Genomic DNA, 72,089 nt, shown 5'->3' on the forward strand with positions numbered 1-72,089 from the left:
GCGTGGCGGAGGGTACATTATACCACTACAAGTAATTTCCTTTCCTTTTCCGCTTGTAAATATAGCGACAGAAAGATGATTGTCTATATGCCTTCGTACGAGCCTTAATTCCTCTTGTCTTATTTACACATGCCAAAAAAAGTTTTGCATCACCTCTGTTCCGAGAGTTCCGGAATCTGTACAAAAAACTGGAATAGAGATCAACATAAACATCATTTCCGCGCTTCTTATTGCTCACGAAAACCATACTTTGCATGTTGTACCACCATACAGCAAGACCTTCAGAGGTGGTGGTCCAGATTTCTGTACACACCGGTGCCTCTAATATCCAGTAGCACGTCCTCTTGCATTGATGCATGCCTGTATTCGTCGTGGCATACTATTCACAAGTTCATCAAGGCACTTTTGGTCCTTATTGTCCCATTCCTCAACGGTGATGCGGCGTAGATCCCTAAAAGTGGTTGGTGGGTCACGTCGTCCATAAATAGCAAGTTCGATAGTGTTCATGTTTGGTGAACATGCTGGCCACTATAGTCGAGCAATGTTGTTATCCTGAAGGAAGTCATTCACAAGACGTGGACGATGGGGGCGCGAACTGTTGTCCATGAAGGCGAATGGCTCGCCAAAATACTGCCGATATGGTTGCACCATCGGTCGGAGGATGACATTCACGTATCGTACAGCCGTTACGGCGCCTTCCATGACCACAAGCGGCGTACGTCGGCCCCACATAATGCCACCCCAAAACAGCAGGGAACCTCCACCTTGCTGCACTCGCTGGACAGTGTGTCGTTCGGCCTGATCGGGTTGCCTCCAAACACGTCTCCGAAGATTGTCTGGTTCAAGGAATATGCGACACACGCCGGTAAAGCGAACGTGATGCCAATCCTGAGCGGTCCATTCGGCAGGTTGTTGGACCCATCTGTACCGCGCTGCATGGTGTCGTGGTTGCAAAGATGGACCTCGCCATGGACGTCGGGAATGAAGTTGCGCATCACGCAGCCTATTGCGCACAGTTTTAGTCGTAACAGGATGTCCTGTGGCTGCACAAAAAGCATTATTCAACATGGTGTCGTTGCTGTCAAGGTTCCTCGGGGGCCACAATCCGTAAGTAGCCGTCATCCACTGCAGTAGTAGCCCTTGGGTGGCCTGAGCGAGGCATGTGATTGACAATTCTTGTCTCTCTGTATCTCCTCCATGCCAGAACAACATCGCTTTGGTTCACTCCGAGACGCCTGGATACTTCCCTTGTTGAGAGCCCTCCCTGGCACAAAGTATCAATGCAGACGCGATCGGACCGCGGTATTCGCCGTCTAGGCATGGCTGAACTACAAACGACACGAGCCGTGTACCTCCTTCCCCGTGGAATGACTGGAACTGATCGGCTGTCGGACCCCCTCCGTCTAATAGGCGCTGCTCATGCATGGTTGTTTACATCTTTGGGCGGGTTTAGTGACATCACTGAACAGTCAAAGGGACTGTGTCTAGGATACAATATTCACAGACAACGTCTATCTTCGGGAGTTCTGGGAACCGGGGTGATTCAAAACTTTTTTTGATGTGTGTATATGGTCCTTAAACGAAATGTACGTTGGCGGCAGTATAATCGTTTTGCAGTCAGCTTCAAATCCCGGTTCTCTCAATGTTCTCAGTAGTGGTCCGCGAAAAGAACTTCGTCTTCCTCCCAGGAATTCCCACTTGAGATTACGAAAAATCTACATAATATTCGCGTGCTGATCGAACCTACCGATGATAAATCTAGCAGCCCCCCTTTGAATTTATTCGATGTCTTCCTTTAATCCAACCTCTTGGAGATCCCAAACAGTCTTAACAGTACTCAAGAATAGGTTGCACTAGTGTTCCACAAGTGGTCTCCTTTACAGGTGAACCACACAGTGCTGAAACTCTCGCAATAAACCTTCCCTATCATCCTCCTTACTTGCTCGCTGCATCTCTTATCGGTTCGCAATGTTACGCCTAGATATTTATTCGACGCGACTGCATCAACCAGTACGCTACTAATGCTTTATTCGGACATTACGGGATTGTTTTTCCTACTCCTCTGCATTAAAATACAATTTTCGACATTCAGGGCAAGCTGACATTCATCACACCAACTAGAAATTTTGTGTGAGCCACCTTGTATCCTTCCACAGTCACTCAACGACAATACCTTCCCGTATATCACAGCGTCACTAGCAAACAGCCGCAGACTGCCGCTCACCGTGTCTGTCACATCATTTATGTGTATAGCTTACCGCCAGCTACTTCGCTCGCGTAGACTGTACGGTCTGCACAGTTTTTTTCCTTTAATCGAATTTTTATGGTTTCACAAACTGCACTTTCTAAACTTTTCATGTCAATTAAGGCCGTAGAAGCATGGTCTTTTCCGAATGTACTTTTGATCAAAAAGCGATTCTGATAGCGGGAGTCCAAGGTTTTTGTTACTCATGCATTTTGCGTTCTTGTGATGATTTTTCCATAGAAACTTTCATCCCCTGACATATATTTCTTTATGTCTAACCGATAAGTGAAATAACAATTTTCATAGATTTACCTTTTTTAATACAACGAAATATTTTCCTGAAATTTTTCGTACCCTATTTCACTCCTTAAGCGGTTGAATTGCCAAAACGAGAGAAGCTAAATACCAATTTTCATAGATATAACTTTAAAAATGCTTTAGTAGTTCTTTAATACTGATTTATTTTCAAAAAGCTGTTCACCCACTACTTTACCCCTTTAATGGTCGAGTTTCCAAAAAATGCTAAAATACGTATTTTTATTTCTGACTAAGAAACCAAATACTAATTTTTATAGTCCTAGCCTCAAAATTTCCTTGGTAGGGACGTATTTTCATAATACCTTTCATCCCCTATCCTTAGGCGAGGAATTTCGGCAATCCCTTGTCGAACGACGCCTACATTATAAGATTCACATCCTCTCCAAATTTCAGGTTCCTGTTCCTAGCGATTTGGGCTAGACAGTGATGAGTCAATAATTCACTTTGGCCCTATTTCATCCCCTTAGGGGTTGAATTTCCAATTGTTATGGTTTTTTCTTTTTTTGTTTCTAATCGAGAAGGTAAATTCAATTTTCACAGATTTAGTTTTAAAAATGCTTTCTTAATTAAATATTTCATAAAACATTTCATCCCCTACTTCAGCCCGTTAGGGGTTGAATTTCCAAAAGCACTGAAACACGCATCTTTTGAATTGTAGCCGAGATGGCTTTAAAAATACCTTGGAAGTTCTTTAAAAATAATTCCTTTTAAAATAGTGTCACCCAGTATTTCACCCTCACGGGGGCTAAATTCCCAAAAACGCTGGAACATTTATTTCTTTATTTCTGACCGAGAATCCAAATACCAATTTTTGTAGGTCTAGCTTCAAAATTGTTCTAATAGCAACATATTTTCAAAAAAACCTTTGAGCCCCTATTTCACCTCCTTAGGGGGTGGAATTTCAAAAAAAAATCCGTTCTTGCACGATACCTGCAGTATAAGATCCACTCCATCTCCAAATTTCTATCCTAAACGACTTGGGCTGGGCGATGATGAGTCAGTGAGTGAGTCAGTCAGTCAGTCAGAAAAGACATTGCGTTTTATGTATGGAGGTAAGAGCAGTTCTGTCACACGTCCCTGGGGTACTGCTGAGTATAACCTTCCCGCTGATGAACACTCGCTGTCGAGAACAACGTACTGGGTGAGTCAGTCTGCATTTTCTGACAATTCCTGCGGGGAACAGAACCGATTGTCATTGACAAGGCGTGACATTCTTCTACAGAGACTGTCGGTTAAGATCTTTTAACGTACACTGCTCTTATGCCGTGTTACTTACAAGACTGAGAGTGGTACATCATTCCATGAACTCACGTTGGACAGTCCGCGATGGTGCACCAACAAATCCGGCAACTTTGTTCACGGCGTTGTCACGGGCGCGTCCTTTTTGTCGCTCTTTCACGTTTCCACGTCAACCAATGTTACTGCGCTGATTCAGTACATCCGACTGATAGAGACACTCCAAAGTGGCAACTATGTTTTTCTAAGAGTGCGGCTCATATTTTTTCCTGTGAGCTTAAATCAGTGCGCTGTAGATTCCACATGTCAGCAGAAAGGACAATAAAAGGATTCAAACTTCGCCGATAGATGTAGGCAGCTGTGCTGTTGTGCTTCGAAACACAGTTGCAGGATATAGGCGTTGAAGGCCTCCTGATCGATGATTGAAATTCGAAGTGTTATAAAGTTTTTGCATTTTAACAAAAAGTCGCCAACTCCGTTTCATCGTCAACCAGTGGAATTTTACGGAGTGAGTGTAATGTCACGAAACAGATGTAGTCTTGATGCCAGGAATTTAATAGATGCGGAACAAATGTGCGAGACGAGCTAAGGTCAGGACGGCTCAGATCATGTGTGCCGCTTCAAAGGACTGATTGGAACCGATTGTCGCATTCGTGAGGTAGACTAGATACGAACTCAATATCTACACTGACAATGTAGTGGTCATCGTACCGAGTGACGTTTTCTCGCTGGGTACCGCGAAAACTCTCGGACGTGAATCAAGTCAAGTGAATGGAGTTGTCTCTCCAGCACTTAATACGGTATCAAACGTAGGGTCTTCCATTTCTGCAGTGTATCAGCACCGAGGACAACACGTTGTTGCATCATGTGACACATGAGATGAAGAAAGCATCAATGTGATAGAGAGACAGACTCCCGTATGGACGACATTGTAATAAGCATCCCTGGCGTAGAGAAACAGCTGAAAGAGTTGAAAATAAATAAGTCACCGGGTCCACATGGAATCTCAGTTCGAGTACACAAAGATTATTGTACGGCATTGACCTCTTACCTAGCTTGCATTAATCCGAATTTCTCGCCCAGCCCAATATCCTAAGCGACTGGAAAAAGGCGCAGGTGACTCCAATATATAAGAAGGGCAAAAGAACAGACCTGTAGAATTACAGACCAATATCTCTAACTTCTGTTTGCTGCAGAATCCTTGAACATATTCTCAGTTCGAGTATAATGAACTTTCTTGAGACTGAGAAGCTTATGCTCACGGATCAGCACGGTTTTAGAAAACATCGCTCTTGCGAAACTCAGCTTGCCTTTCTCTCACATGATATTGGTACTGTGAACTATGGATGAAGAGCAACAGGCAGATTCCATATTTCTAGATTTCCGGAAAGCATTCGAAACGGTGCCCTATTGCAGGCTCTTAACGAAGATACGAGCATATGGAATAAGTTTACAGATATGTGAGTGGCTCGAAGACTTCTTAAATAACAGAACCCAGTATGTTATCCTCGATGGCGAGTGTTCAACGCAGACAAGGGTATCGTCAGGAGTACTCCAGGGAGTGTGATAGAACCGCTGTTTTTCTCTATATACATAAATGATTTGGCGGATAGGGTGGGTAGCAACCTGCAGTTGTAAGACAAGACACGAGAAATTAGGGCTCATGCGGAGGCATATAGACAATCGTTTTTCCCTCACTCTGTTTGTGGGTGGAACAGGAAAGGAAATGGCTAGTTGTGGGACAGGGTACGCTCCACCAAGCACCGTACAGTGGTTTGCGGAGTATCTATGTAGATGTGGACACCCTTGTCGCAGTCGGTAGCTGTACCTGTTTTCTTCACGAGAAGTCTGTGCACCATCCCTATTTGATATTTACGTCCTCGAGCACGTGAAGAAAAGGTACCCTCATCGTTGGACTACAAGGTTAGGTTCTGTCTCGTGCCGGCACGATCGCCGGATCTCACTTCTCTGTAATTTCTTCCTATCGTTTTACCTGAAACAATCGGAGCGTGAAAACGCAGTAGACAACGAAGAACCACTAGTTCTTAGCTGCGCGTCTCGCTATACAACTGGTAATAAAGAATCTGAGAGACGGTGCCAAAATTTTATGCGCCGTTCAAGGCAACCACACCTGCTCCTCAGCACCGATTTCGTCTAAATTTTATTACCAATTTTTTACGCTACTTACACTGTAAATAAATCGAAACATGAACAAAGTATCTCACTTCCTGAAAAATTATTGACAACAGCTCTTTTGGACCGAGTATTCAAAAATTAGTGGATGAGTACGCGACAGAATATAGTTATGTCGTCATTACTTCGTCAAAATCTGGAAAACTTACAACAGCCTTGTGCAAACTTTTTTTTTTAACTAGTGCGATGAAGCTCCAAGTGCAAGAGAACAAATTTCTTCTGTTAACTGACTTTTGGGAATGACAAACAAATTCACAAAATAATACGACGAGATTTTTTAAGACGAAAAATGACTGACATAGTGCGGTCATCAAGTGATTCCCCTCAAACGTACTCGACTATTGCAGCGCTGCGATGTCTGTTTTTATCGTCAGGTAAAGAATTTGATCAAAAAGATTCAAAATTACCGTTATAGAGAGAGAAAACGAAATCATATCCAGAGAGGAATGCATAAAAATATATTCCATTGGCAAAATGAAGCATTTACTCTTGGTTTTCTCCTAAATTGTGCCATGAAAGAGAGACCCTTTTATGAATGTACACAAAGCATTTTTTTATATGCAAAGTTTAAAACAATCGCGTAATTGTATAAATGCATCGCTTATAACGTGTGCGAGATGCCGAGAAAATTATTCTGCCCTGGTTTTTGCTATGAATATCATCCCAGCATATGCAAAACATCAACTGTAAAATCATAAAAGTATCTAATTTTTTATTCGAAGTTCTCATGTACATCTTAGAATACCTTTCTGGAAATTTAACTGCAATCCCAAATTTTCCTTTGCCTTTCCTTTACATGTGGTTCATGAAAACACTAGCTTAACGCCCACTGCTCCACTCGCGACACATTTTTACAAAACACTTTTCATCTCCCATTTCACCCTCTTAGGGGTGGAAATTTGAAAAACCCCTTCTTAAGCGACGGCTGCATTATAAGATCAGCACCCTCCCCAAATTTGAAGTTCCTATCCTTAGCGGTGTGGCCTTGGCGATGATGTGTCAGACGCGCATAGGGGTCCAAAAGCAGTGCTACACATACTTTTTTAGTTGTAACAGAGAACCCAAACACAAATTTCCATAGATTTAGCTTTGAAAATGCTTTCATAATGAAAAAATTCCATAAAACTTTCCATCCTCTATCTCACTCCATTAGGGAGTTAAAGTTTCCAGAACCACTGAAACACATATATTGTTTATTTCTAACTGAATCATAACACTAGTTGTCATAGATGTAGCTTTAAAAATGCCTTAGTAGTTCTTTAATAATGATTTTATCTTCAAAAAACTTTACCCTGCTGTTTTATCTCCTTAGTGGTTTACCTCTGACTGAGAAACCAAATTCTAATTTTGTAGGTATAACTTCAAAATGCATTAACAGCACATATGATCACTTAGGTGTGGAATGTTGAATAACCATTTTTTTAAATGCCTAGTGTAAAGACCCACACTAGTGGTTTGGGTGGGCTATGATGAGTCATTCAGTGAGTCAGTCAGTCGGGACATTGCCTTTATATACAATATATTGGGCATTATTTCGGTTTATTTGCAGTGTAAGAAACGCAAAAATTGGAAATAAAAATAAATTTTTGCATTGGGACTCTATCCAACGAGCGTCTGATTATTCGCAGTGTCAGAGATAGTTTCACTGTCAACACGTGACGAATGGTGCCGCCCTCTATTCGCTCTATAGAGTCGGGATCTTCACGGCCTACCGGCTAGTCGTTGGCTCACCTCGCAAGATGTTGCCCACAGTCGGCAACGAAACTTCAGGAGGAAGAATTTCTACTGTTCGACCATGGCCTCTTAGCCCGGAAGTTTTAATTAATGAAGACGCTGGCCGTGAAACCCCACAAGTTACGATTCGTCCGATTACTGTTCTGCACTCTCTGCGCGGCGCCAACTGCAGCGTGGAAATCACGCTAACATAAATGTCTGGCGCCTCGCCCGACCCGCATCGAAAATGCTAGCTTCTCTAAACACTTAACCATCTGTAGCTCCCACTTCTGTGAATTTTATCTCTGCCCAGGCACTGCACAAACCACAAATTTGGACGAAATCGGTGATGTCGACTAGATGCGGCCCCTTATGAGCTAGGGAGAGAGGGGGGGGGGGGGGGGGGGGAGAGGGAGGGCCGGGGTGGAGAGGGCAACTCATATTCCTTTCGCGGTCAATAATATAATCGTTTTGAGGTTTCATGACAATTGGTTCGTGGTGCACTTTCTGCTACTCAGTATCCATTTCATGTTCTGGCTGTCTGCAAACTGGCACTGATCAGATACGTATGTCTGTCTGGTGGAAGTTAGGTCTGTCACGTTCATTATTGTCTAGGGGGACGAGGAGGGCAATTGGCAAGTGGATACATCGATGGCGTCATTGTATGCGTGCTTTGAGATTGGCGGTAGTCATTTTGCACAGTTGCTATGAGCTTTAAAGTTGTGTCTCACACACACAACCAGCGCACCTCACGCACGCATGACCACCAGCTCCAGCATCTCGAGCTGGAATCTGGATCATCATCTCCGTCACGTTTGATAGCACACTAGATACTTCACAAACCAATCAAATTTCTCAAGTAATTCGTTATATACATATTGAATGTTCAGAATTCACAGTAGAGGAATCCAGTACTGACTTCCTTCTATTACAAAGGACATCAGCTGAGGAAATTACAAAACAGATTTGTGACAGGTCTGCAAGGATATGGTCTAAAACTGAACTACTGTTTGGACAAGGATATGACAATGCTGCAACCATGACTGGACACGTTACTGGTGTTCAGAGATGTATTTTGGATGTAAATCCCAAAGCAGCGTTTGTGTCATGTAGCAGTAACTCACTCAGTCTCGTTTGACCACATGCAGCAATAGCTGGAACAAAATCGGCACTTTGCAAATTGTGTACACATTTTTCTCAAGATCCACACATAGGTGGAGTGTTCTTAAACAACGTGTTCTAATTAAGGTGAAGAGATACTGTGATAAGATGGAGCACAAGATGTGAATCCGTGCAAGTTCTTGCCGAGCACATTGAAAGCATTATAGAAGATTTGGAAGTCTTGGGAAATGGAACAGAAGAAACACAGAAACCAAAGGAGATGCAGACAGTTCATTGGTTTGGTTTATGACCTACCCTTTGTTTCAGTTCCTTTAGTTTTGGAGTCCTGTACTTACTGCAGTGAATGATGCTCAGCTGTCCCTACAGCAAAGAGGCTTTTGACATGGTCACTGTGCTCGAAAGCAGAATGCACAGACTCTACACTCAGGCCATAGTGCAGAAACTCGACGTGACATGGACTCAATAAATTGCTAGAAGTTCCCTGCAGAAATATTGTGCCACGCTACATCTACAGCTGTCCATAATTGCGAAAGTATTGACAGTGCAGGACGTTGTGCATGAACTGACCTCTCAATTATGTCCCATAAATGTTCAACAGGATGTATCTTGGGCGATCTGGATGGCTAAATCATCCGCCTGAACTGTCCAGAATGTTGTTCAAGTCAGTTGTGAACTATTGTAGCCCGTTCACATGACATTGTTGTTTGGGAACATGAAGTCCAAGAATGACTGAAAATTGTCTCCAAGTAGCCGAACATAATCACTTCAGTTGAACCAAAGAACCCTGTTCATTCTGTGTAAACAGATCCCACTTCCATTATGGACCATCACCAGCTTACCTAGTGCCTTGTTGACAAGGTGGCTCCATGGCTTCATGGAGTTTACACCACACTTGAATCCTACCATCACTTCTTATTAGCTGAAGTCACAACTCATCTAACCAGGCCATAGTTTTCCAGTCATCTAGGGTTCAACTGGACAGGTGCTGCAAGTGATGTCATGCTGTTAGCAAAGGCACTTGTGCCAGTCATCAGCTGATATAGCCCATTAATGCCAAATTTCACAGCACTGTCCTAACAGGTATGTTCGTCATACACCCCACTTTGATTTCTGCAGTTATTTCACACAGTACTCCTTGTCTCTCCTACTGGTCGTTAAGTGAAGACTGTCAGCCACTGCGTTGCCCGTGGTGAGAGATAATGCCTAAAATCTGGTATTCTTGGAATACTCTTGACGCTGTGTGTCTCAGAATATTGAAATCTTTAACAATTTCCAAAATGGAATGTCCCACATGTCTAACTCAAACTACCATTCTGCATTGAAAGTCTGTCAGTTCCTGTCCTATAGTCATAATAATGTTGCAGACATTTTCACACGAATCACCTGAGTACAAATGACAGCTCCCTCAATCCATTGCCATTTTATACCTTGTGAATGTGATACTACTGCCGTCTGCACAACTGCATATACCTAACCCATGATTTATATACTTTGGTGTAATTTGTCATGAAAGGCATCATTTTCTAGGCACAAAAGCAACTGAGAGAGCCATACTAAGAAAGCCATACCATATATTTGGTATTTGAACAGAAACAGGAATCATAAGATGAAAGAAGTTGACTCTGGCTTAAATTTAATTCAGGAAACTCATCAGGAACAGCTTGAGGAAACAGACAAGCTAACATCGAAATTCAAAATAAAGTATGGTACTAATGGATATATTTCCTGAGCTATTCTACTTCCATCAAATTCAAGTAACACTGGATGCAGAAAAAGGTAAATTCATTGTTTGAAACATACAGTGTTTACTTGATAAATATTGCAAATTGAATGCTTCAGCTATGATTGCTGAATTACGTACATCATATTAGATGCCAAATTTCCTTATTTAAAAAAGTTTGACGCAACTTCTCTGCCATTGCAGTGTGGGTTCCTGATCTTCAAAATTCAGCAAACTAGATCTTAAAAGTATTCTTACAACAGAATGAAAAAAAAACTAAGGGCCACCCTAATATACATTTAACAGCTTTCCTTCAGATGCCAATAGTATGCCTGGGGAGAACTGAAAGCCTTGGTCACAGAAACTATTTGTTCCTCTGACCCATTAGCATTTTTATGCAACAGGACAATGTCAGACTTGTTCCTTGAACCATCTATCACTAATACCAAAGATATGTCGGCCGTACACAAAACTAGATATGACACAGAATTCAATTTTGAAGTTAAATGACTTATTATATTCTTGTGCCTCTGCAATATTGCAATATTAGATTTAAACTGCATTAGATATACATTTACAGTGATAATTGACATCACCAAGAAATTACTGTAACTCCTTCAGTTTTCTTCCTATTTCAGTTCATGCCTACCTTGGAGAGTGTATCACCAAACATTCAACACTAATATGAAAATCTTTGCCTGCCCTAACCCTCTCTGCCACACTGCCCATTTATATCAGTTTTTATGACGTGAAGAAGCAGCATACAATTCCAAGAGTTAGGGGTATAACTTTTATTTATTTATTTGAGTCTACTGACTTCAATGGGAGCCACACCTGCTGTAGGTGAGCACTGGCTCATCAGTGTCACTATTAATGAGTTAAATGAACCTCAATTTTAAACTTAAATAGCAGTTTATACATACTTATCTCAATTTAAGAGACAACATATACACATTTTCTTTTATACTGTTGAATCTGTTGTTGTGAGTTCATCAAGATAATTGTTGTATGATATGCAGTGGATCTTCGATTTTACATTCTCCAATTTTACGTTTTTCGTGATTATTTTACGTTTCTTCCTGGTAAGGTTTACCATGATTCTATGTTCTTAATAGACATCTCGCTTCACTTCAACCCATTTTCTTCCTATTGACATTTGATATGACTGAACAATTAATAAGTGGTACAAAAGAAAGACCATTTGCCACACAGGTGGTGGTGGAGTTAATGGAATATTTTTGGCCATTGCAGAAAGGGAGAAGTGAGGGTGGAAATGTCGACATAACACACAATCGGCGATGCTAACACAAATTGCAACATTTACGAGGGTAATCCCAAAAGTAAGATCTCCTATTTTTTTATAAGTTTGTGTGGCAGTTGGTCATACTGTTATGAAGAGTGCTTCATGCTCTGTGTATAAACATGCGCACTCCGCACTGAGGCACTAGTCTTGGTTTGGCAGCCGTTGAGAACGGAGCTCCTGTTGGATGTTACCACCAAGTGCGAATTGCATGCAGTTATTCGGTTTTTGAATGCAAAGGACACTGCGCCGATTGAAATCCATGGCCAATTGACAGAAGAGTATGGGGAGTCGTGCATGGATGACAAAAATGCTCGTAAGTGGTGTAGAGAGTTTGCAGCTGGTCATACCGAAATTCATGACTAACAAAGGAGCATCAGACCGTCAATTACTGAGGAGACAGTGTTGAAGGTTGAGCAAGGCATGCTTCAAGATCAGCGGATCACCCTGGATGATCTCTGCACGTTGGTTCCTGAGATTTCCCGAAGCACCGCTCACAGAATTTTAATGGAAACATTGAACTACCGGAAGATGTGTGCAAGATGGGTGCCACGCATGCTGACCGAGGACCACATGCGGCAATGAGTTTACGCTTCCCGCGCATTTCTTCACCACCTTGCAGCCGAACAGGACAACTTTCTGGACTCAATTGTCATGGGTGACGAAACCTGGGCATACCACTTTACACCTAGGATCAAGCAACAATCACACCAGTGGTGGCACCCTTCTTCGCCAAAGCCGCAGAAATTCAAACAAACACAGTCTGCCAGTAAAGTCATGACAACCATCTTTTGAGATCAGAAAGGGGTATTGTTGGTCGACTTTATGCCCACTGGGAGCACAATTAACGCTGACAGGTAGTGTGAGACTCTGAAAAAAATTAAACAGGCAATTCAGAACTGGAGAATAGGAATGATGAGCACGGGCGTACACATTCTCCATGAAAACGCTCGCCCACACATCGCTCAGCAAACTGTTGCTCTCCTGCAACAGTTTCAGTGGAACATAATCACCCACCCATCCTATAGTCCTGACTCGGTGCCCAGTGACTATCACCTGTTCTCTAAGTCAAAAGAACATTTGGCCAGAAAGCGATTCAGCTCCAACGATGAGGTGAAATAAGAGGTTCATAACTTTCTGAACAGCATGGCGGCGTACATGCTGCCTGTGCGCGGTTGGTTACCAACCATGCACAGGCAGGGTGATGACTCCAGCAAGCAACCAAATGGTGTAAATTGCCCTGAAGATGACCCCATCGCGGGTTGAAACCGGTTGACGGCAAAATAGATAATGCGATTGTGACTGTCATTTTGAATAATTGATTAAGTAATTAGTGTCTATATGAAAGCACAATTTGAAAGATATGTTCAACCGCATCAGTTTGAAGTGTCTGATGGAGAAAAATGATACATCTTTTAGTGTGCTGAATCAAGTGGTGCCAATTATTTCTGTCAAATTTGGACATATATATAAATAAATGAACATTAAACATCAATAGTTCAAACAAAAGGTGCACATACGACACTATAGTTTCAACTAAAAGTGGACACTTGATTATAAACCTATAAGATGCTTGGATTTCAACACTTGACTGGCTAAAACTGTCATGGCAACTATCATTACGCTTTGTTTTGATGTTTATGGACATAGTAGAGTTTCTTAACTTGCTACTGTGTAAACATTCTCTTCTAATGAATCAGTTTTAGTACCAATGAACCAAAAATAGAATCTTCGATAGAAGAAGCAGCTTCAGATAAGGTAAGGATTTCCATATCGGACCCAGTGAATTGGAAACGCAGTATTCAAAAGAAACAGTCGTACACTATTATCAACTGTCTTCCTCTAGAACTTACAACATAGAGCACAGAATTGTTCTACTTTCGTTTAGCATATTTACACTAAATCCATTTTTGTCCTTTCTGCAGGTATTCAGCTAATGGTCAACCTTCGTATTCCACATGCAGCCACCAAAGGGGATTGCTATGTAGGTTGCTCACTATGAATGATATTACAGAGTTTCACAGTTCCTTTTATGTGATCCCTGATAAAGGGATTCAGGATGCATCCATATTGAATATGCGATAGTTAAAGTTCCTAGGAAGGTGAATACATGATGCAGGTGGAAACCTAAGGGCTTTACATATGAACATACAATTCGAAACAAAGCTGGTATTTACACATCTGTCTGCCAAGATATTTTTCCAAAGTCCTCAAAAAAAAATTACTAAGCATAGAGTAATAGGTGTGTTTACAAGATTCACAAGTGGTCACACTCATGTGCCTGTTTAAACTCATGGAGGAGAATACATGGGGAAAAAAGTATGGAGGAAAGTGAGAAGCTGTAAAATCATTCATCAAAAGCCTGAAAGGCTGCGAAAGTCATTACAGTATGAGAAAGAGTGCAATGATCTATTATCTCATCTAAGTACTGGGAAACTTTTCAAAGCCTGCCTGACTTATATGTTAAGAAGGAATTTTTAGCAGTAAATCCAGCATAACATTTTCCTTGCCTACCATAGATGAATGTACCACTTGCTTGAAACTTGATGTCAAGATAGAGGAGGCTAAGAAAGACATTGAAAGGAAGAAACAACTGGATACTGAGAAAGTAGTTGATATAAAACCAGCAAACAGCTTTTTTACAACACTTGAAAACTAAAGACGATGATTGTTTCTTGATTTCTTATGACAATCAAAAGAGCCTTGTCTTCTGAAACTTAGTGACTAATCTCTGTACTATGGTAGACAGTTGTAATACTATAATTTGTCTGTCACAAAAGGTGCGTAAAATGGTTCCCTGGACCCTGATATGTTACAGTATACACTTGGATTGAATATCAGTGCAATAAATCAGCTAATGAAGTTGCATCAGTCATTTTTAACGAGTTGAATAGTTGCAATCTGACAGATCAGAAGAGTTTATGACTTGTCACACAATACAATCTGGTGATATTGGCCTCAGAATCACTGTGAAAGAAGATAAATGACAGGATGTGAATAAGCTACTTCAAAAGCATTTTGGTACAGCTTGGCGAGACACAGAAAAACAATGAGAAAACCCCATGTAGTGATGAAAATTGTGATGATAGTGAGTGCCTCAGTGATCCAGGATTTGCTAACCAATTGGACACTGTGGCCATTGCAATTGATTGTTAATTAATGTTTAAAAATTAAATTATCTTTTTCAATTTTTCAGTAGTTTTGAGGATGGATGTCAGAGACACATTTCATCAATATTTTTATACCACACTTGAAACTAGCTTTCATTTTATGAATTATTAGTTATGCGTATTCATTAAAACCTAATAACAAACATTTTCTTTTTAGCTCTTGTAATTGTAATTTAGCAGTAATGATCAAAGTGTATGAAAAAGCTCATTTTTAATAAAACACTCTAAACATGTTTGTTCCAAACATGAACTTCTACTGCTATTTTACAATTAAAAACAGACAAAAAACAAATTCCAAAATGAACACGGACATCTTGATTTTCAACAATAAAATTGAAAAATTTAATGTGAAATAATATTGATAACAGGTTTTTTAAAAGTAGTTCTGCATGGGTAAAGCTAATGTAATCAAAGTTGATAACTGTAGTTTTAACATAATGACAGTCTGCACAAACAAAATGTTCAATATGTTATGACAATATCTCCAGCCACTTAGAAACTGTAATTTTACTTTTAACATTTAATCCAATTCAAGGTTTGGATAGTATTTTCAGTTCAGATAATAAGAGTACTATAATCTTACAAACAAATTGATATGCCAGTTTTTGTCTACTTAAAAACTCCAAAATAATCAACACTGCGTCATTTTAAACAGCTCATGCATTTCAGTCAAAATTCCTTCATTTTTGATCACCTGAATAAATTGAAGCAGTAAATAAACGCTTCATTCTTTTCATAATCAGTGTAAATATTTATATCTGTTCCTTCTCCTTTATCCTGTGATGAAACCATGGCCAAATGTCACTTGGCCGCTCAACAGCTGGATTTAATCAGTTCATCATCTCTCTTCTGAAGCTCTTTTCCCTAAAATGCCACCAGATTTGTGGTTGAAAATGGCTCCTGGATTGCCAGACCACCACTATGTTTCATGGTTATATGTAAATAAGAAGGATTTGGACGATGTTCTTAAGGAATGTCTTTACACCCTAAGTGGATGGGTTTACGCCACCTTGAATTCCAGAAGCTTCAAGTGTTGATAGTGTAGACTAGTCTATTATGGAAGTGGCTGGCATACTTGGCACATAAGTTCTAGAAATATTACTGGGTTAAAGGTAAATATCCCTGCAGCTTGGGATCCAATAAGTGCTTTTCTTATGCTGCTAGGAGATAGACCTCCTGGAAAAGCTTTACAGTTTGGTAAATTGAGACTATTCTCCCTGGGTTGTTCTTCAGCTGCTTTCTTATTTTATGACTGTATTATGTATCAAGTGGTCGAAAGAATGTAGAGTCCAATGACCAACACCATTGGATACAATGTGATGGCAGACACAACAAAACAAATCCATTTTCTTTAGCCCATGTTTCTGGAATTTAATCTGTTTCGTCTTGCTCGCACAATACAAGGGCACAGGCGTAGCACGTGCGCACGCACGCACTTACTCACGCTTGTGCACTCTAGCTGGAGAAACGATTTACTCTGAAGGGCCAGCAAGTTTTCTTCTCTTTTGTGTGTGCCTGTCAATGAGTCGATGCTTCTGCTATTCTGCAAGTGGTCTCCTTCACTCCTAAATAATTTAGATTCTACCAGAATTTTCCTACTATATTTATGTTGCCTTTCTTACAATTCATGTTGTTTGCAAAACAGAAAATTTATTCTATGCTCCTCTTTCACTAGCTCATCACCTGTAACTAAGTAAATTTTTATGTGCAATGCTCCCATGTCATCTGTTTCCTAATTAATTATGTGATTCTACCTATTTTATTTATTCAGTTATTTATATTAAAAAATTTAGGTTGCACTGGTAAATGTGCTTCAGCTTTCTCATGACTGACATCTTTAAGACACATAACAGTAATGACCTTATATGAACATTTATTATTACTTTATTACAACAATTTAATGCAAAACAGTTACAAATCGAAAGGAAACAAATCAACAGAAATATAACAAGGTAAATAAAAGGAGGAAACGAGCACAGAATATGCTGAGTAAAAATTATGACTCTTCAATTTCAGCTGAGTGCAGGCACTAACAGGAAACTACAGGTTTTACCATATTTCATGAGGTATGGCAGGTTATTTCATAATTTAATACTTGTGATACACAATTACTTGGCATAAAATTCTGGGGCATGGGGAGGGCAGAAAATAATTTGGACCTTAAGTATCAAGTACATCATCAATGTAGTCATGAAAAAATATAATCTTAGGACAAACATGTGAGGCTATTCTTCCTGATGAGTCACTGGAACAAGCATAGTGAGTGATAAACTTAAATTCAGCTCACAGAAAACCTGAGTAACTATCTGCAGGCAATGGTTGCATGATTGCAGATAAATGCATTCTTTACATATCATACAATAACATAAAATGAGATGAGGACTATAACAGTAATTAACATATATAATATTATGTCCTGAACCATTTTGCTTTCCATTTGTCTGGACTAACTCAAGTCATAAGCAGCTTGTAGTTTTTAATTACACACACACACACACACACACACACACACACACACACACACACACAGTTTAGACAACAAAGTTAGTAAAGAGATAAAATTCAAAATAGATTCTTTATATAGTGAGGATAAGAACAGTTCATAGTTCTATTACAAGATCTTCCAAAAGATATGATTTTACCATCTATTCATAGAATCTTTTGCGTTGCACTTCAGTATTGAAGGTAACCCATAAGAAATTGCAATATATACAGGGTGGATCACCCAAAACTTGCACCACAAATATTTCGATAATGGAAGGCACCACTGATATGCAGATGTCACAGAATGTAATAGTAGGTAGGGGGTCGGGCTATGCAGCCCATACATAGAGTGTTACCAACTTCTAATGTGTATTTATTTAAGACAGGTACAAATATTTCTATGAAACAATGGCTACTGACAGTCCACAATCAAAGTCAGCTAAGTTAGAATGCCAGTGGTGTTTGTTGCAGGAGTGTAGTGCAAACAGTTTACAAGATATCATAATTTGAACATTGTAAACACTGGCAGTTGTTTGTTTCATGTTGTAGCACAAATGAATGCAATTTTCACATGGGTGCTGCCCTACACAGAAGTTAATAAGCCTCCAGAGGTGTTGTGTTGTTCAATGGGAGATTGCCTAGGAAAAATGAAAGAAACAAAGATGAATGCAGTACCTCTGTGCTCAAATTGAAAACCATCAGTGTCAATACAAGCTTGTAGTCTGCAATGCAACAATTGCTGCACACTTTCTAGCATTTCAGTAGAAATTGCAAAGCAGGCAGCAGTAATACATTGTTTCATATTATCTGTAATTGCTTGAAGAGGTCAATGTCTATTGGGATACCTTTCGGCATACAGGGTACACGAAACAACGGCATACTTCCTGTATTCGCCATGAAGCATGAGCATGTTAACAGCTGTCAGAGTTTACAATGTTCACAGTATGGTAACTTGTAAACTACATGCACTATCTTTCTGCAACAAACACCACTGACATTCTCATTTTGCACCATTTTTAGGAATTTACTGTCAATAGCCATTGTCCCATTTAAAAATCTGTAACTGTTATAAAAAAAACTGCACGTATGTCCATGTCCCAAAATCAATGTATTGGCTACAAATACATGCCCTTGGTTGCAAATTCAGTTCTGTGAAAACCACGTAATGATAGTGCTTCCTTATCCAAACTATTTGTGGTGCAAGTGTTAGTTGATTCACTTTTTGTATCTCCTGTTACGTCATCCAAAGAGTGAGGTGCAAAAGCAAGGTTGGTATCTCGCAACTTAACCCCAAGAATAGATAGCGGCTGCAAGTCGCATCAACGAATGAGCGACACAGGCGTAGCTGCGCCCACAAACTTTTTCTACGCAGCTGCAATGTCTTCATCTACTTACAGCTGAGCACAGTACTGCTCAGCCCAGTTCACGATCATCAAGTAAGGTAACAGCTGTGTATAATCAATGTCTTAGGCAGAATTATAAGTGAAGTTATGTCAATTGTACTTCAAGTGAAGAGACTTGTAGTTTGTCTGTATCGAGTGATATGTTAATGTTCAGAGGCAGTTTTAAATACTCATGACATTTTTGTGAAAATGGACTGTACAAAGTTAAGTAAATCTTCTTATCTATGCCTTGCTTCTGTTACCCCTACTATACACAGCAGCTGACTCCTACAGTACATCCTAATTCTAAAATAAAAATTGCATTTATAAAATAATCAGCTTTGCAACCATATGATTACAATATGCAATATAAAAAATTTATTTATAACGTACAATACAGTAAAAAAGTTATAAAGCAATTACAAAATATAACAACATTAACCATTTCAGCAACTGGTATTTTATACCATTCAACATGAAACATTATGAATTTGATATTTTATATCATGACAATAAGAATCTTATTGTCACTCCACTGGTTTATTTGTTCATCAGCTAGCTTGAAATACTTCCTGCTAATGCCTCTGTAGATGTGTGGAATGACATTCTTTACTTTTAATACTCACTTTTGTAAAAAAAATACAAATTCAAAACTGAGTTTTGAAATGAATTAATACCGAGTTAAAACAATTCGAAAATTCTCTGTAATGAGGTGATCATCTTGAAATATTATTACAATATTGACTTCAAAATCTGAAAAAGGAACAAAGAATCAATATTTATGTAATTCTAAGAAAAAAAATTAAATGAAAGTTGCAGTTCTCTTACTGTCACATAAAGCACTTACAATGTATTAATTATTCTTACAATTATCCAAGCTAATCTATCAATTTTCTGTGAAATATGAAAACATATGCAAGTATCAGGGACAAACTTTTGATATGAGAAAGAGAAAATTCAGGAATGACAAAGATTCACAGCAAGGACTTACATAAGCAGCAAGACTTACACATTAGAACAATTATCACTTTGGTGAATGGATGTGTAAGACAACTATTTTGCATCTTCAGCTTTTAGAAAAATGTGCATGCTTTTAAAAGAAATTAGTCTTTAATTTTCTTCTACTTTATTTTAAACAAAGTATCTTATGTTTTTTATTGATCTCCACTTGGCACTCCTGGCTTCACATTTAAGATTAGTGATATACATCATAGCTGTTACTATAGTTACAGAGTTTTAATATTTATTATTTTGCAGAGCAAAAAGAACTCAATAAAGTAATGTTACATGAAATAATCTGTAAGTTCTTGTCTGGCAATCGACTGCTTCCAGTCACTATTGACTGGTGTACAGTATATTCAATAATTCTTCTAATATATCAAGTCATGTCTTACTGATATTCTTACAATGGAAAGAGAGATTAATGAGTATGATGTCATGAGAGTATTTATCATATGCTCAGAATATAATGAGAAGATTGTTAGGTTTTTCTATTTTCTGGATCTGAACTGGCAAGTCGTGTCCAACATGCCATGTTTCTAACTGGATTCCAACCAAAAAATACTGAAAGTTTGCTACAAATTCTAAAGCAATAAACTGCTGCCTTTGTGTGTGGATCACACTTGTTTAGATTTGGCATCAACATGAACGTGACAACTAAAAATTTACATTCCAAATTCAGTAAGTGTTTGGAATTTGTTTTGGTTTGTAGATGAAACTGTTGCACGTAGGCATGTAATGGAAAATTGCAAAATAAAAACTGAAATTTCTCATTCTATAACAGAAACAGATCTACATTTACATCTACACTCTGCATACCACTGTAAAGTGTATGACAGAGGGTACATCGCACTGTACCCATTCCATTCACGTATGGAGAAGGAAAAATCATTGTATAAATGCCTCTGTGCATGCTGTAATTACTGATAATCTAAGTTTGTCCTCACATTCCCTATGGGAGCAATATGTATGGGGTTGTGGTGTATTCCTAGAGTCATCATTTAAAGTCGGTTCTTGAAATTTTGTTACAAGAATTTCTCAAATGTTTCCATCTATCTTCAAGAGTCTGCCAGTTCAGTCCTTTTAACAACTCTGTGATGCTCTCCCATGTGTCAAACAAATCTGTGATCTTTGATGATCCCATTCCCAGAATACATTCAATATCCTCTTCTAGTCCTATTTGGAATGGGTTCCACACACTTGAGCAATATTTTAGGATGGGTTAAATGACCAGTTTGTATGCAATCTTCTTTACATATTTACTGCATTTTCCTAGTATCCTATCAATAAACTGAAGTCTGCTATCTGCTTTACCCATGACTGAGCCTATGTCAACATTCAATTTTGTGTCCCTACTAAGTGTTACACCCAGGTATTCGTATAAGTTTACAGGTTCCACCTGTAATTCACTGATATTATATTCATAAGATACTATGTTTGTTTCTATCTTTTTTTTTCATTTTGTTAAGAGCACAATTTTATATTTCAGAACATTTAAGGCACGTTGACAATTTTGCACCAGTTTGAAATCTTATGAAGGCCTGACTGAATATTTGTGCAGCTCCTTTCAGACTATATGCCACTGCAGATAACTGCATAATCTGCAAGAAGTCTGATGCTATTACTAATATTGTCCATAAGACCATTACTATACAATATAAACAGCAAAGCACGCTACACATTTCCTTGGGGTACACCTTAAGTACCTCTCCATCCAGGACAACACGCCGATTCCACCCTACCAAGAAATCCTCAATCCAGACACAAGTTTCTTCTGATACCACACCACGACTGTACTTTTGATAATAAGCATAGGTGAGATACTGAGTCAAACACTTTTTGGAAATCAAGAAATACTGCATCTACCTGATTGCTGTGATCTGCTACTTTCAGCATGTTGTGAGAAAAGTGCAAATTGTGTTTCACATGATACACTCAATTTTTATTTGGGAGGGAAATTATGTAGAATTAGATGAAAAAACATATGTTACTTATGCTGCAGCAGGATTAAATTCAGTCATAATATGATGTAAGGCTCTGTTCTGTTTGTTAGTTTCAGATTTGTTTATAACTTCATCGCTAGTATCTCACTCTATAGTAGGGCACAACATGTAATCAAACTTTCTGACACTAAAACTGTTGCTAAGCCTACACTCTTAACACAAAAAAAAATCTGAAGATGTGGAATAAAGTTAAAAATCAGTTACAGCCCCATGCTTTCTGTGAAATTTTGACTACATCTGTAATAAGCTGTCTGTACTCCATTTTACATCACGTTTGAAGTGACAGTGACTGCAAGTTCTATTAGAATTTTGTTATTTCTACATACAGTGTATTAAAACATGATAAGTTCCTCACCAAGCCATATGGACACTTACATCTCTTATGTAACATTTCCAAGCACAGATTTCACAATGGATCTTCTACATCATGATTTAAAAAAATTAAATGTGATATGACATTGCTGGTTGGAATATCCCCACAGTTGGAATTCAGCTGCCTAATGGAAAGGGTATGAGTTGTGTTGTATGTGTATTTGTTGAGTGTAGGTGAGTGTAACTGATGCATATACAATGAAGTGTTACTTTTTTGTTGTTGATGATGATGATGATGAGAGAAGGGAGAGGGTGGCACCCAGTGGTAGCAAATAGCTTACTCCTCTCAAATAGCATCAAGAGGGCCACTGAATTTTACATCCCCATCTGATGGGTGAATCATCATCAACAATGCCACACGCCCTCACTTCATGAGACACTGCAGACAGACACTAGCACCTCTCCTTGCCTTGCTGGTCAAACACTGGCAGAGAGAATTTCATTCACTCCCAGGATTAGAAGTGGGTTATCTCACAGTTGAGTGCCACCGTGTAAACATACTTTAACGACTTTGGCTACAGAGATCAGTGATATTGTGACAGTGCAATGTTGTATGACTTGGGGACACATAAATAATTGATAATTTGCTGATAACAGGGGAATGGTTGAATCTCCTGCTTATGTGTAAACCCACATTTTCTTTTATTTCTTGTCTTTTACAACAACATCACAGTTATCACTGGTGATTTAATGCATTCAGCACATTCACTTTGTGGCACCTGATTCAAGAAATTGAGTAATTCAGTTCATTCTTTGTTAGTCTCTTAACAATTATACATCCATTTTATTGCACCCCTAACCTACTTGCTACATTTGACTAACCTTGCCCAAGAGTTTTCATCGTACGTTACATCTTTTGCAATGAATGTGGAAAAGATATATTGCCACTTGCTGTAAAGAAGACACGTCAAGTTGCAGACAGGCACGATTAAAAGACACTCAAATATAGCTTTCAGCCACAGCCTTCATCTGTCAAGAGAGAAATACACACAACATTCACACCTCAAGCACACATGACCGTCAACTCCAGCATCTCCAGCATTTTCAGCCCGAGGTGCTGGAGTTGGTGGTCATGTGTCATGCATGCATACTCTCTCTCTCTCTCTCTCTCTCTCTCTCTCTCTCTCTCTCTCTCTCTCTCTCTCTCTCCTAACGAAGGCTGTGGCCGAAAGCTATATGTGAGTGTCTTTTAATCATGCCTGTCTGCAACCTGAACTGTCTTCTTTATGGTAAGTAGCAGTCTATCTTTCCACATTGTTGATATTCCTACCTGGAGTTTCCATTGTTTGATATTTCTTTTTACTGCAGTTATGTTGCACTTCTTATCCTTTCTTCATCCTCTGAACAATTTAATGAATTAGAAATCTCTCCTTAGCTGACCATTTCACTTCCCCAAGAAAAGCAAGCACAAGAAAAACATACATCTGAATTTCCTTGTTTCTTTGGTCTACAACTGGAACTTCTGATAGGCAGAGATTTTCCAGCAGATACAATTTTTATTGTACAACGCATAGTCATACTTGCTTTTAATTTTTTATTATACTTACCCACTTTAAAATTGCTTGTTGCTAGTGTTGGGCATGTGAATAGTCTTGGAAAAATCATGTATATGGGAATAGCCAAACCACAGGGTACATTTCCTTCTCCTATCTGGATATTCTGGATTTCTGTTGCTGTGAATAAAATAAGTACATCATTACTTCACTAAAGTGCAGTCCATCAGATACATCAGAACTTATCTTTAAAACACCTATTTTTGGAAAATACTGATATATCACACATAAACTAAAGTTGGGCATACAAGAGGGAAAAAAAAAAATCTCACAGATTTAGCTTGATTTTGGACAGAGTGTAAATGAGGACATTTCACTAAAATAATTTTTCATGAACAATGGCAATCATTTTGCAACATTCTCAATCAATTGTCCATTGTCCGAACAGTTCTTTTTCATGATACAGCTACAACACTAGAAAACACTGGCTATTATAAATAGCCTATAATAATGGCATTTTTCAAAAATTCAATGGCATCATCATGAGGGCATTTCTGCCAATAACCTACGCCCTCTACTTGAAGATATCCTTGGTTCTAACAATCTGATCACACACGAGGGCATGTTTCTTTTGTATAAGACTGACCAGCTTGAGTGTCACTTTGCCTCTACAGCATTCAGTTGGAGCAACAGTATTCTTTGTCTCATCTCTGGTGCTTATGTCACTGTCACTTCATCACATTTATTTATGTACTCAAGTCTGAGGCACAGTCATAGGATCCTATAAACCTATAATTTCTGGTAAGGAAATAGAAGCTGTTTATACATCTACACAATACAAAATTGAAATCAAACGATCCTTGCCCAGAAATGAGCAACCACTACAGCATTTTCATGTATCTTTAACAACTTCTTCTCATTGCAAGAACCAGGACAACATAAACACTGACATAGATGTTTCATTATCTGCAATTCTACACATTCGCACAGTTTCATCCCTTATGAGTATCCCCATATCATTAGGTTGTCCTTCGACTTTTTCATAACCTCTTTAGTGATCACCATGTGGTCCAGGCTGGTAAGCATTTTGTTGACTTCGCTTGACTGCTTGTATGATGAGTTATTTTGACTGCCCACAGTTTTTCTCTGGCTTTCTTGGTTGTTGTTTTTAACACAGATGTTGATTATAAAAAGCTCTTCCAACACTGGAATCAAGGTCTTTGTGGAGTATGTATGGAATAGAACAGAACAGAAGTTTACTGTCTCATAACATCTAATATTCAAGTCATTGGCTTAATGTACAGGAGACTCGTCAAAACACAAAAATTGGTTTTGCTAGTTTTCTTATAATATCATTAATACAATATACTGTACTGAATGTGTAATTAATATGCAACTAATATTTTTTCTTAAAAAGTAACAAACTTTTAAAAATTAACAGTCCTAAGTACTTGCTCTCTCCTGCTCAAATTTTCAGGTTGTCCTTTATGAATTCTTCTACTGAATAGTAACATTTCTACACTAGTTTCTCATACAAGGTTTTTTTCAGTGTTTCTAAATTCATAATGAGCAATTCTCTTCCTCTCACTTTGTTATAAATTTTCATATCCATATAGTGTGAAGTTTGAGCATAAAGTTTTAAATGGTAGGTGGGCAGCATAAAATTATTTTGATTTCTGGTGTTGTAATCATGCTGAAAATGATTTGCTACAAATAAATCTGGATTACTGCATACAAAGATGATCAGCTCATAGATGTTCAGTGAGGGAACACTTAGTATACTTAGATTTTCTGAGTAGGTGACACAATTTCCTTCACCCTGCATTGGGCATATTTTTAGTGATGGTTTTCTGAAGTATTAATATCTGACACATATGGTTTGAGTTATCCCAAATTCCAATTCTGTACCTTATTACTGACTTTTAAGTGGCTGTGATATACTATTTTTATTATGTCCATAATGGTAGCACTGTACAAAATCCTCATAGCAAATGCTATGCTATTTAATTTATTTGCAAGGTCCTGTACATGTGAGCCTCAAGATGGATTTTTATCCAGTTGCATTCCTGGGAATTTCTATCAGCTAGCTTTCTGAAAATCTTCATTTTTGTAATTCATTTGATCATCATTTCATTTTGCTTGTTTTGTTCTAAACTGCATTGACTGAGTCTTTTCATGTTTAATTTTAACCCATTTAAATCAAACAATGTTTCTGATTTTTCTGAAGAATTAGATCAGATGTTTTATCTGCACATAAAACTGATGGACACTCAATATTAAGTGGCAGACCATTTATGTGAAACAGAACCTTGGGGTATTCCTTGTGAAATGGTTTTCCATTCTGAAGTATATTCCCCTCTCTCTGAGTGGTTCACACTATCAAAGGCCTTTCATAGGTCACAAAAAATTCCTGTGCCATGCAGTAAGTTGTCTAGAGAGGAGCAAATTTTATCTACGAAATGGTTTACAGCATATACTGTAGTTTTGCCTTTTTGAAATCCATACTGATTTTTTATATTATTTTAAATTTTTCTATAAAATTCAGAATTTGTATTGTGACTACATTTTCAAATATTTTAAATGATGGAACAAGAGAGATCGCACAATAGTTTTCCTTATGTTCCTTCATGTCTACATATGTAAGTGGGTCTGGAAAATAATAATCTTGAAGACATTGGTTAACTATTGCAGAGTGCAGTGGTTCAATTATTTTAGAGACTGTTTTTAACACTTTTGCTGGTATCTCATCCCATTCTGCTGATGTTTTATTTTTAGTGATAGTATTACATTTTCTATATCTTTTATAGTAGTTCTGCTGAATGTATTGAAAAGTTCACCTTCAAATTGCTCAGTGTTAAAAAAATTGACATTTTCTGGATAATTTTCTATGTAGATGTTTGATTAGTTTATGTTTATAAAGAATTTATTAAATAATTCTGAAATTTGAGCTGGATTTAAAATAGTTCTCACCACTATCTGGATTTCAGAAATACCATGGCCTCTAGCTGTGGCACTTGTTTCAGCTTTGATCAATGATCTTCACAACTTTTTTAAAGTATTTTTGCAATCTTTTAACAGCTAACAACATCATTACTTTTGTTATGTTTTAGTCCCACACTTAGCCATCTTTTTCTTGCAATAGACTCTTATTTCTTCAGTTGTCCATTTTACTTTATTTTTGTTCAAATGTTACTCATTTTCTTTGCGATATATAATACACAGACATCAGTCAGTGTCTTCAGGCTAAGGAATGGTTAAACTGTGCTCAGATCTCAGTCTAAAACTCTTTTTGAAGTTTGGATTGTAATCAGCCAAAAAATTAATTCCCAAAAATATATATTGAGTCTCCAACTAATACTGGAATCTTGATTGCTACTGTTTCTGTTAGTTTTTGTTATTGTGTAATAATTTACCACCATTAGTCATTACAGTTGTTAGAAGTTTTCCTATCTTTGTATTGGATGGACTTCAGTTTTGAAAATTACCGTCTTTACATTTGTTTATTCAATTCTTTAAATCTCGAAAGGAATTCAGTGGAGCACTGGTTGTTACATACCAGACTACAATTCTAGAGAAATATGACAACCATATTCCACAAACAAACTGGTAAAAAGCTCCCATTTCAAAGGCTGTAAATAATTAATCTTCTAACATTTAGTTAATCTATCCTATAAGATAGAAAATCAACAATGACATCTATTTTGTGTTTTCTTTGTTGAGGCCCTGAAAAGCCACATTTGGTTTATTTTGATCTATTGGTGATATAAATGAAAAAAAAAAAAGCTTCACATTCTAAATGCTGAAACTTACCATCTCTTGCGTATCCCTCAGCACATCCACATGTTTCTACACGCACCAACTGTAGTTCCACAGACTTGATAGGTACTTCACAGTGTTCCACTACAAGCTGCAAACAGTAATAATCACATAATGTACTGGAGCATATCTGTACTTCAAGTAATGGGTACATGCATTACACATAATACATTATTACAAAACATGGAAAACAATTATTTGTATACAAAATAATGGGGAGGGCGCATACCAAACAACATCAGCATAAGAACTATGTTATTTTTCAGCCAAATGGAGAAGAATTCTGATGCTAATAATAACAATAATAATAATTACTGTGTGACCTACAAGAAACAATTTTTTTTTTTTTTAGATTAGCTAGCATTTCACTGTCATTAGTGGAGGGAGATGGTGCATATATCATGCACTTCAGGGCTTTCTGCCGTTTCAGTAGCAATAGAACAATGGATGATTGAGTATCATGTGTTCATTTACGACATTTTTCTCTTAAATGTTGAGCCTGTCATTGCAACACTGCAGATATTTCATTGCCATTTTAATCGAATAGCTCCAAGTTGTAATACAATCCTACCATAAGAAAAACATGAAAAATTATTAAAAAGAAACCACCATGTCCTGATAAAAAGAACAATACCTTAAAACATCACTGTTGTGAGAGAAGCAATCATCGAGAGACTGAGCGGGTCCAGACACCAATATATGCACACCGTCTATAGATGAGCAGTGGATCTGTTATAAAAATGTCATGTCTGGATTCAAAATTATATCCACATAACATGCTTGTTGTCCAGCAGAACAAAGATTGGATCTTTTAGCAATGAGAAGACTTCAATGCATGTACGCAAGTGCTCTTTGAAGATTATTCAAATGCAATAGTGTTTTTGAGCAATGTGGGGAATCTTCACTTAAATGGGTCAGTTAATAGGCACAGTTATCACTTTTGGGCTTCTGGACACACTGTGTGGTGCACCATAGCTGCTATTGGTGTAATCATATCTTATTTTTTTGAGGACCATAGTGTAACAGTGACAGCTGCCAAAATTGTGGAGGCAAGAGATCAATATCAGGAATTTTTATTTTAAATGGAACAGTGCAACATCACACACTGCAAATGCATCCATGGCAGTTGTGAGGAGCATTTTCCCTGTAAGCCTCATTTCTCATTTCAGTGACATGCCGCAGCCTTGATGATCATCAGGCTTGCCTGCTTGTGACTTCGTCTGGTGGGGGTACCTGAAAGAAACAGATTAGAAGTAATGACCTTCACAAGGGACGACTGCTGCTACTGCAGACACCACCACCTGAAACAGAACTCAGCACTCCTAGCTTTTGAAATAAAGGTTCCTTCTTCAGGAAGAAAAGGAACTGATTAGGGAATATTGGAAGAAAGGAGGTGGTAGGCCACTCAGGCTGTAGTCAGAGAACAGGAAAGGCATCAAAAAGAGGAAGTGGTCGACTATAATATATGTTAGCAACCACTGTGACAGCTTCAATTCAGTGATGAGAGAAGGGACAGCATGTAAGTAAAGATGAATTCAAAAACTGGACAAGTAGGACTCATGGTCTGAGGGTTCTGTGCAAACTTGATTATAAGTATAGATAATAATAATAACAATAATAATAATATTGTGTGGATCAATGACCTTTGGGGACTTGCAGGGGACCTACAGTTTAACAAGGAATCTAAACCCCATGTTCCTTCTGGCAACTCCTCACATTGTTGAGAGGAGAAGGCAAGGTTAAAACAAAAACTGAAAAATCCATAGCCTGACCAAGATTCAATCACTTGACCTCTTGGTTTCCCAACATGCACCTTACAACTAAACCATCAGGACAACATGTACGTAGCTAGTTCAGCTATAGGTTTCGATGAGGGAGTTCATGAGTATCAATATCATGACATATATGGCCTATCAAAATACGTGACATGTATGGCCATATACTTTGACTGCATTACTTAAAAGCCTAAATTATTTACACTGCTAAAGGACCACAGACATTCATATTTTACATAATTTCAACTAGATACCTCTACCTTTTCTTGGAAAATAGGAGTCTTAACAGACATACAATAAATACAAGAAGAAAAAATGTTATATGATATAATTACAAATTACAGTTTTCATATTTTTTCATTTACTTGTACTGTGAAATCTTGTGGTTCTTGTCAAATTTTATGATTCTAAGTCAACGGGAAGTACACTACAGGTTTTGATGAGCGAGTTTGTGAGTATCAAAATGTGTGAAATAATTGGCCAAAATCTTTTGATTGCACTAACTTAGAAGCTTAAAATTTTTCACATTGCCAAGGGACTGCAGATCTTAGTGAACAACATAACTTTCAACTTGATACTCTACCTGTTCCTGAGAAAAAGGGATCTAACTGTAGGACAGACAAACAGGTAGACAACAAGGTGATCATATAAGGGTTCCACTTTTTCAATTGAGGTATAGAATCCTAAAAAGGAAGAGAAAATGCAAAATGAAGCAAATTTAGTAATAAATGAATAGGAAGTAGGGGGAAAAGAAAAAGTGGTTCAAATTTTCAAATGTGTGTGAAATCTTATGGGACTTAACTGCTAAGGTCATCAGTCCCTAAGCTTACACACTACTTAACCTAAATTACCCTAAGGACAAACACACACACCCATGCCCGAGGGAGGACTCGAACCTCCGCCGGGGCCAGCCGCACAGTCCATGACTGCAGCGCCCTAGACCGCTCGGCTAATCCCGCGTGCCAGGAAAAATGGGGGAGGGAGAAAGATGAGTTGCATAGAAGGGGGAAAGGGAAAAGTAAGTAAATAACAAAGGTAAATAAGTTATGTCAGACACCATATTGGAAAGAAAGAAGGAGAAAAGGAGGCAATGATGAATGAAGTTTCTCTTCCTATTCTAATTCATTTCTAGTTCCCACTCTGTACCATCTGTTATTCCTGAACTTAAGCTGTCATATTAATAAATGCATTATTTTTGAATGTTTACTCTGGCACATCTTTCTTCGCCTTTGCCTAGGTTCTTCTTCATTCCTACCCTACATATTGTTTATTAGAAATTACTTCACCTGTTTATTAATGCCTTCCGTCTATCTCCAACATATGTGATGAAACCTCTTCTTCCTCTCAACTCCCCACCCCTCCCCACAGTTTAACTTATGTCCAATTTCTCTCTATTCCTTAACTATACAGTTAATTTCACTTTCCATTTTCTCTCACTCATCTAATCTATCTTTAGTTCATACTCTGTCTCTTGTATCACCTGTTTTATTCTTCACTTTTGCCTCCTTAGCCTAAGAATACGAGGTCCCCATTTACAACTTCCCTTACCTATTCCTCTTTCCTAGTTACATTTCTGAAAATTAGAAGTGCTGCCTTTTATTTCGAGTGTTGTGTTGGCAATGCAGGGAATTGTGATGAGGTAAGTAGCGATGACACTTCTTTCTCTTGTGATTTTAAGTTTGCTTAAATGAATTTTCCTTTAAGTGTAATTAATAAACTGTTTCTTCACATCACTTATGGACTTAGAAAATTTTTTTTTGATAATCTAATATGTTTCAATTTCTACAAAAAATGCCAGTAAATTACAGCGACGTATGAGTAATTTACAAAACACATGTGGGAGCAATAAAAGTGAAATATCAGAGAGGAGTTTATAATAACATGGCATGATGAGGTGAGTTTGTACATCAAGCAAACAGTGAAGAATTTTTTTTTTTAAATGAAAAAGATGAATAACATTTCACGGCAAAGAGCTGCCAAAATGCACACACATCATAGCTATTCCACTCAAAATTGATGAAGGCTTATACGACTTGAAAAAAATGAATAAAATGATTAGCACAGAGTACGACTTACAGATTAAAAAAAAAAAGAAGTAAGGTGAAGATAACAATGAGTAGTTTGAATAAATTGATTAGCACAGAGTACGACTTACAGATTTAAAAAAAAAGTAAGGTGAAGGTAACAATGAGTAGTACCAAGGAGAATAGCAACTTGCTTAGTATAGAAAGCAGGGAAGGAATTCTCTTATCAAGGAAGCATTATTACACAGCTTTCACCCACAAGAAATATTTATATGGAGTTGAAGACATAGTACCTGGAAACATGGGAAGGAAAACATGGATTGTGGCAGATCCAGACAATAATGAAGTAGAAATACAAGCAACTAACTTTAAAATTTAAGTAGACAATAAGGTGTGACATGAGAGGTACTTAAAAAATAGACAAGGGAGGAAAAGTCTTAGAGAAGAAGGTTTAAGTTAATGGGTCATGCGCAACAGCAACCAGAAAAGTGAAATGGCACTGGAATGACAAGCAAAGGCGGGCATTTAGGAGCTGAGAAAGATTAGTACCTGGATAATGGATTATAGAGGATTTGGATGCAGCAGATGCACAGAGATTAAAGTATTGACTGAATATAATAAGAGAGAGAGAACTCTTTTTATTTCTTCCCAATCTATTCTTCTCTACTCTCCTCAGAAGGAACTATTAGGTCCAAATGCTAGGATAGTGCCACTGTTTGGTTACTAAATTCAACTACATCACTGGTGAAAGCTGCCCTTCCTGGAACTGGCCCAGAGGACCAGAATCTTAACATCCACAGACAAAAGTGCATACTGTAAATGTTGCCAGAGGAGTCTGGCTGTGGCAGCCAGAGATGGTGGTCATGTGTGTGCGAGTTCTGTTTGCATGAGAGACAGAGAGAGAGAGAGAGAGAGAGAGAGAGAGAGAGAGAGAGAGCTGTCTCATTCAGAAGAATGCCTTTTGGCCAAAAGTTTACTTAATTGACAGTCTTTTTGTTGTGCCTATCTGTAACTCAACATCTCTGCTATATTATGAGTAGCAATACAACATTTTCATAATATTGTCATTACTGGATGACCAGGAATTTAGAAGGACTGTACAATAGTTTGAATCCATTCAGATTGCAATGAATGATGACATACATTAGAGAATCACTTTTCATTTACAATTAAGTTAACATTCACAAAAAATATACAGCCTCACATTTGGTGTACAAGGTGTGTGGGTCACAAGCTATGACAGCCAACTGACAGTCTTCATTCACTACTGTTCTGTTCCTTGCAGAGGCTAGTGTACCATTAAGCACCCTGGAATGGGTGGCCTTTTGGCCATTCTCCCCCAAGTGCAAATAATTCCAGAGTGAGCAGCACTATGCAGTGACTAGATCAAATGTAGCAAACCAACAGCCGTAATTTTTATATGTGCATATCAGTAGTACTGATGATATTTCTGCTTAATAATTCAAGCAAGTTCATTTGGCCACAAGAGGGCTGAGTGGACTCCATTCTAGATCTGCCACCACAAAAATTTCTGAAGTCACTGTGAACTGAATCTAGTATATTCACATTGTAGCCACCTAAGCTAACCATTAGATCATGGATTGGAAGTAGTTCAGTTTATTGGCACTGCCAATGAAATAATGTAGCAGGGCATTAGCAGACCATTATAACAATATGACCTCTAAGTGCACATCATACTTAACTGAATCTTTTAATAACTTATTTGGATGTCTGTTGCTTGATTATTGAAGAGAGTTTGCCAAGCAAACCCAAACTAAAAAGGAAAAAGGGAGGAAACCTGCCACAGCTACAAAATCAAACAATGGAAAATCCAGCATGGAAAGTAACAGTATTCCGAGAAGGAAAGTTGCTACTCACCATATAGCCTAGTGGAGATGCTGAGTCACAGACAGACACAACAAAAAGACTCTCACAGTTATAGCTTTCGGCCGTTAAGGCCTTCGTCAACAATAGACATACATATGCACTACACGATCCCCCCCTCACCCACACACACACACACACACACACACACACACACACACACACACACACACACACACACACATAACTCACAAACATGACTGCAGTCTCAGGCAACTGAAACCACACAGCTAGCAGCAAGGTGCACAATGGGAGTGGTCATTGGGTGAGGGTAAGGAGGAGGCTGTAACAGGTAGTGCGAGGGATTGTATGGTTGGGATGGTGGAAACCGAAGTGCAGCATGTTAGACTGAGCGCTGGAGAGAGATGCAGCGTGGGGGGGAGTAGCGGAGAAGGAGAGCAATAAAAAGACTGGGTGTGGTGGTGATGTGATGGCTGTGTAATGCTGGAATGGGAACAGGGAAGGGACTGGATGGGTGAGGACAGTGACTAACGAAGGTTGAGGCCAGGAGGGTTATGGGAACATAGGATGTATTGCAGAGAAATTTCCCACCTGCACAATTCAGAAAAGCTGGTGTTGGTGGGAAGGATTCAAATAGCACAGGCTGTGACGCAGTCATTGAAATTAAGGATATCATGTTTGGCAGCGTGTTCAGCAACAGGGTGGTCCACTTCTTTCTTGGCCACAGTTTGTCGGTGGCCAATCATGCGGATAGACAGGTTGTTGGTTGTCATGCCTACATAGAATGCAGCACAGTGGTTGCAGTTTAGCTTGTAAATCACATGACTGGTTTCACACATAGCTCTGCCTTTGATGGGATAGGTGATGTTACCGACTGGACTGGAGTAGGTGATGGTGGGAGGATGTATGGGGCAGGTCTTGCATCCAGGATTATGTAATCTCAGCAGACCTAGACCAAGGTCAAATCCCTGTTGGAGTTTTTCTGTGACTTACGTAATGCCTTTGGTCCAGTTAATTTTAAAAATGAAGCTACACGTGTACAAAATTAGAAGAACAACCCTCAATATCTTGAAGTCATTTCTGCAGAGCAGAAAACAAGCAGTGGAAGTGTCATCCAAGTAACTATAAGACATAGAATGCGGTGTGCCACAAGGCAGCATTCTAGGACTCCTCCTAAATGAACTGATTAAATTACAAAAGCGAGATGTAAGAGTGGTCATAGGCAAAAAAATTTAAGGGTCACTGTAGACAGTTGTTCAGGGTGGAAAGTTTGTATTGCTAACATTAGCAATAAACTTAGCACTGCTGCTTTTGCTTCTCAGACAAATTACACCACTAATAACTGGAAATGATATGTGTGTGGTGCATTTTTCATACTTCAGTTTTATAATGAACTATTTTATAGAAATCTGGAGTCACTCAACTGATGCAATTAAAATATTCAAACTACAAAAGAGAGTATTCATCATAATAGGAAACATAAGAACAAGAGACAGCTGCAAGCCTCTATTTTAAAAAATATAAGATTCTACTTTCTATAGTTTGTATGTACACAAAATTCCGTTTCTCACTTGGGACGGTAAAGATAAATTCAACAGAAAGAAGGACATACATCATCACCATCACCACCATACTAGAAACTGCATGAAACAAAGAATTCCACAGCACAACATAACTCAACTTCAGAGAAACAATGATCATATGGCAGGAAAGTTGTACAACCGTTTACCACCACACATCACTAATGCCAAATCAAAAGTTAAATTTGAACTTTTGATGAAACAGCTACTATTAGAAACCCCTTTATATTCAATCAGAGAATTACTTTCACATGAAATTAACTGAATTAAACAGGCAGAGTTATGATACAAAAATGTACACATGAAGAGAGAAAAACGAAAAGTAAAATGGGGTAATTTTTTTACTGTAAACAAAACTGAAGTTAGAATGTGTGTACCATATAAGACAATCTTAGGCATTATATCTAACATGATGTAACCATGGTACAGAATTACAAATATGAAATTTTCTTTCATTTGTGTATTTAGAATATGTATGCCTCATAAAATCTTTTGGCTTACTGTATCTAAAATTATGTAAGTTAACTGAAGAGGTATTTTGGCTAAAATTTATTAGTTAGCTAAGCCAATGTGCATAATGGATCAGTACAACTAATGTTCCTTAATGTGTAAAACTGACAAAGCACATACATGCTTGGACATGCTCCATAGGTATGCACCACAAGCTGCTAAACAAATAAATGCCTATCTGAAAACCAAGAAATATTGCAAGGAAGTTTTATTTAGCATGTGACTATCAGTGTAGAGAAACATTGGATTGCTGATTGAAAGGGTAGTAGTCAAAACCTGCCATTCCTTTTTAACCTTCCCTAATCTAGATCTCTCTCCTCCCCACAGAAGGAACTGTTAGTTCTGAAAGATAGGATAGTGTCAGTTTTATTAGTACCTGTTTGCAATATTGATACCTCCTGAAGGTAACTAACAGACAGCAATCTTTCTCTCATAATTTTATAATTTTCTCAAGTTACTTTTTTTATACAATAAGGCATAAATATTGGCCTGAAAGTGGCTCAAGATCACAGGCTTATAACAGAATGGAAGCCATATGATGTTCATTTATTTAATGAACTGTATGAAGCAGTATTCTTCAATAGTGTGAAATAATGTGTTTCATATGGTGGGTAACCATCTATCCTTTAAAATCATCTCCAAAGACTTGCAGTTGTATTCACTATCAACTATATTTATTATTTTGGACTAATCTGAAGATTACCATGAAAATCACATGGAGATGAATTAGGATGTATACATTAACATCACAAGCTACAACAGTGATGTCCATATAGACTTAACTTTCAGGTCCAAGGATTTGAGTGAAGTTCCATATTGTGGCGCAATGATCTGTAAGAGGTTAACTCTAGAATAGTTTAAGCCATGAACAGCAAATATGTAATTTTTATTATTCTGACAGCTTTTTTCAGGTGATAGACTACCTACATTCAGTCGCACCAAAAGTAACAAAGATGTTTTGTAGAAACAAACTCTGAACAGCTCAAACATTAATGCCTATAAATAAAACTAGTAGAGGAAACATTGGTTTCTGAGTATTAGGTGAAAGGGTCTGATGATGAATTAAATGAGTTCTGTTCAACACTGTCAAAATATTATGATCTTCGCTGCCCTGTCAGAGAAATGATGAAGGTACACTGTTGATTTATATAGGAAAAACACAATAAGGCTAAGAAAACATTTAAAACTGAAATTGAGAACCTTATTAGGCAAATTAAAAACAAAGTAGCAGAGAAATCTGATAATATATGTAAAACATTCTGGGAGATAACTGATAAATACTGTAAAGGTACTGAGAAGATGGATATGGAATCATTCGGCACATGACATGACTGTAACACTGTGAAAATCCCAAACACTATATGTAATATTTTTAATAAATATTTCATTTCTCTTATTGATTAACCAGCCTGTATTATAAATGCAAAGGTCAAGACCCTATGTCACCACACTCAATGTACTGAAATTGAATTTATGGAGGTGAATGAGCAGAAAGTAAGCAAGGTACCACATATGCTAAAGAAGAAATATTCATTTGGATAGGGGAGCACAACCAGTGCAACCACTAAAGTAAGTGTAAACGGTATCTCGAAACCTCTTACCTATCCGATTAATTGCAGCATTACAGAAAAAGTATTGACCTGTTCTAAAAATGAGTGTTGTGAAACTAGTGTACAAAAAAGGAAGTGAGAAAAATGTATCCAGCTACAGATCAATATCATTAATTTCCAGATTTAGTGCAATACTTGAAAGAATTAGCCTGTCATAGCGTACTGCCTTCTTCACAAAATGAAAACTGCTTATAGATTCTCAGCATGGCTTTAGTGAAGAATCACGCATAACTTTAACCGAGCACATTGTCTGTTGTACCACAGGGTGCAGATTGCAAGTATATTTTTATACCTGATAAGGGCTTTTGACTCAGTAACCTGCAGGTTACTTCAAAACTGCTGAAGCCACATACCTGCTGAATCATAAGCAATGCACTAAAGTGACTTACAGATTAGATGACAAGATTGTCAACTTTCAACCACCAGTGACAGAGTAATGTAATGTGTACTACAGAGCTCAATACCTGGTTGCTTTCTCTGCTAACTGATCAAAAGTATCCAGACACCTATATCTATTAGTGCATATTAACATGCGGTGTGTCAACCCTGTGTCTGTAAGACAGCTCAGCTTCCGCTCGGAACACTTTCAGTGAAGTGTGTGAATGTCTGTGGGGAATTGCAGCCAATTCTTTCTCAAGAGCTGAAGCCTGAGAAAGTTGTGATGTTGAATGTGGGTATCTGTAGTGAAAATGACATTCTTAATGGCCAGTCAAATGAAACCCAAACACCTGTTACAAAAGGACCATGGAATAGTTCCACTCAAAAGTAATCACCACATGTGTTAAACATTAATCCCATTGATCTTTCTGTTTCATAGAATGTGGTTGGCTGCTGAGAGATCCCCAACTGCACCCACTTCTTCACTGATTGAAAATGATGTCCATGCATGTCTTTCTTCAAGTTGCCAAAAATGGGGAAAGCACATGCTGAAAGATAACAGCTGTACAGAGGACGATGAAGTGTTCCCAAACAAATTGCTGAAGTACAGCCTTTGTTTCAGTGGCAGTATGGGAGCTGGCATTATTGTGCAACAGGATGATTCCATGCAACAGCATTCCAACAGCCCAAGGGCAAAGGCAAAGCCAACAGTGGAAACATCCCACATCTCCTCTATCAAAGAAATCCAAAGCTACTCACACACATTCAGGTAAGGTCATGATGATGTTTTCGACTGCAGAGGGCCTCTGCTGTCAAGTTCCTCGAGCACGGAACCACAATCAATGCACAGTACTCTGAAGACACTTTGCAGAAACTGCAACACTGCACATAGTCAAACCGCATGGGAATGCTGTTGCATGAAATCATCTCATTTCACGATAACACCTACCCCCACACTGCCATTTGGACGAATGCTACACTTCAGCAATTTGGTTGGGAAACACTGCAACATTCTCCATTCAGCCCAGATCTTTCACCATACGATTTTCACATCTTTCGCAACCTTAAGAAAGACATGCATAAATGTTGGTTTCAGTCAGGTGAGAAGTGCAAGAATGGATGCAGTTGGGGATCTGTCAGCAGCTGACCACATTCTATGAAACAGAAAGTGGTTATTTCATCTGTTGTGGTGAGTTTCGATTTTCATTTGACTGCCCCTCATAACTCATCGCAAAGGTGTTCCACTGGATTCATGTGTATGCTGTAGGCAGGCCAGTCCATTTCAAGAATGTTATTTTCCACAAACCATTGCCTTACAGATGCTGCTTTATAATATAGTACATTGTTACACTGATACAAACAATCATCAACTCCAGACTGTTTCTCTGCTGTAGACAGTGAAAAATGCTGTAAATGTGTTCATATCATACGGCATTTAGCATTTTCTTAAGTAGAATATAGAGATCATGCACTAACTTTAAAAATGTCCCATATCATAACACGACCTCCTCTATAATTTAATAGTGACGTAATACACAATGGCAAGTAACGTTCTCCACCCATTATCCAAACTCGAACCCTTCCATCATCGGGCCGCTTTAGACAGTAGCGCAACTCATCACTCCAAATCATTCACTTATCCTAATCCAGTGGCATTGCTCTTTACAGCAACTCAAGCATCACTTAGCATTGGCTACATAAATGTGTGGCTTACGAGGAGCTGTTCGACCACTGTACTCCAGTCTTTTTAACTCCCTACACACAGTCATTGTGCTAACTGGACTGCAGGTAGCACTTTGGAACTCATGAGTGATTCCTTTTGCTGATTTCATAGTTACCCTCCACAATGCTCGACAGTCCCTGTTCATCAGTACACGAGGTCTGCTTGGCCTTGGTTTCGCTGTGGTTTTTCCTCCGTGTTTCAACTTCACAATCACATCTGCTTTGGAAGGGTTGAAGTTTCCCTGATGAGTATACTCAGTTGACAGCCAGCAACTAGTCAATCTTTGAAGTCTCTGAGCTCTCATGGCCTATCCGTTTTCCTGTTACTGTTTCTCTACGGACAACACAATACTTCCTGCCACATTTTACACTAGCAGGTCAGTGACTCATGATGTCTAGTTTTCAATTCTGTATTATACAGGAGTGTCCAGATAACTTTAATCAGATAATGTGTATTACACCTACATCTATACTTCACAAGCCACCTTGCAACATATTGCGGAGGGTACTTTGTGTCCACTGTCACTCACAAACTCCCTCCCCCCCTCCTTTTCTGTTCCAGCAGTGAATAGTTCATGGGTAGAATGATTACCAATAAGCCTCTGTGTGGGCTTGAATATCTCTGATTTTATCTTTCTAGTCTTTTCACATGATATACAAAAGAGGAAACAACATATTTCCAGACTCTTCTAGGAGCATACGCTCTCAGCACTTTAACACAAAACTACACTGTGATTCAGAATGCCACTCCTGCAGCATCTGTCACTGGTTGATCATCTCTGTGATGCTATGTGCTTACTAAATGAACTCTCTGGATCATATATATTTCCTCTATCCATTCTATCTGGCCTGGATTCCATACTGATGAGCAATATTCAAGTACTGATCGAACAAGTGTTTTGTAAGCTACCTCCTTTGTTGATGGATTACATTTCCTGAGGATTCTTCCACTGAATCTCAGTCTGCCATCAGCCTTCCCAGCGATTAGATATATGTGGTTGTTCCACTTTAAATTTCTCTGTGCACATACACCTACATATTTTATGGAATTAACTGCTTCCAAAGGTTGTTCTGCAATCACATAATCATACAATAACAACATTGCACAACTCATTAAGTCTTATACAACAGCAATGCAAGTAACACCTCAGTTATGTTCTGTGGTTGAGAGTAAGTACGTATAATCCTTTGCTAGTAGTGGAGTAAGCAAATTAACTAAATACTATAACAATCACAGCTTCAAGATAAATATCACCAAATCTCAGTTACTGACAATTAAAATAGGCAGTTCTCATCACACCAATGTGAATAATGTATGTAACATCTTGCAAAAGAAATGACAGCTGTAAATTTGTGGGTGTGTATGGTGATGAATACCTGTGGTGGATAAATCACATTAATTCTGTTATGCAGAACAGTCAATAGTGGCTTACACCTCCTTAGCCAGCTTGCAAAGATAATGCACAGCCAAACATTACAAATTGTATACTATGGAACCCTTAACTAGGGGATTGAGTTATGGGTCTATGCAGCTGATGTTCACTTAACGAGAGTATGACAGGAGAGGGTAATAAGTCTCATACACAGCAACAACTCATCAATAGTAGAGGCAACATACAGTCACTGGCACCAGTGGGTTCATGCACCGCATAATGACATTTACATCAAGAATAGGATAGGGAGTGGGTGACACAAAAGAGGAAGCAGAGACTGCACAAAAGAGTGTTCGGGTGCAGTTCTAGTGAACTTAGAATCCTGGAGCAGATTGGTGGAGGTGGGTATGGGGTAGGTGGCTAATGGAGGTTGATGCCAGGAGGATCACAGGGACATAGGATGTGTTTCAAGGACAACTCCCATCTACTTAGAAAACCTGGTATTGATGGGAGGGGGATGGGGTGGGAGGTGGGGAGGGGGGGGGGGGAGTGAAGGATCCAGATGCCTTGGGTTGTGAAGCAGCCAATGTAATCAAGCATATTATGTTCAGCAGCATGTTCTACCAGCAGGTCGTAAACACTCTGCTCCTGACTAATGTTTGGTGATGACCATTCATTTGGCTGGATAGCTGGCTGATAGTCGTACCCAGATAGAACACTATGCAGAAATTGCAGAAGAGCTGATATATGACATGGCTGCTTTCAAAGGTGGCCCGTCTCTAATGGGATACAATAAGTCTGCATCTGAATTGGAGTAGAATGTGCTAGCTGAGATATGACCCATATGGCAAATTGCTGGGAGTGAGTGTGGCATAGAGATGGACCAAGGTATTGTGCAGGTACCATGGGCAGTGGAATAGCATTTGAGATATGGTGGGAAGTGTTGTGGGTAGAATGATTCTCATTTCTAGGCACAAGAACCTGTACCTCTACCCTGCCCCAGGAGCCTAACTTCACTCATTCTCTTGCCATATCTCCTCTCCCTCTATTCAATCACCCCCTCTCTATCCACGCCTCGATCTTATTGTCAGTGTGTGCTGCACGAACCCACAGGTGTCGATGCCCATGTGTCAGATTCCTATCCCAGCAAATGCTGCCTCTCCCTCACTTATTCATATCGTATAAATTATTTGCATTTTGCCGTAACTTCCCATTATCATTCTTTTACCTGCAATAAGCAATGGAGAATCATATCATGAAGAGTTTGTGCAACACAAATACTTTAATCTTTATACACATTTAAATTAATTATATTTTTATAGGTCAATAATTTGAATTCGCCAATTTCAGTGGGTACATGATTACAACACCACGAAAATAAAAATCTTTCAGTATAGGACAAAATTAAAAACAATGGAATGAAGCCCATACATCAATGATTTGACTTGGTTTGACAAACTACTAAACTACCAAAGAACATGCAAAGGGAATGATTTTTAAAAAAAATAAAAACTTTTCTGATAGAAAAATATTTGTACTCATTCAAGAAATTTCAGGAAGCTGTTTATGATACAAACCAATGGCATATCACTGTAAAGTAATACGTGTGTAAAATAGATACAAGATACAACCACTGTTTTTTGTAACATATTATGTAACCATGTAAGGCTGAAAGGAGCACAAAAAGATTTACTGATTGTCCAGGTGTATATGCCAACTTCAGAACATGATGACTAAATTGTAGAGGAAACGTACAATGTAATAGAGAGAATAATGGACGAAAATAAAAAATGCTGCAAAATAGTAATGGGAGACTGGAACGCCATTGTGGGAGAAGGGAAAGAGGGAAACATAGTAGGCAGTCATGGTCTTGGAAAGAGAAATGACAGAGGTGAATGGTTAATTGACTTCTGCAGGGAAAGGCAGCTGATAGTGGCAAACACATGATTCAAGAACCATAAGAGGAGGCTGTACACTTGGAAATCACCAGGGGATAAATATAGAAACCAAATCGATTTTATACTGGTAGAAGAAAGATACAGGAATGGAATCAAGAAGGTGCACACATTATCAGGTGCAAATATTAATAGTGACCACAACTTACTTATGGCAGAAATAGAAATAAGAATGAAAAAACTGAAAAAGGCAACAATGGTGAAGAAATGGGATCTAGAGAAGATAAGGTCCAACAAAGAACAAATTACAGAAATGCTGTCTCGGGACTTTCTAAACACATTACGAGACAAAGAAGCACCTGATAATGCCAACGAGTACTGGAATATGCTGAAAGAAGGAATCATTAAAGCAGGACAGCAAAATATAGGATATGTAAAAGGGAAAAGGTCAAAAAAACCGTGGGTCACACAAGAAATGATTTCCAAGATGGAGGAGAGAAGAAAATTGAAAAACAAGAACACTGAAGATGCAAGAAAGATATACCGAAGGTTAAATAATGAACTGCGAAGAGAAACAGAGCAGGCTAGGAAAAAATGGCTAAAAGAGGAACGTGATGAAATTGAAGAACTGGACAGGAAGGGAAGATACGACTTACTATACAACAGAGTAAAGACTATGACATGGGAACAAAACAGAGCAGGAAGTGCTACTATGGAAATTTTGAGCAAAGACGAAGAGGTAGTGTACAAAGATCGTGACGATGTCCTCCAGAGATGGGAAGAATATATAAAAGAGCTATATGACACAAATAGCAAACCAGAAACTCTGGAACTTGAATCACACAACAGTGTAAGTGATGAAGAGAAAGGACCATTATGATGGCATAATGGAAGAAGTAGAGTCTGCCATTGCTGCAATGAAAAATGGCAAAGCAGTAGGTACAGATACAATACCGGGAGAAATACTAAAATGCTTGAACCACAATGGAATAAGAGAAATATTGAGGTTATGTAATAAAATATACGACAGTGGTGAATGGCCTGAGGACTTTTTGACAACAGTAATGATTCCATTACCGAAAAAACAAGGAGCCAAGAAATGCAACGAGCACAGGACAATCAGCCTCATTTCACATGCAGCCAAAGTGATGTTAAGAATAATTAATAAAAGACTTGAAAAAGTAATAGAGGAGAATCTAGGTGAGGAGCAGTTTGGCTTTAGATGGAATACAGGCACCAGAGATGCAATAGGGCCCCTACGAATCTTCATCGATTTAGAAAAGGCATTTGACAATGTGGTTTGGGACAAGCTGGCGACTATTATAAGGGAAAAGAGAGTGGACAGGAAAACCAGAAGACTTATAAAATCATTGTACCTTAATCAAAAAGTTTCAGTTAAAGTGAGAGGAGAAAGTACAAACTGGATCAGACTAGGGAAAGGAGTAAGACAAGGATGCTGTTTATCACCTACTCTCTTCAACCTGTACTTGGAAAAATATGATTGACCAATGCTCATTAGATGACAAAGGAGTAGAAATTGGAGGAAGAAGAGTAGGGTGCTTGAGATTTGCTGATGACATGGTCCTTCTAGCCACAGGGGAAAAAGAATTACAGGATTTGGTGGACACCATTGCAACTAACGGAAAAAAATATGGAATGAAAATTAACACAAATAAAACAAAAGTATTGGCAATAGGAGGCAATAAGGAAATAAAAATTGTGCTGAATGGAGAAACACTAGAGCAGGTGCAAAATTTTAAGTATCTTGGAAGCAGGATAGACACCGACTGGAAGTGCAGCACAGAAATTAAAACAAGGATAGCAATGGCAAAAGAGGCGTTTTATAAGAAAAGGAGAATCTTCTGCAGCGGTATGGACAGAGAACTCAGAAAGAGACTCATAAAATGTCTTGTATGGAGTGTTCTTCTACATGGCGCTGAAACATGGACTATGAGGAAAAAAGACAGGGAAAGGCTGGAGGCTTTTGAGATCTGGACATGGCGGAAGATGGAAAGAATAAGTTGGATGGACAGAGTAAAAAATGAAGAGGTACTGAGAAGAGTGGGAGAGAAAAGGCAGTTACTAGATGTAATAAAGAGAAGAAAAAGAAATTGGATTGGGCATATATTAAGAAAGAATGACGGACTGATAAAAACAGTTTTAGAAGGTTATGTAGAAGGGAAAAGGAAGCGAGGAAGGAAGAGATTCCAGATACTGGATGACATGATGGACGGTACAACATACAGCAGCCTTAAGAAGGAAGCAATGGATCGCAGAAAATGGAGAGGCAAAGGACCTGGTAATATAGCAGATAACTGATGATGATGATGATGATGTAACCATGTGTAATTGTTGTAACACTGCCCAAACTCTTTGCCTTTACAAATGCCTGCTTGTGTGTGTATGTGTGTGTGTGTGTGTGTGTGTGTGTGTGTGTGTGTGTGTGTGTGTGTGTGTGTGTGTGTGTGTGTGTGCGCGCGAGTGTATACCCCTTTTTTCCCCCTAAGGTAAGTCTTTCCACTCCCGGGATTGGAATGACTCCTTACCCTCTCCCTTAAAACCCACATCCTTTCGTCTTTCCCTCTCCTTCCCTCTTTCCTGATGAGGCAACAGTTTGTTGCGAAAGCTTGAATTTCATGTGTATGTTTGTGTTTGTTTGTGTGTCTATCGACCTGCCAGCACTTTCGTTCGGTAAGTCACATCATCTGTGTTTTTAGATATGTTGTAACACTGTTATTTTTTACATTTGCAACAGCCACTATTTAGATAATATGAAGAAAATGCAAATAATTAAATGTTGCAGAATTCATCACAATGGTGAGAAGTTAGTATGGATGGTGTGGAGACAAGTGGGAAGGCAGTTCATGTACCCCAAGTCTGGAAAGTCTTAATGTGTCAAGAGTTGCAGTAAATTATTTTCTGTATAAATAAAAAATTAAATAAAAAAGAAGAGAAAGGAAGATTAAGGGATCCAGGAGGAATATTTAAAATGATTCATCAATTTTTAGTAGTTATGTATTACTAACGGCTGCTGTGATGTCACCTTTTGGCAAGCATATTCAGTGTTGTTAATTGGTGAGGCCAACAAACGTGAAAGCAAAAAATCATGGTTGTGGTGACAGGCTGATTTGTAGCTTCACCCGATGTCTGAGTTTGGTTGGAAGGTAACGGTTCGGTTGAGAGTTAGTGAAACCAGCTAATGTGTGGGGAAAAGAACCCTATTTGTGATGACAGACTGGTCTGGAGATTAGACCGTTAACAGCATTTGTCGCATATTTCCTATGTCACTGGTCAAAGTTAATGACATGTATCGAATATTGATGACAGTGTCAATAGTGTCAGACTCATTGTCCAGGACAAGTTTCACACATGCTCAAGAATGAACTCATTAAATGATTCCACTTGCAACTATTTACATAAGAAATGCCTGCTTGCCTCTGCCAAGCTAATGATGGTAGTCAATGAAAGACAGCAGAAACAAATATTAAGAATGGTAAAAAAAAACCACACACATTTCTTTCGCATTAGTTACTTATCTGGCAGCACAGTGACTAATATGACACTGTATATACAGGACTATCAAAGTAAACATCTTAAATCTGTCATTCTTCTTTCATATGCAAGAATTACCTCTCCAGTGAATGGTTTTGTGATGCAACACATGGTGGAGTCAAGATGTCCTGATACCAGAAACCTTGGAATTCGACCTTTGTCTTTAATATTTTGTAGAGACTCAGGGGTGATAGTGAATTTCACAGGATGGGGCACAGCTTTTTCAGAAGAATTTGGCTGTAAATAATAAAAAGACTGTTACAATGAAGGAAACATTGCATAAATGCTATTAATTTTCTAGAGATATATACATAAAACATATTAATGCGCATTAACAAAGCTTTTACATGATTTGCTGAAGTTAATTACCACAAGCAGAAAGGCAGAGTGCATCTATAAAAACATTGTTATTAGTAGTAGCTACATACAAAGTACAGAGCATTTGTAGAAATTCCATACTTACTTCTCTCAAAAAAGGCTTAATATTTTTATCCCCATAGGTTACTTATGTGTGTGCTTTAAGGCGAGACAAATGTACGCAAGAAACTATATCTACTTTCAAAAAAAAATCTTCTAGATCAGCATATTTTATAAATGTTCACTTTTGTCACAAAAAGAAAAAGAGATAGTACCTTATACTCCACAATAAATTCAGCAACCTTGATGAGATCTTTGGCTAAAAAGTTTCTCTTAATTTCACATCTCAGAAGGTACTGAATATTCACAAAAACACCATGGTATGTCTCATAAAGTGTCCTGTTGCCTTTAGGAACCAAAGGAAATTCAAATGGGATTTCAGTCTTCCCAGCAGGAATCTTTCCTGTTGGAGAAACTTCTAGGACACAAGAGACTAGCTGTATAGGCTGAAATGCAATACCAACAAATAAAGTATAACAACATAACATAAACACATATGATGAAATACAGATATAGCTTCAAATCTAATAATTAAAAGTAGATAATCTTCTGACAATATTTATGAGTCTTAGTTGAGTGGGTCCTGAGGAAATGGATTCCTGTGACAAAGAACTGGAGAGATACGTTAAAGAGGATAGATTAGTAAGCACATGCAGTACATTTGTGGAAAGAAATGGGAACTTGTTAGAGACAATATTTTTGTGTGTTATGACTTGTCTTGTCATCAGTTCACAGTCAAAGTTATGCAGTGGATCACCTTGCATTTTATGTACAACATATTTACATAAATATGTATCAAAATACTTGTAGGAAGCTTCTGCATTATCTAATATAGGTTCTCTAAAGTAACCCTGTAGTTCTTGTTTTTATAATGAAAAATAAAATATGGCAAAGTGTGCTAATTATCCTGCTAATGTATCATCAGGCAACACAACAAATCAATATGCTACCACCTATTTATTTTGCATTCACATCCATTGGCATCATTAACTCACAACCAAATAATCACAGTCCAACGTAGATATTCAGCCTAGCTACAGATCAGTTACCAAACCCAAGATTAAGGGGAAGGTAGTGGGGGGGGGGAGGGGGGAGGAGGCACTCTACTGTCACACTTTGGCCTCATCCACTTGTTAATATTTCGCTGGAATTCCTAATGAACCAAACTGTTGAGGGCATCAGTCCCTACACTTACACACTATTTAAATTAGCTTAAACTAACTTATGCTAAGAACAACACACACACCCATGCCCGAAGGAGGACTCAAACATCTGGTGGGAGGGGCCGCACAATCCCTGACACAGTGCCTCAAACCACATGGGCACTCCGCACGGAAATTAGAATTCATAAAAACCTTACACATTACATGTTTAAAATCAGATCATTAAACTTCATATTGCTGTCCATTCTTTAACTTTAAAAATATTATTGACCAGTCACTCTATAAACAGTCAAACTGCTAACCAAAATGCAGATCGGTGTCCAGACAATAAGCACAATCCGAAAAAGCATACCACACTCGACTTTCTATCAGCACAAATAGAAGTAAGATTCCCTTTATATTCGTAGTTGGGCCCTTTGCATCATACAAAACTCATTCAATAGAAATGTGGTACACTGAAATGAAACATAGTCATTGCAAAATAAATCTGTTGATCGGCTATACAGAGGAGGGAAAAAATGCAGAGGGCAACATCCGGGTTAGTTTGCGATACCAGAAGGCTGGGAGGGGGAGTGCAGAATATGTATAAATGTGTCAACTGAGCCTACCGATACTGGACTCCGGAACATTCAATAAAATAATGATGATGTGGCGTATGGTGTCATACACGCAAGTAAATAGCGAACACAACACTGACATTTGTCTCTTTTGCGTCTCTCACTTAGTTCTTGCATTGTAGGTTGTTGTGCCAGACTAGTCTGTATGATAGCCCGAGATCTAAGTTTGGTGGAAGGTGCCAATTTCATTGCGAGTTGGCAAAGTCAACGATTGTGAATATGAAAGCTTAGATGTGGAGACGTACTTATCTATCGCGTAAACTGAAGTTTGGCTTAATTTAAAGGTAGGTAGCTTGGTTGCTACACTACATCGAACGCTTCTTTTAATCAGTGAAATTTATTACCTTGGCCTCTTTATAAATTCCGTAGAAATACGCGGTTCAATTAAACTAAACAGTGTTTCGAACTGCTCCACCAAATGGTCAACATCTACAACTGATCGAACCATCTTCAATATAACTATATACGCTTCTGCCTAAATACCTTAACAGAATTATAAAATGCTTCAAATATTCCAACATTCTTGGCGCTGAGTTGCAGGTTGACAGTTCCTTCCATCGCCAGAGTGATTCCATCATGTTTGATGTCAGACGTTGACTGAATGAAAATAACGCCGGTAATTTTCTCCTATGGAAAAACGGAGATAAATACAGAAACGAATTGTTTGGGTTGCGGACAACATAAACACAAAGAAGTTCAGAACTACAACATACTCCTTCGTGATAAACTTTATTTGCTTTTTTCAATTTGATATCTAGATTTGTTGACATTTTCCTACATAACCTCTCACGCAACTTCACTCACACTGTTGACAGACTAGCCATCACCAAAGATCACAGGCACAGACATAACACATCTACATCCATTCTTGACCAATTAAGGGAGTCTCTCGTGCCTGGCTACTACGTTCCAGTTTGTGGACCGGAAAGTGGCATCACGAGTCTAGCTGCTGTAAACGCCTGGCTGAAATAACAAATGAATTGCTGACCCGGAACTATGCTGAGTGGAATATGATTGTACATTCGTAGCTATAAAATTTGAGCACTTTGTCTGATTTTCATGTCTCAGTTATCCAGAATAATCTGTGGAGCAAAACATAGGGAATCTTGTCGCAACTTGTTTCCAAAAACACAGGTGCTAACTGTTATAAACACATACATTCTAAAAGCCATATTGCTTGTGAAAAGACTGCACCCAAACACTTATTCAGATTTCCACCAGTGCAATACTAGAAATAAAGAAAGATTTTACATTGGCAGCCACAGAACAGCACTTAACGAAAAGGGGCCTCAGTACTCACGTATAAAATTAGCTAATGCACTACCTAGTGCAGTCATGGCTCTTCCTACAATTAAACTGAAACATCAGCTTAAGAAATTTTAAGTAAAACACCCTTTCTACACATTAGAAGAGTATCATACTTATATGAAGAACAACAAATGCTTTGTGAAATTATGTGAATAGAAATCAGTAAACATCTTATTGTAATTTTGTTGTAAATGAATGACATATTCAGAAGAATGTGTCTTGTGTATTGTGCAAATAACTTTAATCATTACTGTTTCTTTGTACACGTGCAGTGTACCATTCGATGTTGAATAAAGCTATTATTATTATTATAATTACATATGCATTCAACAGATTACGAATGTACTAAAATGACTGATGGCTACTGAGGGGGAAAATATAGCGCTAATTACAATACAGTTGTGCTTAAGAACTTTCGTCTGACAGAAGGAAACTGTGTGTTTGATACACTGGTAATCATCTGATTTAATGTACGTGGTCAAGTCAATCATCACTGTACGTTAATGAGAAATGTCTTACTGTGTTGAAGCTTATCGTAAAATTAATACAAAACTATACCATATGCTACTGGCACATTTGGGATTGCTTTAAATACATTTATACAGATATTTTAAATGTAAATATTACGCTAAGTCCAGAAATTACTTTAATATTGTATAGTTATTTGTCTAAACCAAGTAAAAAAACTCTCAACATTTCTCTGTTACCGATGGCTGTAAGACACTTAATCCTCATATGTTTCTTGTCGTCTGTATAACCGGTATAGGTTCACTGACATCTTCAGCCCAGTGAAACCAAAACTATTAAAATTTATTCAAACTAAAAGTGAAATCAATATTGCTGTCATATATTGGGTAATGTCTGTGTAAATCACATCTTTGTGATAATCACTCATGCACCTTTTGTTTCCTTTTCAAAATAAAACATTTTTCTTTCCGAGCAATGGTAATACAATGTTAATGTCGTAAATTACTGAAACTATTACTATATAATTCAGGCACATGTCTAATATTCCTTTGAGAAGCCTGATTGTTTCCATTTGCACAAGAATAGTGTTAGTGTACAGTAGAGTATCCATAGAGACTAATAAAAATAATAAAATGTTAACAGAAGAAAGTGTAGCATACAAGCAACATTTGGTTCTTGCTGTGTGAAAGATGAAACCACTTTCAGTAGCTTGCTATATGCTTGCTGAGTAGGCCCACACCTACATGTCAGTGTGAGATCTAGGTGTATGACTAACTATCTAGCTGATCATTAGTTATTAACTACATCACTGAGTTTGTGATGAAAAATATAAAAAGCATCAACTTCAATGTTATTTATAATATAGATGTCCCCTGAAAAACAATTAAGAGTGCGTATTATGCCTACTGTCTTTGCCACCTTCAATACGGGTTCATATTCTATGGTAATTTGGCAGTGGCAAACGAAGTTTCCAGAATAAAAAGACCATTAGAATCAAAAATAATGTTAACCTAGACACTCCTGTAACCCCTGTTTAAGAGTTTAGCTGTCCAACCTCTACCATGTGTATACATAATGAAGACCCATTTTTTTAAACTAACGTATGGACAGGTCATAGCAGGCTATTTAAACAGTGACAGTCATCACGATGACAATGTTGTTGTCTTGATCTTCGGTCTGAAGACTGGTTGGATGTATTCACATCTTTAATAGCATAAACTACATAGAAAATAAATTCCAACAGCAAATGTAAAACAGAAACAAAAATAACAGAGAAACCATGCAAAATGAGAATAAGAAAGGATATGAGACTAGGTAAACACAGCACACGTCTAGCAGCTACTTTCAGAATGGTAGAACACACACAGCAGGCGTTCACTTAAACTATTAAGCTATTTCTTTATATCAGTTACTTTTAACAAGTTACTTATAACTGTCAGTTATTTTTACTGTATAATTTGCAAGTGGGAATATCGTTAAAGAAGTAAGCAGGTGGAATCTGTCAGTTAGTTAATCAGTATAATTAAAACTACAGATATCGTGAACTGGCAGGAATGTTGGCTGAATCATATTATAGCCTTAGCTGATTAACTGTCCATTCTATCTCAGTTTACGTTCTGAGGTTAAAAGTATATCATGTCACAATTATATAAAGGTTATTAGTCGCTATTAGGAATCTGAAGTAACATTCTCACTTTTGTACGTACATGGATGACACCTTGGAGTAGCAAATGGAATGAGGAAACGATTAAAGTAGTGGCTGTGAAGTTTAACAGCATGCACCCCAGCATAGAATTTGCAGTTGAGCACGAAGTTGAACAAGCTATAAATTTTCTCGATTTATCTGTAAATAGGTCCACTGACAAATTGACATTGGCATTTTTAGAAAGCCAACATTCACAGACACTATTATACCAGTGGATTAATGCCACCGAAAAATGCATAAATGAGTCTATTTTCAGGCCAAGTTAAATATGTCAATAAAGTTGCCCTTAAATGAGAATGACATTGAAAAAGAACTGAATATTTTAGAACAGATAGATAGGTCGAATGGTTATATAGTAAAAAAGTTAAGTCTCTGTACAGCAAACTTATAAATAACAGAAGCAGTCAGGAGCCAAAAACACAGCAAAAAGTAAGGAGACAATTTCATATAAAGCAATAAAAAAGTACAGTGCGAGAACGAGCGCAGAGACAAATTGTTGCTTGATGCCATTAAATGCAGTGCGGCGCTCTGCTTCGAACTGTCACCCCCCCCCCCCCCCCCACCCACCCACCTTCCACGAAGTTGATTCTGCATTGAACAGGTAAAGTATTCATTATCTTTGGGGGAAACTGGCGTGATAACGCGAAGAATTACAATTGCTGAATGGTTTCGTAAATCCACCTTGTGTGCTATACTGGTCTGGTTTTCAGAGTAGGAAGTCAGAGGGTCAGCTAAAACACTAAGCCAAATACTGCACCTGGATAGCCATACACACGTCTGTGATCCAGTAAATAGAGGGTCCAGCTATATCACGCTACCTAAGGATATAGCTGATAAGCAGGCATGTATTAATGTCCAAAATAAAACCGGTCAGGATTGTTTTGCACGCTCAATCCCGGTTTGCGAAAGAAATATTAAACAGAATCCACGGTTCACATCTCAGTACAGTCATAAGCGTTATAACTCTCATGGTATTGAGTTCCCCATCAACATCCAGAATGTACCTAAATTTGAGGAGCAGAATACTGGAATATCGGTTCATGTTTATGGCCTGGAGGAGAAACACAAGTCAGGGGAGCAGGACAAGCATGTTGTCGTTAACTCCCTCCATTTCTCAAAATTTGCCAGGCCACGTGGAGTGGCTATGCAGTTTGAGGCGCCATGTCACGGATTGCATGGCCCCTCCTGCTGGAGGTTAGAGTCCTTCCTCGGGCATGGGTGTGTGTTGTTCTTAGCATAAGTTAGTTTAAGTAATGTGTAAGTCTAGGGACTGATGACCTCAGCAGTTTGGTCCCTCAGGAATTCACACACATTTGAAAATTTTTCAAAATTTGTCAGTGAGTGCAAGATGCATGTAAACACACTGCTCTTCTCTGAAGATGATAATTATCACTGTTTGGATCAAAGACATGTCCCACCTTCTTGCTTCCCAGATGAATAAAAATTAGGGTAATCAGCATATTTGCTTTAGATGCCTGAATTATTTCTCCTCAGACAAGTTATTAGCAGCACATCTAGTAGACTGCACTTCCAAGGATTTGCTACATGTTATTACACCTACTGAGGAAGACAAATTCATAGTTTCATATAAAAAGTTTAAAAAATTTAAAAAGCATAAATAGAAATAAGGTATTTGTTTATTTATTTATTTATGCCTAATATATGTACAGCCTGTAAATATATATATCTAAGCACCATGTGTGTCTTGTAAATAGAATAGTTTTTAAGTTTCTCACCCCCCCACTAGCCAACCAAGTCAGATTAGTTTTTAAGTGTATACAGTCCATCAGAATTATTATTATTGTAAAAACCATTGCAATTAGAATCTAAGTACACACAGTTCACAGAATTATTGAAAAAGCTATGCTTATGGGACTGTGGAATTTAGTTGTAGTAAAGAAAGTACCTCCACATTAGTTTTTAGTATAGTTTTTAAAAAAATTCCAGTGCTACTGGAAAAAAATTGTAAAAAATATTCGCAACAAGTGACACTGTTGTAGTGTGCAAGTTAAAAATATCTCTGCACTGGAATAGCAGAGACTAATTGTACCTCAAGAATACTATATTGTAAACTCAAGAGCTGAACTGTAATCTCAGAAAATGAATTGTATTTTTGTAAACTGAATAAACAAAAAAATCGTTAATATACGTCTTTGTTGTTGTTATTTACAAAAAATCTATCCCCTATTGAATTATATATATATATATATATATATATATATATATATATATATATATATATATATAGGGAGAGAGAGAGAGAGAGAGAGATGGAGAGAGAGAGAGAGAGAGAGAGGCTGTGCAGGTCACAAATGGCTTTAGTTTTTCCGAAGATGAGTGCTATTAACAAAGTCATGTTTAAGATGGAAGATAACAAAATATATAGAATGGTTGCATGGAATTACACCTATTGTGCAGCACAAATTGGGAGCCAGGAGGCACATAACCGTGTCTGCTTCGAAAGACATATAGCAAACGTATCTAAATTTTTATCTACTATGCTTGAAGAAAACCGCAGGCATAGTATCTGCGTAAAACTGTAAACTGTCAAACCTGGAACAGTGTTAAGAGAAATCATACACATATTACGAGGTAATAATTCATTTTTTTCTTATCCAACTTAAAAGTAATCTTACATTTTCATAAGCAGACACAGCAACACTGTTTTCACACATCTTCTTTCTGGGTTGATGGAGAGCAGGTTATCTGTAGAATTCCAGGTCTTGAATAGCAGCAGACTTGAAGTTTTGACGCATCCATGAGATCTTCTCCAAGCCCTTCACATAGATGATGGTATCCATGCTGTCGAATAATCAAAGCGACGTCACCATATCTTTATAGGTTATGCCAGGATTATCCCAGTGAAATCCGTGGTAGAAATGCTTGCTTTAACCACGTTGTACTCTTCTGTGTTTTAGCGCGATTCACATCCTTGAAAGACCTTGGTGATGCAATGTTTGCTGAAAATGTCTCCATTATGCCAGCATGTTTTGTGTATGCTACGAATGCAACATCTTTAAATATGAACTGTCTGTGCTCATCATCACAGAAATCCCCAGGCTGTACAATGATGTTCATACTTTGGGATGCCATTGTGGAACATTCTAGGTATGGTGCAGCCCCTGCTCATTTATACAGCTTGTTGCACAACATCAGTGTGCATCCCACTGCAGGTGTAAATTGTCGTATGGCTAGACCTCTGAATTCAGGTAGACTTTGGCATTAGTTAACTTGCAGTTGTCGAATACAGTTAATCATTTGCTATATTCCCTCTTCTCAGTCTATCAGTCTGAAAGAAAAGTATGATGAATCTAGCCGTTTCTAGATGCAAAGAGGATTTAATAGTCCGTGTTTGTCTGCTTGCAGTCAGCAGCACTGTGTACTCAAAAACCTCCCATGAGCGAAATGGTAGTGACAGATATGTACGGGAATCCTGAGATCGTATGAGCTTCAAACGCGCCTAGTCTGATACACTGATGTGCGGCATTTCCCATATTATTTTGGTGATTGTGATCGTATTCTCCTCTTTAGCTCTTTGAATGTATGAGTAGCACTCTGTACCAGAATGAGTTCCTGTTTAGTATTCGCAATAAACTGCCTCATGTACTCAAAGTAACCCATAAGCATTTTAGAGATATGCAAGCATTAAATCGTTTTTACTCTGCAACTGTTCTATATGTCAGATCGTCTATGAGCCATCCTGCACTCTCCAAACCATTCAAGTCCGTGGGTGATGCAGAGACGTATGTTTTAAGGTTTGATGTTATGCTGACACTGCATATACAGTCAATCTCAGACCCATTGAGCTCATAGTGTATCTCTTGAAACAGGAACGCTAAAGCGTTATGTGTAAGCTTGGATCCCACTGCAGTGCTGCCGCCGGTTTTCTTGAATGGAAGCATCAGTGTGTCTTGGTGCTGAATGACAATCCTTATTTCACCATTCTTTTTAAATGTGGTTGAAGCATAAGGTTTATGTGAGAACTATTCCTGATGTACAATTCGCTCATCATACCCTACTGGACTGGTTATACTGAGTGAGGACATCACTACAAGGTTTCAAGCCCACTGAGTTAAGATACTCGTAACTCGCACATGTTATCACTTTGCGCTTCAGCAGCAAAGTGACGTGCTGTGGATTGCATGCACTGGTTTTATACCTATGCCCCTCCTGCCTTAGATGTGATCGTAGAATGTTTTTCCCGTCACGAAAATCAACAAGTTGAATATTCTGATCCACAATATGCAACTCCAAATAGTCCAATGTCTGAACTGTCACTGGAGTTATATTGCATTGGTGGGAGTCTCAACAATCTTTTACCCTGTTGCAACTGAGGGAAAATTTCGTAAATAGGGTGAATCAGACTTTCGTTGAAGTAGGAATTCATTACAATGTTACACTCGACTCGGATTGTGCTGACAGACAGTATTCCACAGTATGATCGGACTTGTAAAATTTACTAGGATCCTTCTTCAAACCTGTCCTTTTGTGAAACCCAGTAGGCGCCCTGTTGAACCTTTCTGCATAAAGTCAATCTTGCATTCACAATCCTTATTTCAGATTTAAGTGCACTGATGTTTGCATGTAGCCCAATACCTTTCCCAGATTGTTTTAAGACTTAGTTTAAATCGTCAATATCGTATGCACCAGGTTCTATTTCCACAATCTCTTCTTCACCATGAATATCCAGATACAGCTTTTTGTTACTCTCCGTAATATTTGGGATGCTGTTGTATGACTCCAGTCCAATCAATGCAATACTCCATTCACGTACGCTCAAATCAATTGGTGGGAAGTAATTTGCACATAATACAGATGATCGTTTTTTTTTTAAGTCAAAGTGTACGATATTGCATCTGAACATCAAGTGATGAAGGAATGTTTAAAGCTCTTCCTTATATATTCTTCTCCTTCTTTGTAAATTTCAGGAGAAACGTGATGCGTAGATGTCCTCAGAAGTGTGTAATAAAGTCATGGTGCGCCGAAAATTGTAGAACGCACGTCTTCTGCGAGTGTAGAACACACGTCTTCTGCGAGTGTAGTACTGTTGTAATTCTTCTGGCGGTTGCACATCACTAAATGAATCGAAATAGTAGATGGTATCTGCATTTTCATAGAATATGACACCCAGTGGGTGCCGAGACCTCCAGTAACATCTAAATTCACAATACCACATTCACCAGTTTTCCACATAGTCTTTGGCAATGTATCCTGCATAAACACACCACAAACTTAAGAAGATCAGTATTTGTGAGTGGCCGATCTGGTAGGGCTGCTAATGGGCTTTTTTTATTTATGAATAGACCAAACCCTTTCCTGTATGGCTTCAGATATAGTCCTTTTCTGATGGCTGCTGCTTCCATCATGCAGTTATGTCTTCTTGTTTCTTCTGATTGCAATTGGGAGTTTTGCGCATTCTTGGTTGTTCTGGCAATAGCTGCAGCACCACCTGTCAGTGAACCCCTTGCAGAGAGAGAAGAGAGGGCTGGGACGAGGAATGGAAGAAAACCACCTGATGCCTTGGGTACTGGCAGAACTCTAGATCCTTCAACCGATTCTCTTCTTACTCAGGTTACAGTTTTTTAAACACCCTTCTTCTTCTTCGCCGTTGTCTTCTTCTCCAGTGCATGACATGCAAAATTCATAACTCAATTGAAATTCATCACTCATAAATCCAACTTAATTTTTCCACACATGCTTTTATCAACAACAAATGCTGCAATACGTTGACCTACACCAATATCCTTTCTTTTGCATATCACGTTAACCTTATCAGCTAAAATCCTATCTTCAATGTGACAACTGGGAGATCTTTATTTGCCTTGTATGCAATGTCATGTTCCATACACACTTCATCCAGCAGATTAACTCCCTTATCATCATGTGCCAAGCATTTCTGAAGCTTTGTTCCAGGTCCACAGTAGTTATATCCTGGAATAAGTAATTCCACTGGTAGTTTGTCTAGAATACCACCACCTCCTCTAATGTGTCTCCTAACACACAAGTTATGCTACTGTGCTGGTTGTGCTCTATACACCCCATTATATAGAAAACCATCAGCGTCAGTCCAGCTGTTCTGTGCTGCAGGAAAACCACACCACTTAACTAGTGCTCTATTTCCCCAACGTCTTACGTCTTTCTCCATGAGAAACTCACCCAGTTCACAGCTCTCTGCATTTCCTCAGTGTAGAAGCAATCTGCTATTTCTTCACCTTTACTATCCTTCAAGATATAAGTTCTAGGATTTGTTCTTTACATTTTGGAAACTATAAACATCTCTGTTGAGCAGTTTGATAGGTATGATTTCTCAAATGCCATCTTGTGTTTTGAGATACATACTAAATCACCTACATTAAATTTCTGTTTACATGGATCCCGCATTTTAATGTGATAGTATTAGTATAGTATAAATGAGTCCATTATCACAAGCATCAATTCGTCTCATTTTTATTGTGCTATATTTAGTTTAATTATACTGTGCACCTCCCTCTCCCCCATGAACCATGGATCTTGCTGTTGGTGGGGAGGCTTGCATGCCTCAGCGATACAGATGGCCGTACCCTAGGTGCAACCACAACAGAGGAGTATCTGTTGAGAGGCCAGACAAACGTGTGATTCCTGAAGAGCGGCAGCAGACTTTTCAGTAGTTGCAGAGGCAAGTCTCGATGATTGACTAATCTGGCATTGTAACACTAACCAAAACGGCCTTGCTGTGCTGGTACTGTGAACGGCTGAAAGCAAGAGGAAACTACAGCCGTAATTTTTCCCGAGGGCATGCAGCCATACTGTATGGTTAAATGATGATGGCGTCCTCTTAGGTAAAATATTCTGGAGGTAAAATAGTCCCCCATTTGGATCTCCGGGAGGGGACTACTCAAGAGGATGTCGTTATCAGCAGAAAGAAAACTGCCGTTCTAAGGATCAGAGCATGGAATGTCCCTTAATCGGGCAGGTAGGTTACAAAATTTAAAAATGGAAATAAATAGATTAAAGTTAGATATAATGGGAATTAGTGAAGTTCAGTGGATGGAGGAAAAAACTTTTGGTCAGGTGAATACAGGGTTATAAACACAAAATCAAATAGGGGTAATGCAGAAGTAGGTTTAATAATGAATAAAAAAATAGGAGCGTGGGTAAGCTATTACAAACAGCATAGTGAACGTATTATTGTGACCAAGATAGACACAAAGCCCACACCTACTACAGTAATATGCCAACTAGCTCTGCAGATGATGAAGAAATTGATGAAATGTATGATGAGGTAAAAGAAATTATTCAGGTAGTGAAGGTAGACGAAAATTTAATAGTCATGGGTGACTGGAACTCGAGAATAGGAAAAGGGAGGGAAGGAAACATAGTAGGTGAATACGGATTGAGGGTAAGAAATGAAAGAGGAAGCCGTTTGGTAGAATTTTGCACAGAGCATAACTTAATCATAGCTAACACTTGGTTCAAGAATCATAAAAGAAGGTTGTATACATGGAAGAATCCTGGAGTTACTAGAATGTATCAGATAGATTATATAATGATAAGACAGAGATTTAAAAACTAGGTTTTAAACTGTAAGACGTTTCCAGGGGCAGATGTGGACTCTGACCACAATCTATTGGTTATGAACTGTAGATTAACACTGCAGAAACTGCAATAAGGTGGGAATTTAAGGAGTTGTTGTTGTTGTGGTCTTCAGTCCTGAGACTGGTTTGAAGCAGTTTAAGGAGAGGGGAGCTGGATAAACTGACTAAACCAGAGGTTGTACAGAGTTTCAGGGAGAGCATAAGGGAACAACTGACACGAATGGGGGAAAGAAATACAGTAGAAGAAGAGTGGGTAGCTCTGAGGGATGAAGTAGTGAAGGCAGCAGAGGATCAAGTAGGTAAAAGACGAGGGCTAGTAGAAATCCTTGGGTAACAGAAGAAATATTGAATTTAATTGATGAAAGGAAAAAATATAAAAATGCAGTAAATGAAGCAGGCAAAAAGGAATACATACGTCTCAAAAATGAGATCGACAGGAAGTGCAAAATGGTTAAGCAGGGATGTCCAGAGGACAAATGTAAGGATGTAGAGGCTTATCTCACGAGGGGTAAGATAGATACTGCCTACAAGAAAATTAAAGAGACCTTTGGAGAAAAGAGAACCACTTGCATGAATATCAAGAGCTCAGATGGAAACCCAGTTCTAAGCAAAGAAGGGAAAGCAGAAAGGTGGAAGGAGTGTATAGACGGTCTATACAAGGGCGATGTACTTGAGGACAATATTATGGAAATGGAAGAGGATGTAGATGAAGATGAAATGGGAGATTGGATACTGCGTGAAGAGTTTGACAGAGCACTGAAATCCTGAGTCGAAACAAGGCCCTGGGAGTAGACAACATTCCATTAGAACTACTGACGGCCTTGGGAGAGCCAGTCCTGACAAAACTCTACGATCTGGTGAGCAAGATGTATGAGACAGGCGAAATACCCTCAGACTTCAAGAAGAATATAATAATTCCAATCCCAAAGAAAGCAGGTGTTGACAGATGTGAAAATTACTGAACTATCAGTTTAATAAGTCACAGCTGCAAAACACTAACGCGAATTCTTTACAGATGAATGGAAAGACTGGTAGAAGCCGACCTCGGAGAAGATCAGTTTTGTTTCTGTAGAAATATTGGAACATGTGAGGCAATACTGACCTTACGACTTATCATAGAAGAAAGATTAAGGAAAGGCAAACCTACGTTTCTAGCATTTGTAGACTTGGAGGAAGCTTTTGACAATGTTGACAGGAATACTCTCTTTCAAATTCTGAAGGTGGCAGGGGTAAAATACAGGGTACCAAAGGCTGTTTACAATTTGTACAGAAACCAGATGGCAGTTATAAGAGTCGAGGGGCATGAAAGGGAAGCAGTGCTTGGGAAGGGAGTGAGACAGGGTTGTAGCCTCTCCCCAGTGTTATTCAATCAGTATGTTGAGCAAGCAGTAAAGGAAACAAAAGAAAAATTCAGAGTAGGTATTAAAATCCATGGAGAAGAAATAAAAACTTTGAGGTTCGCCGATGACATTGTGATTCTGTCAGAGACAGCAAAGGACTTGGAAGAGCAGTTGAATGGAATGGACAGTGTCTTGAAAGGAGGATATAAGATGAACATCAACAAAAGCAAAACAAGGATAATGGAATGTAGTCGAATTAAGTCGGGTGATGCTGAGGGAATTAGATTAGGAAATGAGACACTTAAAGTAGTAAAGGAGTTTTGCTATTTGAGAAGCCAAATAACTGATGATGGTCGAAGTAGAGAGGATATAAAATGTAGACTGGCAATGGCAAGGAAAGCGTTTCTGAAGAAGAGAAATTTGTTAACATCGAGTATAGATTTAAGTGTCAGGATGTCGTTTCTGAAAGTATTTGTATGGAGTGTATCCTTGTATGGAAGTGTAACATGGATGATAAATAGTTTGGACAAGAAGAGAATAGAAGCTTTCAAAATGTGGTGCTACAGAAGAATGCTGAAGATTAGATGGGTAGATCACATAACTAATGAGGAGGTATTGAATAGAATTGGCGAGAAGAGGAGTTTGTGGCACAACTTGACTAGAAGAAGGGATCGGTTGATAGCACATGTTCTGAGGCATCAAGGGATCACAAATTTAGCAATGGAGAGCAGCGTGGAGGGTAAAAATTGCAGGGGGAGACCACGAGATGAATACACTAAGCAGATTTAGAAGGATGTAGGTTGCAGTAAGTACTGGGAGATGAAGAAGCTTGCACAGGATAGAGTAGGATGGAGAGCTGCATCAAACCAGTATCAGGACTGAAGACACCAACAACAACATACTGCACAATCGTTTCTGGGAGTACGTCTATCCATTTTTATGAGCCACAAAGATGCATCCACATCTGATCTTTAATTGTTCTGTTCAGATTTTGTACGATACTCGCCTTCAGGTAGATGAAAGTGGAGTAGTGATGTATTCCATATCGTTGCATCACGGTCTTGAAATACCTATTGTAAAACTCTCCACTGTGATTAGTTTGGAGGTTGTCTGGGCATCAGATCATTTCTGTCTGCAGGAAACACTCAAACACATCCACAACATTTCTCCCCATTTTTGTTCTAATAGTTAATACCCAGGCAAACTTTGAGTATGTATCAGTAACTATTAAAATATATTTGAATCCATTCTTCTCATGTGAATAATCCATCATATCTACTAGATTAGCCTGCCATAAGTCATCCAAACCTTTAATCATAACATGCCTATGAGGGAATGTTTTGTGTGCTGGTTTGTGCTGTTCTAGAACTACTGGCTCCATACTTATTCGATGATACCACTGTCTCTAAGCTCAGATATTACTGAAACAACCTCATTCGAATGAGCTGTATTAACTGCAGCAGCTGATGGAGCAGGCATAGTCGATAAATTAGCTCGTTGGTGTCGTCATAATATATCCACCGCGGGATTCGATTGTTCACTGCTTTATGCTCAATGTCGATACCACCGCCAATGCCTCTGCTGTTGTTGTTGTTCTTTTCACCATCAAGTATCGGTTTTATAATGGTTTTATATTTTTGCAATCTTACGTAAACCAGTCAAATACATTATTTCACGGTACATTTCCCCATTATTAACTGAATAATTTATGTTTTTTTTCGTGGGTTTTAGGAAAATAAAATTCATTAAACATAGTGTTGTCTCAAAACGCCTATCAACAATCTTCATTGTGTCATTAGGCTACATACCCAGCATGTGCAGTCTTACCCTGCTGAGGCCAGATGTCCTATCTATCTGACCAGGGACGTGACAGGCAATGAATTCGACCATGGCAACACCATCGTTATAGTGTGGTTTGGTTTTACTGAGAGCTGCCGGAGAAATTCAGTAACCAGCTTAAAGGTATCTCTCATTGCTCACTGTCGATAAATGTGCCATAACCTTAGCAACTGTAGTTTCTCTCGAATGGCTTGCCTCAGCTGAATGACTTTCTGCTTCGTTGACATCTCGTTGTATACTAATCAGACGTCTCTGCAGTGTGAGACTTTATATATCTGCTCTTCCTCCTCTTATTATGTGCCTGATTCCCCTTCTCAACAAGGGCGCCTCCATCCATTTTCCTGTAAACAGCCTCAACTTTTTCAGTTAAGTCGGTTACTTTCTTACAGATTTCATTAACTAATTCATTTAATGGATTGATCATTTTCACAAGTGTCCAGTAACATATGTCTAGTTCTCTGTGCATACTTCCAACTTTATGGACGATAGCCTGAATTTTCATATCCATGTACAAGCGAATGTTCTGTTTATGTACACCCATTCTCTCTGGTTGAGAGCTAGACATGAGCGCGAATTTATCCATGGTGCTTCGTTTATTGATGGACTCACCTCCCTTACCAGGCTAAATATACAGAGAAAGTTTCACCTGTACCTACCATCATTCGGTTTTCTTGTTTTATCAGTAACGAGACACCCATACTGTGAATGATTCCAGCAATCGACACATATCTTTACAAAATCATTGAAAGACATGTCACTTCCTACATATGCCTGGTAAATGTGATTTAAATTCAAATGTCTTGTTTGAAGACTATAAGGAGGTTTGCATTATACCTAACCAACTGTTTCTTTGGCTTGGATAAAATTCATCAGCACCCATCTGACGACCGAACAGAAATATTTTGGAATTTGGTCTTGGTTTCCCATAGCAACATCTTCAAATATGAAAACAGTGTTGGCTTTACTTTTTCAGGTGTGGGCATGTCACAGCTTTCTCTGAATGTCATGCAGGTAACAACTTTTTCAGCGTGCAATATCTCCTGTGATAGCTGATACTTTGGCTGCAACAGTGTTTTTAAAAATACACAAACATGTTCTTATCGGACTTCATCTACATGTGTTAGGAGTGTCATGAGGACGTAAGTCTCCCCACAATTGGATGGACCTACAGTAATTGCTCGTATATTATCAGGAAGGAGCATTCTATCCTTCTTCTTCTTCAGGTCTTCCTTTGCATATTCACAGGACCAATCACTGACAACAAAGTCCTGAAATATCACCCACCCAGCTATGATAATGACTACGTCAGGTTTTGCTTTGCAGTGGGCTTTTATAGAAAAAATGAACGCTTGCTATAATAATAATAATAATATATGTAGCCACTATAGTGCACCATCTTACATTATATAATGATGGGGTAGTGAAATAAGAAAAACAAGAAAGATTCGCGATTGTATATATTTCATTTACATCTCATCAATGATACACCAGCTGCCTTAAATCAACAAAAACAACTGATTCATTTTACGGTATTCCCGAGTAACTGTTTCTTGTATGCAGTAAATTCAGTATGTTTTTCTTTCAAACTGACTGGAGTTTCTTTAGCTTCTTCTTTTGACAGCGTATTGATGTACTGTTCTATATCATCTGCATGCACACTCTAGTACAGAGATAGTTCACGATGTTTTTTTACACAGTTTGAACAAAAGGCAGCCCACAGTTAAGTCTTTCCAGCACAAGGACAGTGTCGTCTGTAGATCAAACAAGTTTGTAACGGTGGAGTGTTGGGATCGATCTCCAGGTCTGACCATGAGTGCCACGCTGCCGAATAATGATGTTTTAGAAAGCCTGAGATTCGCACAGTAAATATCTGGAGATGGAGAATACTCAGAGGTCGTCTGTTCATTGATGTTATGTTCTGCACGACACAATTCAACCCTTTCCAGCTCCATAAATCGCAGTTTGACACATTTCGATGCATTTTCAATTTCTAACACAACACGCCAATCAATGTCCACTGATGCTTCTTATACCAATATTTAAGCGCTTTGAACCACTAGCTGTTAAATTATAAATTGAAATGAAAAGCAGTAGAAGCCTGGGGGAATCGGTTGCTTGTCATCCACCACATCAACACACTGTCCTTGCAGTAATACCGAAATGTTCTGGATAGTGCATACGTTGGAGACCAGTACTGACCCATACCGTGTCATGTACGGCCCCCAGCACACGTCTTCTGAGAGCCAGGGACTTGCTGGGTGTCTAAATCAATGAGTGAGACAGACAATAGCAGCTTGTTGTCCTGCTCCAGCAAGTGGGCTATGAGCACAACAGGATCCCAGGTGCAGCTGCTGATCCTAACATGCCAGAGTTCGCTGCAAGTCCCAACGAGGCAATGGTGTCTGCTGCTGGTCCAGGCACCCAAGAGGTCGCTGAACAAAGAAGAAACAATAAGAATCCACAGACAGTGGACTAGAGTTGAGCAAAGAATGGGATCAGCTACATAAGTAATAGCAGCAACGACATGTAATGAGTACTTACTTTTACGCTTCTTCTGTGATGGAGACGCAAATAAGGATCTCGACTACTGGCGACACTGATGATTTTTCTTCTTCCAGAGATTGACTGCGGCTGGGAATGGTGAGCTATCGCGCTCGCCTTATATCCCCTGCATCACTATCACATGACCAGAAATTAATTATTTACTGATTTCAGCAGTATTTCTGGAACGATTGCCAGTCAGGCATTTGCCTTGGAAGGACAGAGTTCTCACTTGCGTCGGTATTCCGCAGACGTTTATCGGATAACACTGTTTTTTTCTTTTTTTTAGGTTCGGTCTGACCACGACCAATAGTGCATGCAGGCCCAGCAGGACAAGAAGAGAAACAGAGTCACATCGCCCAAGCAGTTTCTTCTGGACAGCAATCGATTTAAGTACTTCTTTATACGATCTGCATCTTCCCAAATAGCGGAGAATGAAGAGCAAGAGAAATCCAACCTCTGCAAACCGAATTTTTACAAATAAACAATATACCTCCTGCTATGTAACTGAATCTCCTGTTGTGAGATCCCTCCTCTCAAGCACAGAGCCGTCAATTCCCTGGTAGGGAAGGAGAGGGGAGAGTAGGGTGTGGGGTTTTACCAGAAGAGGAAGGGGTAATTGATTAATCAATTTTACAAGTAGTCAACCAAATTGATAAGAGTGAGAATAACTCAGGCCTGAAAGTTTATCTGTATCAGTTAAGGGGAGGGGGAGGGTTGGAGGCTTCCTGAGGGGATTGGGGGTGAGGAAGGGGAGGGGTGGCGGAACAGGTTTTTAACCTGTGAATCAAAAGGAAGGATTACCCCCAGGAGGTCATAATCCACTTAGCAAAACAATAGGTTAAAGACCTGTCAATCAAAAGAGAACAACAGATGGCCCTGAATGTATGTTTGCCCCTGATGTAGGCAACCTGCACTAACAAAATGCGCCCATGCTTGCTTTGTCCCACTACTTACATATACACTAAAGGTTAATTTATGGGCTAATGTACCAACAGTAACAGCAAAATTAATCTGGGTTAGTGTAGGTACATACTTAATGAGGGAGCTGTTACACATGATAGAACTCTGGCACTCAATGAAGAATTAGATAAGTCGCACTGTATGGTGCTTAGGGGCATAGTATGCGTTTTGGATACAGATGGAGAATTTATGATTTTCGTGACTTTAGACAAGTTTGCCCCGGATGAGATGAGTCTACCAGAAGACCTAATTGTTGCCAGTTTGAGTGTCTTGGAAGACGATGATACTGATATGTCAGGTGACGATCACAGCTACAACCATGCTATTAACAGCTCTGCACCACATGATTAAGTTACACACTTGCAAGCACTTGCAAGGGAAAGGTAGTGAAGACATGGAAGTTTTACTGCTTAGGTTCACAGTTTTGTTCAGTACAGTGAATCTTTTACCAATGACACTGATTACACGGTGTAGGACACCAACAGGAAGCAATGCTCCGTTATATAAGACACTAAACAGGATCCTAAGACAGTTAGAACCACTAATGGAGGAATTCATTGACCAACAGTCGGCTGACGGAATCATTGAGGATAGTAATAGTCCCTGAGTGCATACATTGCCAGTGTGCCCAAACAGTCCTCGGATAGTTCCAAAAAATGTAGGTTCTGTCGCGATTATCGATTCTTAAACGCAAAAACCGTCGTCAATACATATCCCATCCTGAACAACATGGAGACACTCGACAGTCTGAGCCAATGTATTATCTTTTGACTATAGATGTGAAGAGTGAGTGCCACCAGCTTGAAGTAGTTGTAGAAGACCAGTCAAAGACAGTTTTTTCCACATCATGGGGACATTACCAATATTGCAGAATGCTGTTTGGACTACAAATGCACCAGCTACATTTCACTGACTCTTAGATGGAATGCTTCACAGATTGGGACCCAAGAAATGCATGTTGTGTCTTGATGATATAACTGTATTTTCAAAGGATATGGAAGAACACATGACTGAAGAAGTATCTATCAACAACATGCTTAACACTCAGTGCCAATAAGTGACATTTCACTAAAATGAAAGTAAATGATCTAGGACATGTAATTAGCTATCTACTGATTATGTTTAATATCAGCGGTTCATGATTTTGTACTACCACAAAACAGCTACAATCATTTTTAGGCCTTTGTAATTATTGTAGAAAATTCACAAGGGATTTTATACAAATTGCCAAGCACTTGAATTATCTACAATGGAAAGTAGTAAAATTCGAGTGGTCAGTAGAGTGTCAAGCCACATTCGAGAAAACTGAAGCATGATTCAGTATCCAATCAGGTGTGTTGATATTTGCTAACTTCGACTAAGAATTCATCCTGCACTGTGAAGCAAGCAATATGGAAGTTGTTTGTGTTTTGACCCAGATCGTGGATAATAAGGAATATCTATAGTCTTATGCATCGAGACAGCTGAAAAATGCAGAGTACAATTATTCAACAACATTAGAAGGGATGTTAGCCATTACGTATGGTGTTACCTACTTCTGCTGTTATTTTTACAGACAAATATTTGAGACAGTGACTGATCATGTTTCCCTTTAGTGGCTATTTGCATTGAAAAATACTTCCAGCAGGTTAACAAGGTGGTACTGAAATTAAGTGAGTTTAATTACGAGGTAGTGCTTCGAAAGCACTCACTAACACAGACATGTTAAGCAGAAAAATTGGAGTTCCGTAAACACTACGTAAAATCTCGTCACAATGGCAGAAAGCACAAGCAATGGACTTATACTGTTGGGCTTTTGGGTCACAGCTACAGTTTTTGGTGCATGATGGTTTGCTGTGCAGAAGTACGAAGTTTGAACTATTCGTGGTGTTTCTGTACTGTATCGAAACAAAGTCTTGCAACACTCACATGATCACTTCTTGGCGGATCATGGAGGACGTACAATGACAGACAGACGTGTAGCAGAAAATTTTTGGTGGAGAAGTAGAAAGCAATATGTTGACCAGTACGTGAAAGATTGTGTACCATTCGTATAAAGACCAGTTTTGAGCCACCAACGTTTGCCATTGCGAAGATTACCAGATACAAAAAAGCTTTTTCAAATATTTCGTTTAGGTATTCTTCGATCTTTCTATAGCACAGCAGCTGGTAACACATATATTCCAATGATAACAGATCATTTTTCCTGGTTCAGGGCAATGACAGCGATTCCATACCAGTGAGCAAGCACAGTCAGGAATGCTATGGTTAATAACTGGGTACTATCATTTGGAGTCTTGTATACAATAATTACAGATCAGGGTACAAATTTTATGTCAGACCTTTTGAAGCAGTTGTGTCGCCTGCTTTGTATCTGGAAACTTTGCCCTCTCCATTGACAAGCGAATGGTCATACTGAATGGGTTCACCATACAATTTCGGATATGATACGCCATCATAAAAATAGCACAATAATTAGGAGACATATTTGCAAATATTGTCTCACCTTATTATTAAAAAATACACTGTAGTGCAGAAATTTTACCAGATGAGTTAGTATATATGGTAGAAAGATGCCATCTCTCTTCATGGTTCTGAACCCTAAATTAGGTGCCATTGAGAAGTCAGTTAAGAAGTTCACAAAGTGGATAAGAGAAGTTTGGCAGAACATCAAGTGAACGAATACAAAAACATTTGTACTTCAAGAGAAGATGGGCCAACATACAGGGATATGTGATCGGAATCTTTCCTGGCTTTCCAGGGCTCCTGGGTGTCCAGCCAGATGCGATCGTTGAAGTCCAACGATATTTCGGCGAAGAACCTTTCCACCATCATCAGGTGGTTCTGATGGCATGGTCTGTCTTTGACCACTTTTCAAGAACGTCACAGGCAAGTTGCAGCAGTCTTCTCATTTCGTCCACATTCATACTCCGCACAAGTAGCGCCGTGTCATCAACATATAGGGCCAATTTCACGCGCGCCACCCATGGGGCATCGGCAATGTAGAGGGAGTACAACAGGGGTCCAAGCACTGACCCCTGCGGCACTCCCATTCGAATCGGCCACTGCGTCGATCTTCCATCCTCTGTGCAGACGTGGAATGTTCGTCTGGCGAGGTAGGAGCGGATCAGTACTCCATGTGGCGTTCGTACCTCATGCACAAAGAGTTTGTACACGACATCGTGCAACACAGACTTGACGGCTCTGGAAACATGGAATAGCACCGCCCCAAGGTATTCTCGCGTCTCCAGGGCGCGCGTGGTTTCTTCCACCAGCCTCAGTAGCTGGTGGGTGGTGGAATGTCTGCTCCTGAACCTGAACTGCTCGTCGGGATAATGGACTCTTCTTCGACGAGACGCAGCAGCCTCTTGACCTAGAGTCTCTCAAATATCTTCGAGAGGGATGAAAGCAGACTAATGGAACAGTAGCTGGTGGCCAGATGAAGTTGTCAATTCCATCAGCTCCTCCTGCCTTTCTGATGTTCAACAGGTGCAGTTGCTCTGCTACATCCTCTTTCTCGATGGGGGTGATATCGTCATTCTCTTGCCTCACTGATAGGGACGTTGGAAGTTCTTTGTTCACATGTCAGATGCGATCTAGGCCCACGTCGTTCTCAATAGCTGTGAAATTCTCCACGAAAATGTCTACTGATACGGTGGCCTTCACGTCTGGGTTGCAGTCGTAGTTCTGTCCGATCTGCAGTGGCGGGATACGTTGCAGCTGGCGAAGGAAACTTCTGACAACTCGCCATGTGCTGCCATCCTCTGGGTTTAGGGAGGCGACCAGGCCAGCCCAATCCTAGTTCGTGTAGTATTCCACTGCTGCCTTGATTTCCCGCCTCATCTGGTTTAAGCAGCACTTGGTAGCTGGTTGGCGCGTGAGCTGTCACTCTCAGTAGGTCCTGTTATTTTCCCTGATGGCCCCTTCGATGTGAGGAGGGAGTTTACAGGAGCGGTCCTGCTGCTGAGGTGGACGTCTCAGTATGGCTGCTTGTAGAATTCGGCGGTTCATGAGTTCAAGAGTGGCGTTGGCACCCACAGTATCAGGGTCTGGTAGGTCCTCCAGCATGTCGAGAACTTCATTCTCAAAGTGCTGTAAGCTCATCTTCTTGTAGCAGCGGCGACGGGGAGGTAGCACACTACCTACAATGTCAATATCGTAGATAGCTGGCAGATGGTCCGATGACATGGCGCAGGGAGTTGTGATGGCCATATTTTGCTTGACGCCTTTGATGATGGCGACGTCAAGGACGTCTGGCTGCCACCTGGCAGGGTAATTGTCGGGTCAAACGGTCCCAGTATGATGGCGCCGCTTTGCTGGGCGGCGTGCAGGAGGCGGTGACCGCTGGCAGGAGGCAGCGACCGCTGTCATTCATAAGGCGGGAGTTTCACTGCATGTGCTTTGCGTTAAAATCTCCCACAATGAAGATCCTCCCCCGCATTGTCAGCAATGCTTCAATGTCAGCAGCCTCCAAGTTCTCTCTCGGCGGTCAGTAGGTCGCAATGAAGACGATCTGCTCGGCCATGGTATTGACAGTGACTCGTGTTGCCTCCATGATGTCCAGTGCTGGCAGATGCACCAAGTGGTGTTTCAGCGAACACTTAATGTATACAGCAGTGCCGCCGCCAGCCGTCAGCTTTCGTTTCGGTAGCATTGGTAGTTTGCAGCTCGCACGTTGACTCCAGCTTAGAGGTGAGTTTCGTACATGAGACAGATGTCGATTCTCTCGCTATGGAGGAATTGGCGAAACTCACCCTGCTGGGGGCAGAGACTGTTTGTGTTGAAGCTGCAAACTGTGAGAGCATGGATGTGACGATTATCCATGATGGTTCTTCATGGGGACGGCGCTGACCTGGAGGGCTGCCATTATAACCGTCACAAGGAGAGGCAGTTGTTGTAGGAGCTCGTTGAGTGATCTCAAGAGTGATCGGACTTCTCCGGCATCTTCTCTCATGGCAAGGGCAGCTGTGGTAGCGTCCTTTGCACTGGCTGCTGGCTGATGTGCAGCTCGTTTTGAGGGCCACGTTGTGGTGAATGGGGCAGGGCGCTCCGTGCATCGGCCTCGCCCTCTAGGTGCTGTCTGCGGAGCAGCCGCTTCTTTATCTGGCTGTTCCTTGGTTGCTACAGTAGGTTGTTGCTGTTCGTGTGGATTTGTGGTAGGTGCTCCCACTTTGACAGCATCCACAAAACTAGTGCCAGGCTGCACCTTTTTAGATGGCACTGCCTTTCCTTACTGATTGTTGTTTGACTTCTTGAACGCCTTGCAGCTCTTGTAGCTTGCCACATGAAGCTCACTGCAGTTGCAGCATTGTGGTGCGTCTTCTTTCTTCAGAGAGCACTCTTTGCTCTGATGAGGGCCTGCACATTTGATGCAGCAAGGTGGCAGGAAACAATACTGCACCAGGTGGTCTAGGCCCTGGCGTGAGTAACACCGAGGCCGCCTTCTCTTAGCTCGAAGGGACTAGACAGCCACTCGTACTCGGCAATGTGCTGCAGCTGGAAAATTTTACGATTTTCGACGTTGTCGACCAGGACAACACACAAGAGAGGCATGTCCCCGTGCGTCCTCAGAGACTTTATCAGGCTCGTTGATCGGACACCATAGCCCAGCACCTCCAGTTTTGCCTTCAGATGGCTAGGCTCCATCTTCATTGGAAGGTGGTGTATGACCACCACGAGGAGTTTGGGGAGGTCCGCACTGTGTGTGTAGCAGTGGAGCCCCTCCTTTCTGAACATGTCCATGAGTTTGCTCTGTGCTTCAGTGCTGTCGACTTTGACCTTAAGAAGGTCGTTTCCATTGACTGCGACTGTTGTTGGTTCGACCTCTGCGATCAGGTGCAGGAAATCGTTGTAGGAACCACCCCACCAGACGACGACAGGCGGCGGAGGAGGAGGTTTCCTCCACTGTGACAGCTCAGCGCCGCTCAAGCCAGCGTCCCTCGAATCAGGTATACCATTGAAACGATTTTGCATCAGTAGCTGTTGCACTGGCTGGAGCACGTTGGCCCTAGCAGTGTGCTTCCGGCTTGGGACGATAAAGCCTCGTCATCTTCCTTCCGATTAGGAGCAGGCGCAGCAACTTCCTTTTGGACCCTCTTCTTTGACCGTGACTTGCCGCTTGCAAATTGTGGTGTGGAGTCTTCTTCATCAGAGGCGACTCTGCGTTTCCATGAGGATTTCAGGTGTTCGCGATCTTCTAGGAGCGTATCCTCAGGGAGAATTCCATTTAGGAATCCCAGGGCATCAGCAGCATCCTGGATGGATGCTTGTGTCTTATCGGCAATCGGTGAGGTAGGCTGCGCTGCTGCGAGCGGCGCAGGGTCAGCAGCCTGCGTGGTGGGCGTG

The 72,089-nt window shown here is 39.3% G+C and overlaps 1 protein-coding gene across 2 annotated transcripts; it reads right to left on the reverse strand.

Moving 5' to 3' along the window:
- Positions 1-19,246: 19,246 nt before the first annotated feature.
- LOC126481260 (vacuolar protein sorting-associated protein 26C) lies at positions 19,247-48,893 on the reverse strand. 2 transcript variants are annotated; one of them, XM_050104880.1, is made up of 7 exons: positions 48,741-48,893; positions 48,511-48,654; positions 46,463-46,693; positions 45,909-46,067; positions 27,561-27,657; positions 23,805-23,930; positions 19,247-19,636 (listed from the first exon to the last, which is right to left on the reverse strand). In XM_050104880.1, the coding sequence occupies exons 1-7, from the start codon at positions 48,795-48,797 to the stop codon at positions 19,554-19,556; spliced, it is 897 nt and encodes a 298-aa protein (XP_049960837.1). In that variant the 5' UTR covers positions 48,798-48,893; the 3' UTR covers positions 19,247-19,553. The 2 variants fall into 2 exon arrangements, with proteins under 2 accessions (XP_049960837.1, XP_049960838.1); XM_050104881.1 differs by lacking the exon at positions 46,463-46,693.
- Between the last annotated feature and the right edge of the window lie 23,196 nt (positions 48,894-72,089).

The sequence above is a fragment of the Schistocerca serialis genome, chromosome 5 (genome assembly GCF_023864345.2).
Source record: "Schistocerca serialis cubense isolate TAMUIC-IGC-003099 chromosome 5, iqSchSeri2.2, whole genome shotgun sequence".
NCBI lineage: Eukaryota > Metazoa > Arthropoda > Insecta > Orthoptera > Acrididae > Schistocerca > Schistocerca serialis.

What these genes read in the sequence shown, in the direction of transcription:
- LOC126481260 (XM_050104880.1), bottom strand. Translation starts at nt 48,797, where the DNA reads ATGTCAACAAATCTAGATATCAAATTGAAAAAAGCAAATAAAGTTTAT. An exon ending in ATAAAGTTTATCACGAAGGA is followed by an intron (nt 48,655 to 48,740) that starts GTATGTTGTAGT and finishes GTTTTTCCATAG; the next exon opens with GAGAAAATTACCGGCGTTAT. An exon ending in CAAAACCATTCACTGGAGAG is followed by an intron (nt 27,658 to 45,908) that starts GTAATTCTTGCA and finishes TACTGTTTGCAG; the next exon opens with CTTGTAGTGGAACACTGTGA.